Source organism: Protopterus annectens, chromosome 1.part0, assembly GCF_019279795.1.
Source record: "Protopterus annectens isolate FY-2018-M chromosome 1.part0, PAN1.0, whole genome shotgun sequence".
NCBI lineage: Eukaryota > Metazoa > Chordata > Ceratodontiformes > Protopteridae > Protopterus > Protopterus annectens.
This window is the reverse complement of record NC_056725.1, coordinates 635,685,013-635,757,101: the sequence shown is the minus strand read 5'-3', so window position 1 is coordinate 635,757,101 and position 72,089 is coordinate 635,685,013.

Here is a 72,089-nt window from a genome sequence, read left to right as displayed (position 1 = left end):
CCCTGCTAGACAGAGGTCCAGGGAAGTAAATATTGTGGGAAGAAATAGCCAGGGAATTGTTATGGCTAGGCTTATATAGGCCCTAGGGCTGATAGCCTAGTACCAACCTATGAACCTATGAACCTCTCTGGCATTGTTGGCAAACTCAAGAGGTTGTATAAACCCTTATGTCAATCGGTGGATATTCAGCTGGCTCACAGACAGGACCCAGAAAGTTAGAATTTGGGAGTCCACTTCTACAAAAAGGCCAATCTAAGTAGAGTGCCTTAGTGAGCTGTCGTGGGACTGCTCCTTTTTTGGTATGTACTTCTGTAAAATCAAGGCCAATGACAATGGCCTCTAGCTGACTAAATCTGCAGATGACTGTAAATTAGGAGCTGTCATAGAATCCCCCACTGACACAAATGTTCTCCAGGAAGGGCTGACACAGACAAGTAACTGGTGTCAGAGCCTTGGACTAAAACAAAATGCCAAGAAATGCAAAATAGTATCCGTTGGGAAGTCAAACACCCCTGGCAACTATCATATTGACAGTATACTCTTAAGAGCTGCCCTGTAGTCAGGGACTCGGGGAGAGACATAGACAGTAACCTAGCCTTTGACCATTATGTGTCTACATTAGTGAGGAAATAATTCTAAGTTGTGCAACTTATAAACAAAGTTATGGCATCTAATTGCAAGGAAATCATCATTCCACTGTATTCGTCATTCATTAAACCTATCATTGAGTACAATGCCCCCTTGGGTATGTACCTAGCCAGGTATACTCAACAACTGGAATGAACCACAGAGGTTCCTCACTAAAAGAATACAGGGAATAAGTAACATGTCCTATGCAGATGGTCTCAAGGCCTTATCCCTGTATTCTGTTTTCTGCCTCCTACAGGCTGTTGAGAGGCGATCTATGCCTGGCATACAAGGCATTGTCAGATCCCATCCTGATGGAGTTCATTGATATCTGCAAAACAAACAGCACCAGAATTATTCATTCTAAAAATTGAAGCCTTGCCGTGATATAAATAGGACCTGCTGGAGAGTCAGGTATGTATCCCAGAGACTACCCCCCCTTCTCTGGAACATGCTCTCCATCCATGTGAACCAGAGTTCCTCCTTAACCCAATTCAAGTGCAACTTGGACAATTGGATGGGAAACCAGAAATTCATCCCTGGTTTGGCACCTATGTCTGTAATGGACACAGGTATCTTGTAAATAATTCATCTCCCAGGCCCATGCTTACACTTATCAAGGGTATCCGAACTTGTCAGAGATTTGGGATGCATGGCTGAGCTTAAAAAGACCCTTGTAATCATTAGCCTAGTAAACACCTATGAACCTATGAACTTGTGAAAAGTAAGAATGAATTTCTTTCCTTACTGATGATTTTTTTTCGGCTATCCTCACATTATAATACGTATCTATAGTTTTATTTCTATGTCAGCACAAGTAATTATCTAAACTTTAACTTTTTCTTTTGTTATACATAAGTGTAATATTACCTAACAAACCTATTTTTATTCTTTAAGCAGCTTTCCATGCTTCCCTGATACAAATGCTGTCACCAACATATATGACATGACTTAATTCCTTGCCTGTCTATATGTAAAATATATACTGAGAATTCAAATCATACTTTCATTCCTCTGTGATCTCATTGGTGCTTTTTACAATTACTTTCTGAATAAGTTTGCAAAGTTTTGTCATACCCAGACCATACTGATGACAATTCCTTTCTACATTAACATATTTGTTTGTGTGCATTCTTGCAGGATCATAGGTCCTATACCATTCTAACCTGAATTCAGTTGCAACAAACCTGTCTCATTTATATCATAGTATTTTAATGTTGGGCCATTCTCACCTTGTATTTCAATATTTCAAAACTATTTCATTGCTTAGAGCCCCAACTGCTTTAACCTAGGTGTCTCACACAGTCAGAAACTGCAATAAACTGCATCATTCCTAGAAATATCTGCAATGCTTATTTGTTTTCTGACATTGACATTTTCTCAATTGATTGGATTTTTTTCTGGATCATTTTTCAGATCCTCTAATGTTAGTATATAATCCATGTATTTCAGACTTTTCACGCCAATGTTGTCTTTGGCCTATTTAACTTAAAATTCAAGATCAACCCCCTTTTTCATGTTTTGTACATGAGGATGGTGTGTTAAAAGACTATCACTTAGAGCCAATGTCCACACAGCTGGGAAGATAACACCTCCATGGACCTATTACCCTGAAATTCTGCTCTCATAATCTATTCAGAAGTTGTATCAGTCTTTTGTCATACTAACATGTGTCTGTCCTCACACAAATAGATAACCAGTAATGTTCAGAACACATTCCATGCGTTTATCTCCATGGATCATAACTCTTTGGCCCACCTCTGATATTAACAGAATACCAAACGGAAGGCTAGTGAGGCTGTACTGTCCTAATGATGCAGTGTATGTACGCAATCTGCACCATTGTCTGCCTAGCTGTAACTATGGAAAACCCTAGTTTCCTTCTAGTACTGAAAAAATTAGAATATGGTATTCCTAGAACTCTCTCGTCAGCTGTAAGTAGTGGGTGATGGTCTCTTTTAATCTATTCAGATGCTACAAATCTGTTCAGATACAAATTTGTGTCTTTATCAGTAATCATGTTATTCGCCATTTCTGCTGGTTGTAATTGCTTCTTAGCTACACCTAACTTTTTAAAGAATGTCAGTTCTTGTTTTATTAAGCTCTTTTTACATTACAGGTATTTCTTCGGGCATGTATCAATGACATAACACCAGTTTTTATTTGTGTGTATTATTCTCCTAATATGTTTCCTAAACATCTTGATAAGAAAGATATGACTGAGATGGCATTCCACATTATCTCAGATGTTTGTGTGACATTGTGATTGATTTTTAACACATGCAGTCTTACAACTAAAGCATTTCAATCTGTCTGGAACATCATTTTTTGGTCCCTTCCTCATCCTGACAGCCTTCCCAGTGCCCCACATCTATCACTGGGTCTAACAGGCACTTAAATTCAGCCCTGGATTATTACAATTTTTTTAAATGGGGCCAGCACAAATATGAAGGGTGTTTTTGGAGGTTGCTGCTGTTATTCAGTCAGATGAGGGAGTTTGTATAACCCACCCATGCCCCTTCCCTTTTGATGACCATTGTCATGTCTGAGGAGGGGTGTACAATGGGGCCATTGTGGCATATCACCCCAGCTAAACAGCAACTCAGCCATGTCCACCCCTTGGCTCCTCTTTGGACCAAACCTCCTATCATACAATGCCCTCAGCCTCCACCAGGGATCATTGCAAGAGACGTCCACAACACTGCCCTCCCTTCTGCTATGGTAACACCCATCCCTTCCTGATGCTCTGTTAGTCACCTGAGCCACTAACTGAACCCAGATCTCCTAGGTCATAGTAAGGGATTTATCCCTCTGTGCCACTGGAGTGGGTGGTGTCTGGAACATCCTGTGTTTTAATAAATAAAGATTTCCTGCACTCTTGGATTTGGATGTCCATGCCCGAGTATTTATTTATTTATTTTTATTTTACATTTGTTAACCAGGCTAGTCCAACTGGATATATTTCCATTTTCAGCAGAAGCCCGGGGAGAAAATCTCCACAGTAACATTTAAAAGTTTATAATGCACAAATATAAGAGAAAAAATGTATGACAAAAATAAATGAGAGAACAGTAGTTACAATGTCATACTATTTAAGCAAACACCATATTCAAAAAGAATTATTTACACAAATATAAAGAAAAATGAGTTAAAAATAATTAGAGAGCCTTAGCTAAAGAGAAATATGCTAATTATTTAACACAAAAGTTTGAAAGGAATAAGATACTCTTACATTAAGATATGTGAGGTTGTTTACAATATGTTCACAGTTTAATTCATCTCCTATTTGCAACAATAATTTAAGACAGTTGCCACTACCCAGGGGTAAGTAGTGTTAAAAAGGTGAGGGGAGGCAGGATAGAAAAAATGGCAAAAGAGAATGCAGACAATTAGTCAGGGTAACAGCAAGGGCATAACCAGTGTGTTTTAAGATGTTGCTTCAGCCTTTGCTTAAAGAGTGGGAAGGAGGGAAGTACTGTTAGATATGATGGCAATATGTTCCAGTATTTTGCAGTGGTATTAAAAAACAAGGAGTCACCTGCCAAGTTATTAGACTTGCTAATGCTAGCCAGTAGTTTAGTGGAAGAGCGTAAGGAATTGAAGTTTGTATAGGGGATAATAAGGTTAGAGAGTATCGGTGTGTTAGGTTGGTAGAATATCCTATGAACAATGGTAAGTTGGGAAAGTATCAAAATGTTTTTTAGTTCAAGCCAGTCTAGCTGCTGTAGGTTCAGACAGTGGTGAGTTCTAAATGGGTTCCCAGTGGCAAACCTGGCAATGTTGTTATAGGAGTTGGCTAGTTTAATGAGATTATTTTTCTTTAGGTTAGTATATATGGGGGAAGCATAAAGAAGAGTAGCGATTAGATGGGAGTAGGCAATTGTAATTCTGGCTGTTGGTGTTAAGAAGGGTTTTATTCTGTATAGGGAGCCCAATTTTCTATTTACGTTTTTATTGTGTTATTTATATGATGGTCAAATGTAAGGTTATTGTCAATTAAGACTCCTAATAGTTTGGTGGTAGAGTCTGGGTTATAATGGTGCCATTATTTGATTTGTTTGAGAAATTGATCGGGGGGACTTACTGTTAGGTGTGAAGAGTAAGAACTTGTTTTTTTGGCATTCAAAAGGAAGCAATATTTTAAGAACCATGCCTCGACTGAGTTGAATACTGTCTGGGTTAGGGATTGTAGTTCAGATGTGGAGTTGGCAGAACATATGAGCGTGGAATCATCTGCATATTGTATGCAGGTAGCTTGAGGGATTGCTAAGTGAAGGTTGTTGATGAATACTGAGAATAGAAGTGGACCGAGAATGGAGCCCTGAGGAACTCCAAGGGAGACTGGCAGATGGAAAGATAGTTTATTCTCCCAAAGGACTGCTTGTTGCCTATTGTTAAGGTAGTACTTAAACCAGAGAACAGCCTTGGTGTCAAGAGCAAGGGATTCAAGAGTTTTTAGGAGGAGGGGTGGTTGACCATGTCAAAGGCTTTTGACAGATCAGTAAAGAGTGCTGATGAGAGGATGTTGTTATTACGTTTTTTTATTGATGGAGTCAGTGAAAGATAGGAGTGCTGTGGTGGTACTATGAAATGGCCTGAAGCCATACTGACAGTTAGCTAGTATATTATGTTGGGTTAGGTGGTTAATTAGTTGATGGTGAATACATTTTTCCATAACTTTTGCTAAGGGTGATAAGAGAGCTATAGGCCTGTAGTTGGAATACTCATTGGAGTTTCCGCCTTTATGTAGAGGGATAATGTGGGAGATTTTCCAGATATCTGGGATTGTTCATTTACGGTTCTGTTTATAAGGATGGATACAGGGAAAGCAACTGCTTTAGCTGCTTTTTGCAGGCATTCAGATGGTATTTGGTCCGCAGAGGGTGTACATGGCTTAAGTTTATGTATAAGTTTTGGATGTACTAGGTAGCGATGGGTTGTGTTTGGAATGTTGGGAGAGTATTAGGTAAAGAAGTTTGGAGATTAGAGTTGTTTGTGGACAGTTGACAGGCTAGAGATTTTATGGTGTCTGTGAAGAAGGTATTGAAGGCATTGGCAGTTTGAAGGGAGGTATTATCAGCCCCTAGAGGGGTGGTGTACTGGAGTGCCCTGGGTGTAGGAGTCTATTAACGCTAGACCAGAATTTTTGTGGATTGTTATGGTGAGATTGCTGTAGTTTACAATAGTAGTTTTTTGTCAGTAAGTATAGCTTTTTTGTAGTATTCCTCAGCTGTCTAAATGTTTGTTGGTCTGAGATATTTTTGGATGCTCTCCACTTGGCCCAAGATTTATTCCTAAGCAATATGAGTTGTTTAGTTTCTTTTGAAAGCCAGGGGGCAGGTTTGGACTTCATTCTGACAGAACGTTTAGGAGCTTGCTTATCAAAGACAGTTAAGAATTTAGAGTTGAAATATTTAACAGCCTGCTCAAGAGGGAGCGTTTTTAGTGGGTACCAGTTAAAGGCATTAAGTTCATTTTGGAATAATACAGGCTTAAAATGTTTATTGGTTCGAGAGATCTTGTAAGTAGGGGTGTTAGGGATGTCATTCTTTTGTCTTGTAAGTTAACATATGATCACTTAAGTCATCTGGTAGAGTTCCTACCTTATAAATTTGTTGTTGTTTATTAATGAGTATCCAATCTAAGATACTCTCTTTGTTGTTAGGTTTGTTAAATCTAGTGGTGGTGGTAATAGTTTGACTAAAGCCATGAAGATTAATATGTGATGAAGGATTATCTGTGTTTACATGTTTCCAGTCAGTATTAAAATCACCTAGTATAATGATTTCTTGTGGGTAAGAAGTTGATACCCAGCTTAGAATGTCTTCTATTGTAGTGATATTATTACCAGGGGGTAAGTAGATGCAAATAATATATAGAGCTTTGGAAGCGTTTAGTTGAAGTCAGGAGATAAGAACTTCAGCCTTACTATCCTGAGGTGGGTTATAAGATATGGAAGAGATCTGTAGTGTGGATTTATGCAGTAGTGCTACTCCCCCACCCCTACGTTTTAGGTGGTTGAGTCTCAATATGTTGTAACCTGGGGGGATTATTTCATTATCTTTAGTTACAGGTTTTAACCAGGTTTATGTGAGGCAGAGGATATGAAAGGAATGAATATCAAGGAGGGCATGGAGATGGGCAATTTTATTATTTATACTGCAGATATTGAGATGACCTAAAAGTAAAGAATTTGAGAGACAGGTTTGGGCAGTTAGAGTGGGGGGGGGGGGAGTGGTAGAAAGAGTTGTAAAAGTTGGGGTGGGGAGAGTGGTAGAAGGAGCTGTAAAAGTTGGGATGTTTGCTGGGCCTGGGTTAAGGTGGATGTCACCATATTTTAAGGTGGGAGTTTTTAGGGCAGAAAATGGGTAGTTGAAGAAGCTGGTTATGTATTTTAGTTTTTTTAGAGTTGTGTTATTGAATTTAATATGAGTAGGTTGATGATACTTGGCTAGCAGGTAGCAGGGTGTGGCTGTGGTATTTATTTGAAAATTGGTAAAGGTGTAGTTGTGACTAGCTGTTTGTTTAGGAGAGTAGTTGAAGTAGTTATAATTAACTTTAGTAATGGAGATGAAGAGATAGGTGGAGGTAAGAATAGATATGAGAGTAAATAGTATTATAAATTTGGTTAGGATAGGTTTAGTTGTTGAAGACATATTTTAAAGAGTTTCTTATATAGCTATAGCAGGACCTGGGTAAGAAAGATAAGGAAAGTAAGGTTTTTATAAAGTTGTTTGTGTGGGAGCAGTGATAGGTAGTGAATAATCTTAGGTTTAGGAAGAGGTACTGGATTTAGGAGGTAAGGGAAACATAAAATAGATGGGGTGTGGGTAAATTATATAGAGTGGTTGAAGTATTAGATTGGATGGTTGGGAGAGAGGGTGTGGTTAAGGAAGTATAAGTTTAGGACCCCTGGGGGTGTGTGGGAATTGGGGGTAGGGTAGTTGAGTGGAGTGAGCCCGCAGGGCGAACGGAGCGAGTTACAGCTGAGAGAAGCTGAGAGGTAATCAGTTATTCAGTAAGACAGAGATCTATACAGCTTTGTGTAGGTATGTGGCACTTTCTTTAATTACTTTCCATAAAAAGAAATGTAAAGGGTGTCCTTAGTTCTAGATGTATAGGGGAGTAGGTATTTAGTAAAGAGCTCAGAAGCAGGAGTAATTAAGAAACAGAAGATTGAGCTATCTAGATTATCTACTGTTAAGACTAGAAGGTACATCCCTGTTTTATGCCTTTCTGAGGGAGGGGGAATATTAGGAAGTAAAGATCCTACAGGGATAACTGGAAATAGGTGTTTGATAGAGCTGGTGGAGTTCACCTAGAAGTAAAGAATACAGTTTTTAAAGCCTGGTGTTTTGCTGCCCCCTAGTGGCTGATATGGGGAATTACACTAATTAACTAAGCTAGATAGGAGGTAAGGCAGAGAAGAATAAAAAAAAGAGGAGATAGACGGCCTCGGGGTAGGTCCGCAGGTGTGCTGGCCCTTACAAATAGGTTACCTAAAGCACTCACTAATATATTTAAACCTGTAAAAATGTAGGATATCACCTACACTTTGAGGCTGAATGAAGCACTTCTAGGTAGTCCACTTAAGGGTTACAGGTAGGGGTTTCTTTTCAGTTCAGTAGGGATTTCTTTTTTGTTGCTATATTGTTGAATAGGGGACAGCCTGTGTCACAGCACTAGGCTTAAAAGCTGAAAAAGAGACAGAGACAAATAAATAAAAATTGGCAATTAGGTTACAGTCTTTGCAAGAATGGGAAGAGAAATGGTGGGGAGGAGTGCAAGTCAGTAGCTGAGTGGAGTGTAAAGAAGCAATGCAGTCTAGACACAGGAAAAAATCATACAAACTCTTGAAAAAACAAAACTAAAATTGTGAGGCACATTAAAAAAGCATTAGCCCCTACAACCTTCTTCAACTAATCAGTATTCACTTTAAGAGCTTAGATAAAGAAGATAACAATTGAGCAGATTAACAGTTAATACAACATTCACAGCATTCGCAGCAAGATTACTGCTTTCATTAGCTAGAGAAATTACTATAGACTATAGTGCAAAAAACATTAAATACCAGCCTATACAAAATTGCTAAAGCAACTACATTTGATAAACGACAACAGAAATTTACATGTAGTAGGCAATGCTAGGGTAATTTCTAGTAACTAGGTTATTTGGAGTCATAATCCACATAATATCAGCCTGTGCAAGTTCTAATATAACTAGATTAAATTAACATTAGTAGGACCTTGCATGAGGTAAGGAAGGCTAGGGTGTTGTCTAATAGCTAGGTTAATTTTACAGGCAAAAACTACTCTGAAATACCAGCAAGTAAGCTTATCAATCGATATATTAAGTTCCCCTCTTATTAAGACAGCTTCCAATTAGTTGTTTGTCCCAGTTGCAGCAAACAAGTCAAGAAAAGAAATAGTTACCCGGATAGCAAAAATCACATCTTTGTACCTGGGAAAAGTATCCGGTTGCTAAAACAGGTGAAAAATAATCAGTGCTCTATGCCTGAGCACTTTTTAAAGTGGGCTATAAGGGTAACTAAAGTAAAACATCTTTACATGTGTCTGAAAGAGTAATAAATATCAGCACATTGTGACTGAGCACATTTAAAGGAGGCAAATAAGTGTGTTTATTAGGGTACAGACAGCTCTCTAGATAGCGACTAGATATTACTGCTATGGAAGACAACTCTTTCTGTTATTCAATTAGAGTATTACCTATCCGTTTGCCACAGCACAGGATAGATGCACACTGGTTAGACCTCAGCGAGTGAAGCTAAGCTAAAGAGAACCAGCATTTGAGCAATTGGTCATATGAACAAGAAAGCAATCAGTGAATTATAACGGTTCTGTTTATACACAGAATACAGTATATACGCTCAGTACAGAGTACATGCCACATGGGTGAATACGCTCAGAGCCTGGGTAACATAGCATTTACCATAGCCAAGTTAACACAGATTATAGTAGGATAAAGCCTATACGACTAACAGAAAGTCTATGAAATCAACAAAACAACATACAGTATAACACAGAGTAATACACTAAGTGTTCAAAGTGGTCTGACCTTGATGCTGTAAATGATGTGCTGTCATGCATGACAACTCATGGCAAATAAGAATTTTTATATTTATGTGTATGCAGTATCTTACCCGTATTATGATGCTCCTTAGTTATACAAAGCATTCATATTTAAAGCAGCAAGTAGAATGAGTACCTTCTGTGATACTGTCAATGTACAGAGACCCTAATGTACAGAGACCTAATGTACAGAGACACTAATGTACAGAGGCCCTGATGTACAGAGACACTAATGTACAGAGACCTAATGTACAGAGACACTAATGTACAGAGGCCCTGATGTACAGAGACACTAATGTACAGAGACCTAATGTACAGAGACACTAATGTACAGAGGCCCTGATGTACAGAGACACTAATGTACAGAGGCCCTGATCTACAGCGACACTAATGTACAGAGACCTAATGTACAGAGACACTAATGTACAGAGGCCCTGATGTACAGAGACACTAATGTACAGAGGCCCTGATGTACAGAGACACTAATGTACAGAGACCTAATGTACAGAGACACTAATGTACAGAGCCCCTGATGTACAGAGACACTAATGTACAGAGGCCCTGATGTACAGCGACACTAATGTACAGAGACACTAATGTACAGAGGCCCTGATGTACAGAGACACTAATGTACAGAAACCTAATGTACAGAGACACTAATGTACAGAGGCCCTGATGTACAGAGACACTAATGTACAGAGGCCCTGATGTACAGAGACACTAACAGAGACCCTGATGTACAGAGGCCCTCAAGTAGAGAGACCCTGATGTACAGAGACTCTCTTTACAGAAAATTGTTCTTTATCAGGTCTGGATGATTTTGGCAAACTGCTGTCCCACTGTACTTTAGGTCTCTTCTTTGTATTTGCTTACACATTATATTAGGTTACAAACTTCTTGCTGCTTTTATATGAGGTGGAAAGCTGTGTCTGTGTACCTGAATAATAACTGTTCGTAGATTAAAATCTCCGAAACCCATCACCAGCATTTCAGTAACTGTATGCTGTTATGATATTTTATGGAAAATGGTGCTACCACTTGATACAAACAGAATATAATTTATTGTGTTAAGAAGTATATCATTATTATAGAGCAGAGACACAAGGGTGAGATGACACGTGTTTCTCGGTTTTAATTGGGTACATTTTGCCAAAATGTCAATATAAATTCAGCTATGCACTTTTTTATATACTTCCGAAATCCCATTTTTAAAGTGAGTATACAAAATTATATCTGTGTCACCTTTGGGATTCCACACACACCCGTCAGATTCCGAAGCATGTCATGCACACCAAATGCAACTTAAATGCAACAAAGTGCAATGCCGAGTCTGTCTCCAAAATCCTTGGAAATTGCCATAATGCAGCACAAGTTAAGGAAACTATTCTCACATTCTCCCATGGAATTCATAACAATACCAACTAAACTGCAACAGGCTGTGCTTTTGCAAGCTATGGGGGATGATCTGGCTGTGCATCCTAGAAGTGAGACAGCTAGACATAGAGCCAGGCTACAACTAAGCCAACTCTCAGCTCAAGAAATCACTGGCAGGTACTGCCAAGACAGACAGCTAGTGCAGTCTGTGTGCAACATATGTCCCCCACACATGTCTGTGTGGATATTGTGAGGCAACTCCATACCTCTTGAAACAAAAGTGTAATTGAGCCTAGTTGCACTGGCATCTAGGACATTTCATTGACGCATGGGAGATGCTGTAGGAGGGTAACAGATAGCTGCCAGTCATACTCTTGCACAATTCCTGGCAACAATGTGCACTAAGGTAGATGAACACATACACTTTCCATCTACCCCATGGAGCATCGAAGTGTTATGCGCCATGTCTATAACATTGCACCATGTTCTTGGTGCAATAGACTGCACCCACATCCCTATTATGTTACCCATGTACCTAGAAGCAGAAAGATACATCAATAAAAAGGGATGGCTATCCCTGAACTGCCAGCTAATGTGTGCAGCAGATGGCAGCATAAAAAACATCATGACCACACACTACAAGAGTGTCCATCATGCTGTCATATGGAGGTAAAGTGGTCTGAAGGCTGCATTCCAGCAAGGAGACATACCTGAAGGACTATTATTGGGCAAGACCAGGGACAAAGCTAGGACATAAGCTAAATACATCCCTTTCAACATTATTCATGATGACAACATATGTGTTTCTCCACCCCACAATAGGTGACTATGGTTACCCACTCGAGCCATGGTTAATGATCCCATACAGAATGTTCCAACCCTGCAGAGGAGGCCTACAATAGAGCACAAAACAGCACAAAATACCACAGAGTGTGTCCTTGGTGTACTGAAAGCCAGGTTCAGATGTCATAACGCATCCAGGGGTGCACTGTAATACACACCTGAAAAGGCAGTCCAGATAATTACCTTGTGTGCCATGCTATATAATATGCTAAGAACAGCACATGGCATTCTTTCTGCTGCAGGGATGGATGAACTGCCCCAAGATTCACAGATGTCTGAAGATGACATTCCTCGGCTATCAGAGGAGGAGAAGGAGAAGAGGAAATCACATGGGGCAGAAGAAACAGGCATGGGCAACAGAGAATGTGACCTTAAATTTAGGCCCAGGTGACATGGCAACATCTGGCACACACCTTTAAGTCATGATAAGCCACACATACAGAAATGCACAAATTAAACAATAATGTTCAGGTGTTGCCCCACTAAAGCAGCCCATATTACATCTAATAGCAATTACTCAGCAGATGTACACAATAAGCATCAGACATAACAACATAATTCCAAAATATAAAAGTATGAACATATACAAATCTATCACAACACAGACCATCAACTCAGGCCACAAATGATGCAGGTATGCATACAGGCTCATAGTGGTGCATGCATACATGTATGGCACACAACAATCAACATACCTCTTTGAAACCCGTTCCCATCTGTCTACTATCAAGAAATGCAAACAGGAATCTAGATCAGGACATACTGCAGAACTGTTGTCAATATAACAAGCAACATATATCAATGTAAAGTATGGATAAAGTTTAATGTACTAAATGGAGTCACCTATAGTTAGAAAAAATGTCAGACTCCCATGGCATCAGACTTCACAACAATGACAGATAGATGACACATCAGTAGTCTGCACAGCAATCATCATCAAAACAGGATGAGAATGACACTACAGTGGACAGTGGATCAACTGTCAGTGTTACTCTAATGGAGTCTAGGGCATCCACGCTGTTGTTTCACACCATGATCCTGGCTAACTCTATCACATATGGAAACACTCGACCCAGGTTGCTCTACAAAGGAGACTGATGGGGTGATGCTAGCAAGTGGAGACACTCTGTAGGAAGGAGCATGGATGTGAGTTGACTGTCTGGTCTTGGCTGCAGGCCCCACACTGGAATGGCCAAGAGCAGATGTGTTTCCACATTGCAGCATAGACATCAATGGCTGATGAGAAAGAATTGGTCTGCTGAGAGGGGCCCTGCCTCTCCCATGTAGCACTTGACTAAGCACAGCCATGGAATGCAAAAATATGCCCATACTACAGCACTGCTGTAATACTGCCATAGCCAGGGATTCGGTGGACCATGCCACAGATAATATGTTTGATTCTGTGCAGCAGTGCTACCATGACCTCATCATGCCTGCGCTCCTGTTCTTTATGCAACACGCCCAGCTAGTGTGTAACATGATCTGTGGCATGGGCAAGTGTACAAATGTCAGATTCATGATGTCGCTGTGAACGTTCATTTGCCTATAGGAGTAGGTGGACACCCTCTACAGAGTGCTGGAGTCTGTGGACATGGTGGTGAACCATACCTGGTCTGCCTGCAGTTGCACCTGCATGGCTCATCTCTCCAGAAGATGCACCTGCAGTTTGCATGACAGGAGGCAGAGACAATAGCAGGTAATGGTCACATTAACAGTATATGTTAAAACTCAACCTTTCTTGTCCTGTAATTGTGCAAAAGTGGGTGGACCTGTGAAAATGAATGCAGATAGCATTGCACATGTTGGTTGTGTTGTTAAGTATGTACTGAAGTTGTATGGAACATGTTATCACACTTACTTTGGTCATTATCACCCTGTGTGGACCCATATGTATGATGTAATTCTGCTGATGGAACACAAAACTAACAGTACATAAATATGCATGCAAAAGAAATACATACTGAGTTACTCTGTATGCATCAGTGTTATGCTAAATAACATATAGTTGTGTCCTCAAACACCTGCTTCTATCCCACCCCCAGATATGCAGCGCTCAACACTCACCATATACAGTCATACAAGAGAATGTGTAACCTCAACAGGGATTGTCAATGGTGGGCCGCCACAAGTGGCATACCTCAACTTCTCATACCAGAGTGCCATGTAGGCTGCATTAAAGATTATTTCAGAGCACTATCTGTGACAGGCCTCCCTGGATCTGTTGTGACCTCCCACAGCAATAGTCATATTAGTGAGACCAGTTCACGCTTCGTTTCTCCATACTGCATTTCTACCAATCCAAGGAGACTTCATCCATATTGTTGCAAAGCATCTATTATAATTTCATTTTCCTGTGGTGAAAAATTGTCACCTCTAGGTCTGTGTGCCCTCTGGGTGACAGTTATATGCACAAGTTTAGATTAATGTGAGGGCCCACATATGGAAATGATTATGTTGCCAGCTTATGCCAATTTACCCTTTCTGCATCCCTGTGTACTGCCAAAATCTAGGAAATAGTTCCTATTCTGTATAGTGCTATGACATATAAAACCATATGTGATAAGAAAACAGTGCTTGAATACATAAGACTTAGAACAATGAAAACATAGCTTGTAATATCTGTAGAAGCTGTCAGTGGGACTTGAACCTGTTACAGTGGAGGTCCAAACACAACAGCATTGTGCCACACATGCATGCAGTACACGTTAACATACTACACATAACATATGTTTAAATGTTTGATGGCTGTCACACACATATCCTGTAGCTGAAATGCAATCACAGCCTAAACAGACAACCTATGTAAAAAAAAAAACAGTCATATTAACATGAACTGTTATACATGATGAGATTATATCAACACAATCAATACTGAACAGTGAATGCTATCCCCATCAGCAAAGAGTATCTGAAAAGTATCACTTGAACAACTTACAGAAAGCATCATAAAACCTCTCTGTCTATAAGCATACCATACACAAGTACATGATAAACAGACATAAACATGGGTCTAGTTTTACTGAGGCAACAGTTGTAGTACATGTTTTAATAAGCATCAGTGAATAATTATATATAACAGTAATACAAATGCATACTACATAGCAACATACGGATAATGTCAGAATCTGTAGGTTCTCTACATATACCACATAATGTACCGAGTCACCAGCAATATATGTGGAAAATCTGTTAGTACAACCTTACGTATTCTTCACTGGTACTGTATACATTTTTCTCTACACCTCTATATTGGGAAGTATTGCTTGATAGTCATGCAGATGTACCCACCTGTATGCATACAGGTCAATCCTACACCCCTCCAGTAAGTCACACCCAGTTTTTATATTGCACACAATTTCCCTAAATGCATTGCTAAGGAGTAATGATAACATAGGTCTATAAGGAGAGAAACATGTCCCACCACAGCAGTGCTAGTAGGTGCAAAAGTACCTTTGCAGCTACCTATGAATCAGGTATAACTGAAAGTAAAACTCACTATGTGTACCCAGCTTTTAAGTCCCATTTGCACCATACATAATCATGAGGTTCATTAAAATTCAAGGTTTTGGAATTCATTTATTTGTGCACGTGCGCCTAAGTTCTTGAAATTTGGTGTATTAACAAATAGATCATTGTAACAGGAAGGTGCTCCACGCAAATACCCAATGAGTTTCATTAAATGGGTCCATATGTAGTATGGGCCTGTTATCTTTCAATGATCTGATACCATCCCATAAGCACCACTTTTAAATTGTGAGTTTGATACATTTACAGATCAGACCATTGCTACCTGTGAACCTCAGTGTGCAGTTAATTGAATTGTGATCTATCAACCTTATCAACATTATCATTGAGGTGGCTACTTCCAGGAGGCTTTGACATGTCTAGGTACCCAAACGGGCTGAGGAGGAAATCATCCAGATATTGACATCTATTCTGGAGTGAAGCATCACATAAGAGCCAGCCTACGGATGGTTGATATATGGAACTGGACTGCAAGGGATCATCAGTGTCACATGGGAATCTACAGGATTGGAGTGCAGATACACCAATTCTCTGATAACCTGAATTAGAGGGATGCTGAAGATCTTCATTGGAAGGATGCAAAGATCTTCATTGGAGGGTCACTGGGGTGGGGAAATAGCTGGTGGATGCCTACAGCAAGTGTCACAATCCTAAGTATACCTGAACATTCCTGAGGAAATCGGAGTTATAGCTGTGACCTTATCTCTGATGTATGCCTTTTTAGCCATTATCTAGCAGTTCTGAAAAATGAGCTTATCTGGGTCATCAGTAAGGCAAAATGACTGTTCTCCTGTAATTATGCATTTTGATTTCCATGGAGTTTATTTGTTTAACATTGTTTATAATGACACATTAATAAACATTTTAGATGTTTCTATTTTCCACATATAAGGCCATCATTTCATGCATACAGTATAGTCATGTATCACTGACACCTATAGCACCTAGGCTGCTGATGACTACACATTTCTCTGTTATCCATAATACTTTCAGAGTATTACCCAGTCTACTTGGGCATGTGTAAACAGTAACTCATAAAGACATCAGTTAGTCCATTCTGCTTTACAAAGTGCACAGTATTATTAAAATCCTGTTTGTTTAACACAAGACCACTGCAGGCCTGAGTGTCTACCCATATCTTCGACATTATAAAACTTGATGCTATCTGACAGTTGTGTAGAGCATGAGGGTCTATTATGTTTTGGTGTCAGATGTTTCTATATTTCTTTGTTATCCACAGGAATATGGCTACAATCACACACTGTTAAGCAGGAAGGTGTTGTGCACCTATAAAGCAAGAGGCCAAAATGCACATATTGTGGCTAATTCTAGGTTCAGATCCATGTAGGTGTTAGTTCTTATTAAATTGTCATCATTCTGCCTGTATAAGCTATGAAAATGCTTGTATAGATACCTGCTTGCTGCTATTAACAGTTATCATGCTTACGTCTATAGCGTTTATTGATCGGATTTCTATGAATATCTCCGTTATCCATACTGTTCTGCCAACAGCAGCTGTTTTACTACAGTTTTATGTGTAAAGCTTAGAACGTACTGGGATAGTGCTTCAACAAGGATGGGGAATAGGATGACATTGGCAAACTGAATTTAATGTAAGTGTATCATTGTTTAGTAATTCCAATTCAACACCCTTCTCCTACTTATATTTGGAGGGAGTGAGATGGTCAGAAATACATTTTGACTGCAGAACAGGAACATCCCTTAATATCAGGGATATTTTTATTTGTAATTTGTAATGTGACAGCAAAATATATGGATATATTTTCTGTCCTCCCTCCTAAACTACATTTGTGTGTATGTGATGAACAGGAATTTGTAGGAGTCTGTTAACAGCAACGATGTGTTACGTGACAGTGTACCACTGTCTGATTATGACATTTTGCAGCTGTGTTTTTGTGTTTTGACCACTGTGCTGACATGTATTCATACTTGCAGTTTTATTTTCATAAATGCACAGCATGTTTTTCTTTTTCAAATAAAAGAGTAAGCAGGCAACACGACAGAATCCAGTGAGGTCACAGTTCCAAAATGAATAAAACAACGTAAAACATATTAAAAACAAACAGGCAAGAGACAAGCACTTTCACACCTATTCAGGTGCTTCTTCAGATATAATGAAACAAGCACAGAAACACTACTTAAATGCTCAAAGTTTCAGAACTACCTGCTATGGTCATGTGACCTAAGCAGTGGTCTTAAAGGAATATAGTAATTTAATTCCCTCCATCAGTTACTTTGTAGGTCTAAGATCCATTTAGTCTCAATACATTCTGTTTTCATTTTAACATCATCACCTCTAATGCTGACATTAAGAAATTGTAGTACAAGAAACAAACTCATGAGTATCTCTAGTGGCCAGAATATGCTTTGACAATGCATTCCTTTTATCATTTCTAGACATGTCATAAATGTGTTCACGTATACGATCTTTAAGTTATCTGTTAGTTTTTCCAATGAAGAAACTTTTATAAACAGTGCAACTTGCTTAATACACAAGATTGCAGCTCTTGTTGTTTGCAAAAAAGTTAAATTTATAGACATGCATGTTCTCAGGATGCTCAAATCTAACAGTAGTTTCAATACACTGACACAAATTACATTCTCGGCAAGGATGAGTTCCCAACCTGTTGGTGAGCACTGGTTTCTTATGAAATAGTTTATAACACGTCATTTTTCTTAAATAAACATTGTTCTTAAAAGAAAATTTAGGAACCACACTTAAGGTACTTTTATTTCTGTCAACCCATGTAAGAATGTGCCAATGTTTTTTAATAATATCACAAACAGAGCTAATATCACTGGAGAAAGTAATGCTCAAAGTGTCTCCTTGTGACATCCCAGATCTCTTAGCTTTTGGATCATGATGAGAAAAGTATGGTCTGGCCTGAGCATTCCTACCAGATAGTGCCCTTTGTTGTGCTATATCTGTCTCATGCTGTTTATAGCCTCTGCTGCTATAATCTTTCACTAGCTTATCAAATGCAGATACCATGCATTCATCATCTGCATTGAGCCTGAAATATCTAAGAAACTGTCCTTTCAAAACATTACTAGAAATGTGTTGTGAGTGCATGCTCTGCCTATGTAAGATACTGAATTTTTGCAAGGTTTTTTTATAAACTTGAGTGTCAATACCATTCAGTTTCTTGATGACTCTGACATCCAAAAAACTCAATACTCTCAGCAGAGAACTTAGGAGTGAAATGTAAAAACTGAATGGTCTGTTGCAGGTATTCAACAAAATCATGTAGCATAGAAATGGACCCTGTCCATACAAAATAGACATCCTCCACAAACCTAGCACAGTAGAGAATGTATTGTTTATAAAGATTGCTCTCATTAAGGACATAAAGTGTCTCCAAATAAGCAAGCACTAGGTTCACATAGCTATTGGCACAAGATGTGCCCATAGCTATGCCCACCCTCTGTATATAATGTTTATCATTGAAGGTGAAAAAATTATTACTCAAAATCAAATCAAGAAGTGAGCTAATCAGATATACATCCTCCACTATAGTCAGAATATTTAGACAGAAACAGAGTAACAAATCCAATCCCTATATCATTGGGTATCACTGTAAAAAAATGATATTGTATCCATTATAACCAACAGAAAAATGTCACTACTGTTGGTATTGGACCACTCAAATAAAGATGTCAAAAAATGCTTGGTGTTTGTAAGGACATTGTTGACTTTATCTAATACTGACTGCAATTGTTTTTCAACAAATATAGATAGAGGCTCAGTTGTCCAACCACAGCCATAAACAATAGGCCTCATCCGTGGGGTACACCAAGGATTTTTATATCTTAGGGAGGCCGTATAATATAGGGATGGTAGGATATTCTACCAAAAAATATTCAAACAATTCCTTAGTGATATCACCTTCCATCAACAAATCATGTAAAGTTGAACATTTATTTATTTATTATTTATTTTATTTTACATTTGTTAACCGGGATGGTCCGACTGGATACATGTCCTTTTTCAGCAGAGGCCCGGGGAGAAAAGCTCCAACAGAGTTACATTGATAATTAGGTACAATAAATGAGCAGAAAGAACTTAACAAAAACATAGGCTATTTACATACAAGTACAAGACTGCCATTACTATTTCTGAGATTACTAAAAATGTAACATTAATAACATATTAGCAAGGATGGTAGGCAGTATCATGACATAGAGTTAGACAGGATACATATTTCTTTATCACAGTATACAAAGTACTTATCATCTTAGCTAGTTGTTTATGTTTTAGTTAATGGCACAGAGCTAGTCTGGGTTTGAGCAAGGACATAGCCAGTGTGACTTGAAGTGGAGTTTTAGACTATTTTTGAATTGACTTAGACAAGTTGCAAGCGTGATGTTATTTGGGAGAGAGTTCCATATTTTACCAGTGGTGTTGGCAAATAGCGCGTCACCACCTAGGTTGAGAGATTTAGTTGTTTGGACAAGGAGTCTGTTTGCTGAGCGAAGGCAGCTTAGATTGGAGTAGGGAGTCATTAAGTTTTTTTAGTGCTGGGGTATTCTCAGGTTGTTTAAGGATTTTGAAGGCCTCTATGAGTTGGGACTGGTGAAGAAGGTGTGGGAATTCTATCCATCCAAGCTTTTTCAGGTTAGTACAGTGGTGTGTTCTGTAGGGTAGGCCTGTAACGAACCTGGCAATGTGATTATAGCAGGATGAGAGCTTGGCCAGATCAGATTTGTTAAGGTGAGTGAGGACAGGAGAGGCATATAGTAGGGTAGAGAGAAGGTGTGAGCGGGCTGTGGCTGCCCTGGCATTCGGGGTAAGGAAGGCTTTAATTCTATATAGGGTCCCAAGTTTCTTGATGACTGACTTAATGGCTTGGTTGATATGTATATCAAATCTGAGTTTATTGTCAATGTTTACTCCTAATAGCTTTGTATAGGTGTCTGGGGAGATGATGGTCCCATTATTGGATTTTATAGTGAAGTTTTCAGTCGGAGATCTATTGGTTGGGTAGAAGAGAAGTAACTTGGTTTTGTTTGGATTTAAGATCAGGAGATGGTTGGCAAGCCAGTTTTCGACTTTGGTGAAGCTATGTTGGGTGGTAGTTAGTAGATTTGCAAGAGAGGCATTGGAACATATTATAGTCGAGTCATCTGCATATTGAATGCAGGTGGCTTCAGGGATGACTGTTTGGATGTCGTTTATGAAGACTGAAAAGAGGAGAGGTCCTAATATGGAACCTTGAGGAACTCCTATGGTATTTGGTAGTAGGCAGGAGAGCTTGTTTTGCCACATTACTGCTTGTTGTCTCCCAGTGAGGTAAGCTTGAAACCAGTCAAGGGCTGGAGTATCTAGATACAGGGTTTTTAAAGTATATAGAAGTAACGGATGGTTTACCATATCGAAGGCTTTCGATAGGTCCCGGAAGAGAGCGGAGGATATTTTTTTATTATTCCGGTTAAGATTAATGTTTTCAGTAAAAGAGAGGAGAGCAGTGGTTGCACTATGATGGGGTCTGAATCCATGTTGAGAGTCTGTGAGTAGTTTATTTTGGGTTAGATAGAGCATTAGTTGGTTGTGCATGCACTTTTCCATAATTTTGGCAAGTGGTGATAGTATGGCTATAGGTCTATAGTTGGATAGTTCTGTGGATGAACCTCCTTTGTGGAGTGGAATAACATAGGATATTTTCCAAATTGAGGGGATTGAGGCCTCAGTTATGGTTCTGTTAATTAGGATTGAGATAGGGTAGGCTACGACATCTGCAGCAATTTGCAGGTATTCAGCCGGCAGAAGATCGGCTGAAAGGGTGGTTGGCTTCAGTTTTTTCAAAAGGGATCTGATAAAGGATGTGGACACTGGCTGGAAGTTAAAAGAGAGTGGTGAGTCGGGTATAGTGTTTATAGAAGTGTGGGGTGGAGAAAGTTGGTCAGCTAATGACTGGATGGTTTCTGTGAAGAAAGTATTGAATGAATTGGCTATATCTTCTTGGCTCTTGTCAGATAATGTTCCTGGGGTCGGAGTAGTGGATTTGCCTGGTTGGAGAAGTTTATTTATGCCTGCCCAGTACTTTTGAGGGTTATTCAGATGTTTATGTTGCAGATTGTAGAAGTAATTTTTCTTATCTAGTATGATGGCTTTCTTAGTCTCATTTCTAAGTTGTTGGAATTTGATACGATCTAGGGGTAGTTTGATAGTGCGCCATTTATCCCACGCTTTGTCTCTAGTTGTTATTTTGGTTTTGGTGTCTGTTGTTAGCCAGGGTGCTAGTTGAGTTTTAATTCTTATTGAGCATTTAGGGGCATGCGAGTCAAGTATAGTAAGGAATGAATTGTTAAATGATGACACTGCCTCATCAGGGGGAAGGAACTTTAGTTTTTGTCCAGTTACATGATTTGAGTTCAAGTTAAAATTTAGTTGGGTCAAAGTTTTTCTTGGATCTGATAGACCTATAAATAGGTAAGCTTGTACAATTAATTTTGTCTTTCATGATGTATGTGAGCAGGTGATCACTAAGATCATTAGGGAGAGTTCCAGACATATAGTTCTGGGGATGACTGTTGGTGAGTATCCAGTCTAGTATACTCTCTTTTTGGTTATTGTTACCTGTACGTGTGGTAGATGATATTATCTGAGAAAATCCATGTAGGTTAACAGGGATGATATTCCTGATAATTTATCTATATCAGATTTAGAGCAAACAGCACAAGTGAAACCATTAGATAACATACTACACATACTCTCAATATACATAGAGGTGCCCATCACAACAACTCCTTTGTCAGCAGGTTTAATGTACCATCAAAGTTAAGTTGATAAGAAGCTTAAACTGTACTTCAGTGAGGTTAAAGAAATCTCTGTGATGTTTACTTTGCAATAACTCACTTATATTTTGTTCACAGAGTTTCAGAAAAGTCTCAACCAATGGTGGATTCACTAGAACAAACAGACTGGGTCTCTTGTACACCAGAGTTAAAACCATACATCAGTTTCAATTAAATGTTCTGGACAGTTTTAAGTCTGTAAGTACATCATAGAAAGTAGAGCCTTTGGAAGGAACAAAAGAAAGACCCTTACTTAACACCTGTCATTGTTCATTAGTTAAAATGACTGTGGATATGTTCACAATTAAGCCGGTGGAATCTTGTTCCATAGAGCTGGTCTCAAGTCCAGCCGCCCAGCCATCAATGTCCTTTTTAGGACCTTTCCACCTCTGTTCAGTGAGCAATCTCTATTCTGTTTAGCAGGTAGAGGTTCTGGTAAATGCATATGTAAAAAAGTGTCCATACCAGCTAAATTATCTATTTTGGCTGATTAAGTGATGTCTGATAATTTCTCACTTACCAAAGTCCCTGCTGCTGGCAAACTTCCTTCATCTGAAATGGAGGAAATGGGAGGGGGAGAACATGGAACACTTATGTTTTTCTTTTTATTTTAAGCATCTTGTAAAGCATAAGCCATGACCCATATTACTACCCCATCCCTGCACATTCATACATCTGATTTGTTTAACTGCATTTCCTCCATGCAATCTCAAGCAAGATAGATTAGCTAAGCAGGTAGGGATTTCAGTGTATTAAGGACAGTGAGTTAAACATTCAGAACTGTGTATGCAGATTCTGTAATATTATTCCATTTAAGAGTTACAGAACATGAACTGATCAATGTATTTCAAATCTGTTTTATACCTGCATCATTCATACACGCTTTTTACTTTTTGCATGTGATGAAGAGGGAGCTTTGGGTGGATGTACACTGTCACATGCTGGAGGAGCAGCACAGGGAGAGAGGTATGTTGATTACTTTTTAACATTTTTTAACTAAAATAGATCATTTCATTGTTAGAAGATTTACTACTTCTAATGTAGGAATACCCATAATGCATCTGTAAAGTAAGTGCAATAGTATTACAATCCCTGTGATTACAAATATGAATTACATAAAAATATGTCTACTTATGAGTTTGTGGGAATACCCATAATGCATCTGTAAAGTAAGTGCAATAGTATTACAATCCCTGTGATTACAAATATGAATTACATAAAAATATGTCTACTTATGAGTTTGTGGCAAGCCAGGTTTGCTGAAGATAATATTTTGAATTGTATGCAACTGTCACATTGCGTTTGCATGTGATGGCTCACATACAAGTTAACTGTACTTTGTCTGCTGTTTGAAATGCAGGTATTAGCACATGTTTATGTCTGGATGTGCATAGCTTTGCTATTTATGCAGTGAATTTGTCTGTATCAGCATTCACACTGTTGTTGGTATTCTAAGTCTGGCATGCTCTTCAGTTTAACATGTGTGTCACATCTGCTTATATCACCATTGTATCCTGTGTTTAGAGATGGTTATGCAGATAGGCATTCCTGTTTACTATGTCTAACTGTATATTATACAATCAGCATCATGCCATTTGCATTTTGCAGGGTCATACATGGTAATTAATAAAAAATGTATGTAGGGTACTGATACATTAGCAGACAGACAGTAATGTTCGTATGGCATAACCTATGTTTTCATATGTCACAGGGGGTGACTGTCTTTCTGATTGTCCATTGTTTCTAGCATTGATCAACTATTTGGCAGATGGTTTTTATAGTTCCAACCAAATTGTCATCTCACTATATTTTCATTATACCAGTATATTAATTGGTAGCTATTTACATGACTCATTACATGCACAGATTTGTGTGTTACAGTTGACGTTCATAGGATCATAGGATCATATCAGGTTACTAGGCTAATGAACCTAGGGTCCTTACAAGCCTAGCAAGTACAACCTCTGTTCCCAAGAATATCAAGGGATTGAGTGGAACTAATTCACCAACTACTGGCCATTCCCAAGAGGGGCACAGCTGAAACTCCCGGGGTGAATTTGAATTTTCCCATCCAATCATCCAAATTACACTTAAACAGGGTCATTGAGGGCCTCTGCTTCACCAGAATTGGAAGTTTATTCCAGAGGAGAGGTAACCTCTGTGAGACATATCTGTCTCTCCAGCAAGTCCTGTTGATGCCACATACTAGGTTGAGTTCCCTACAGCGAGTACATCTTTTACCATTTTATTTACGAATGTGCAGCATTTCCATTAGAGCAGGATCTGAGATTGCTTTATATGCAAGACAGAGGTCACCTCTGAGTAGTCTGTGAGACATAGAGATTTCAGTCTGTCAACATATGACATATGCTGAAGACCCTGAATTTCCTTTGCAAGAAAGCTTTGAGGTATTTTCAGTTGTTGCAGGTGCCTGATAAGGTACATACCAAAGGTAGCATTGCACTCTATTATTGGCCTGATGAGTGAGGAGTACAGGGAGGTTATAACCTGTATTGTTCTGGATGCAATGTCCTTACTTATGAGCTGGGCATCCTGGCAAGCCTTTCTTACCACTATGGAGATGTGGTGATCAAAGGAAATGCTCCTGTCAACCTGTGTGCCTAAATCTCTCACCACTGACTGCATGCTTAGGGTGTTATTATTAATGTAGTAATTTACAGGGACATTGGCCTTGACAAAAGGGATGATAATGCATTTATTTGCATTGAGTTTTAGCCCATGACTTTGGCACCAGTCGTTTATCTGTGTAAATCCCTCTTGTAGGATGTTGACATAGTTTGGGGACTCAATGACTGCATCCAGTTTGCAATCATTGCAAACATTGTCAGCCATAGGCCTTTTGTTTTAGCCTGTGCATCTGAGAAGTAGATACCAAACAATATGGGTTCTGGCACCAATCCTTGTGGAAGACCACTGGTCACAGGTCTGCTGGTGGAGGTAGAGTCACCAATTTTGACATTGTGCTTTCTATCGGTGAGCCAGTTTGCAACCCACCTGACAATATACGAGTTGATCTATAGCTAGGTGAGTTTATCATTGATGCCTGAGGAGGCAGTAATGTCAAAGGCCTTGGCCAGGTCCAGGTGGGCCGTATCCACAGATTTGCTTTCATCCAGGGCTTTGTTGACTGTTTCAAAGTAGTCCACCATATTCAAGAGGCAGGATCTTCCTTTAATGAAGCCAAACTGAGTCAGGTTGAGTGTTTGGAGGTCTCTTGTGTCTTTGTTAATAAGGTCCATGATTATTCTTTCCATAGCCTTGCAGATTAGGTTGGTCAGGCTTATGGGTTGAGAGTTCCCAGGGTCTGTGGAGGTGCCTCCTTTTTGTAATGGGATGATGGTTGCTGTTTTCCATTCAGCAGGTACAAAACCAGTGCTCAGACTGTGGTTAAGAAGAGAACCCAGCAGTGCAGCTAGTTCCTGTTTTAATCCATTTAAAATGCAGCCCAGGATATCATCAGGTCCCAAACAGGCTGTGTTTTTGGCTTTGGAGAGAGTGTTTACAGTCTGCTTCTTGGAGATGCTAGGTGGTGGGCAGGTGGCAGGGATGCTTTGGGAGATATGTGGCAGGGACAGGAGGGAGAAGTTTTCACTAAACCTGTCAGCTAGCAGGTTGGCTATTTTTGCAGGTTCAGTATAAGTAGTGCCATTAATAACCAGTTCTACACAGATCTGTTTTTTTTCTTTAAGGTTTTTGACATATCTAAAAAAGGCCTTATGATTATCCTTAGCAAAGTAGGCTAATTTGGATTCATAGTTAGCTTTAGAATGCCTTACGAGGTATCTTATTTGCTTGTTTAAGCTGAGGATGGAATGCTTCCAATTCAGAGACCATTCCTTCCTGCTCTTGGATAGCAATTTCTTTCACTTATTGTATAGCTTCATAATGGCAGATCTCCACCAGGCAAGCTTTTTCTTTCTTGAGGATCTTGTTTTGATCACATCAGGTATGACTGAGTCAATAGATTTATATAGATGCTTATACAAGGCATTGGTGTAAATCACAGTATAGGTATCCATGCCATCAGTGAGGGCAGGGGCTATGACGCTGTTAATGCCATCACATATTAGGTTGTAATTAGCTTTGGAGAAGTTTTTTAGTGTAGTTGCTGCTAATGGGGGAGTCTAATGTTATTGTTACTTCTAATGAGACTGATTTATGATCAGACCTCACTAGAGAGGGCTGCACACATGTAGTGGTGCAATGATCACCCATGTTAGTGAGCACCAGATGCAGAATGTTTGGTCCCCCTTTAGGCCTGTCAAACAAATGGTCCAGGGAAGTGGAACTGATGAAGTCCAAGAACCTTTGGGCAAGTGTGTTAGTATACATAGAACTTACCCAATCTATGGATGGGCAGTTAAAGTCACCTAAAAACAGAGTGTTTATTTGTATCTTGAGCGATTCAAGTAGATCCAAGAATACGGTGTAGGTATCCTGGTTCATGGATGGAGTCCTATAACTGGCAATAACTTGGAGAGGGGTCTTACCTACAGTCCATTGGACCTGGATTAGTTCAAGGGAATCATTTTGTTTAGAAAATCTAGAGGTTCATTTATCTTTGATGAATATTGATACTCCACCTCCTTTAGTTCTCGCACTTTCAGTTTATGGTCTGAATATGTGGAAGGCATTATAACCCAATATGGCCAGGGTGCCTTAACCCAAGTGTCTGTGACTGCACAGATGTCAGCATCTTCTAAGGTGAGGTCTGCTTCCAGTGAGTGCAGTTTTAGGTTTAGACTCCTAGCATTTAGCAGCATAACCTTGAAGTTGCTTTTGGAAGATATTTTTATGTCAGGAATTTTGTCATTGTGACATTGCCTAAAAAAAGGCACTATAAATATGCAAGGCACACATCCAAGATCAGAAACATGGAAATAGTGACATTCTCTTAGACAGTCTGCTGGCCAGTGTAGTGAGGCATACATTACAAGTATTAAGCACATCAGGCCACAGTACTTATGTTATGATGTCATTTTCCAAATGTTGTTTTTCAAGGTAGACACATGTCAGTGTTGCATGACACAATGTCATGGCATGCTTCTCTTGAAATGTCAGGATATGGTAAGTGTACTGGCTGTGCACAAGCCTGTCATGCATAATGATTGCTGATAAACATGTGCTCATGCAATGGCAGGATTTCCACATATAAGCTATGTTATGGATGCCATGGTATGGCTTGGCATAATCTGCTCACATTCTGTGATTGATACAGTGGTCCTGACATAAGCCTGTAATGAAAACATCCATAAGTATAGATAAATGAACATAGGAAATGTGTTGTGTGCATGAGCAGCCATCTGCTACCAGCAAATATGTTCATTATACTTCTCCTACATAATCATTTTAGGCCATTTCATCTGATAATGTGGTTTAATAGACAACTGCAATGTATGCTGTTATGCCTTTATTCTCATATGCAGATATCCCATGTTGATGGGATGGTACTTAATATCCATTAGATTTCAGATGTGCACATCAGTTTGTGTTTAATGTCAGCTATGATTTTTACAGGAATATATGGCCTGATAGACTTTTATGACACCTTATTCTAAAGTTTCATACTGACTATTTTCTGCCTGTCCATTGTTTCACAGTGGGTATGTCATGTAGTCATATAGTAGCAGGTCAACATATTCACTTCCCTTCTTGTATTGTGATTCACCTTGACAGAGCATGGGATCTGTGGGCGCTCACCCATCAGACATCAGAGATGAGAGCATGCCAGACCATTACCCAAGTCCTCCAATGACGATGATGACCATGACAGTGATGATGATGACAATGGGGAAATGGATTTACACATGCCATCATCCCTGCTGCACCCTGAGGAGGTGCCACCCAGCACCAACACCACAAGACAGTTATTGGGAACAGATCTGCGAGGTGATGACTGATGTCTTTTAGGCACAGATGAAGACATGATGAGGAATATTTTCCAGGATATGGCACTGGCTGTGTGGGACTTATTTAGGGAAATAGTCTGGGAGATCATTCAAGATGTTCATGCAATACATCCTTGTTCATGTGGGCCCACAGGACCATAAGTATTGTCTGTGTGATACACTTATGTAATGCTGCTTCCATGGTGTTTGCCATATAAGTGATTGAACTGTATAGACACACATGTGCATGCATAGCATTTTGCTGCCATGCTCATGTGATTCATGGCCAAATGTACACTGCAGGTGTGTGACATTAAGCATATTGCAGTGGTTACATGACACCCATTACCACATCAGACTTTTGTTCAACATTCTGCTGTCCATGAGTTTCAGCAGCTAACATGCTGCTACTGCTAAAAGAGTTAAACTGTATACATGTGTAGGATTGGCAGAAACTTGCAAACAATAGTTTGCCCATAGTTCACAAGTAACAGTAATATGGATATGATTTATGAATTGCCATGTCATGTCTGTTCAACAGCAGGACATGTTCTTGCCATGTATTTTATATGTCACTTATGCTGTCACACAGGCATACCGGTATTATGTGTGTCATGTTGTATCATATAAATATGTCTGCTACATATAGACAGTCCTACTTTACTGAGCACTTAGCCCATAATTGGCCATTGGCTTCAGTGTAGTTTGGAATGACTTCAGCACCACCCTATGTAGTGTACACATGTATATGCAATGTGTCCCCTTAGTGTTATCATTTCCCTATGTAACTTTGCTTTGCTGCCATGTCCTCCTTGATGTGGGCCCATGTAGGTATATCATATATCTTGCACATACACATGCTATATGTTCACCATTCTTGGAATTCTTGTCCATTTTTTTGTAGTTGTTCTGTTAGAAGGAAAACTTGTGCCAACTCTTTGGGCATTAGACTTACATATGCACACAAGTTGGTGGCTATTGATTGCAATATATCCTTGTTCTTGTATACTTGTGTGTTACATATTAACCAGTGTGTTTTTTCAGACTTCATGTGCACAACCTAATAGTGGTTATATAGCATTAATTGTAGATTTCTGAAGGCATATTATTACATACCATGGGTGTGTATGTATGACATTGTTTTCGGATATTTTCCTGTTAGGTGAATGAAGGTCATGCAAATGCATCTACACCTATGTGTTGCATTTGACATGGCATATGTCTGTGACATATTACATGTCTGGGCTGTGTCTACCTCTTTGTGTAATTAGCAGCCAATTTGCTGTGTTCTTACAGTGATGCTGTCTGGTATTGTGCTTCATTATTTGCCTTTCACATGGATAGTCATAGGTTCTATTCTGTCCTCTGCTGGTATTCTCCAGCATTTCATGGGTTGCACTTGCTCATCTGTGCTGTTATTTGAATTGCACTGCTGACAGACTACTAGGATATTGCATTCGATATCCAGTGTGTATTGTGATCCCTATTTATCATCCTGCAACATACGAATGCCATTGGTTATACACACCCAGGTATGACTGCCACATAATTTACAACATGTCATGTGGTAATAATGCATAGATGCAAATACATTTCTGCATTTTACCATGGCTGGTATGCACCTCCACCCTGTTTGTCAACTGTCTGTTGCCCATGTTGTAAAGTGTGCTGTTTCTGTGCACCTCACCTTTCCTTTATGTTTATTTCTAATCTTTGTTATGTCCTGTGATATTTGTTATATGTGTATACTTGCTGTGATGCCCTTCTGTTCCTTTTCCCTGTATTTACCTTCATTCTATTCTCCTCCACACCAACAAAAAAAAAAAACAAAACAAAAAAAATAAAATGTGGCCTATTCCCTCCAAAAAAAAAAAAAAAAAAAAACTGCCCATGCCCCTCTGACTGTCCCTTAGATTTTCCTTTTCCATTATACTTGCGGGCCGATCTTCTTCACCTGTATCCCACCTCCTTTTCTATCTCCCTATTTCCTTAGGTTTGTGTACCTGTGTTCTCCACCCATGTCCTGCAGCCATTGTTAGCTACTTGTTAGCTGTGGCAATGAGGCCTTGATTGCCCTTTGCCTTTGTTAATTTCATTATTGGAAATTTTATGGCTTTCATTGGAATACATAAGTGCTAGCAAGTATATTTTACTAGTAAATGACTTGCAGAGATATACATAGTTGTCTCTAATCTTTCTGTAGAAATCGCTGAAGATATGTATTACTTACAAATGTCATGTAGCTTACATTGGGATAGTATAATTTCCATAATTTTGTTAATGTACATCAAGATTTATGAGACACTTTTCATGACTTATGGAGTGGCTGTGACTGAGATACAGTGTGTTGATGCTGCTGCTCAACTCTGTAAAGTGCTGAGATATTCTAAGTTCACTGAGGCATATTTATATATTACAGGATTATCTGCAACATTTGCTCTAATATTGGTGAAATGTGCCTGATTCTCCAAACTTTACAGAATCTTAAAAGATTTCAAGTTGAAGCAACAGGCCTAAATAAGTGGTGAGTGTGCTGTCATTTCCAGTGGAACACTAAGCACAGCTGTATCATTATATCTTATAAGTGACATACAAAAGAATCAGAAGTGCATGCTAAAACAGTATACTATTACCCACGATATGCTTGCATGATTAAAAAAAATCTTCTAGGGTAATATTTTAATATGGCACCTATTTTCACTAATACTATTTGCACGTGCTAAGTCCTACACATGTAATTTGGTGATGAGTTTAGACAAGTATGTGCCAAGGGGTGGCATTATATTCCATAACAAGTCTGATAAAAAGATGAATACAGAAGTATGCCTTCTTTATTCTAGAGCAAATGCCCTGGAAATTAGTTGTGTCAGAAAATCAAAAATCCTATCCAATCAAACACAGCAGGGAAAGATAAAGAGAAAAGTACATAGCAACAAAAGTGACTAAATCTTTGATGATGGTGTCAGTTTGGAAGGCATATCACCGTTTTGGTTGTATATCAGCAGGTGAATAGTAATACCACCTAATTCACCATAATTTCAAATGTAGGTAGTCATAGATTACTGTATTGCTACTTTTGATTTATAATAGTAAGCAATTCTAGTCTAAGTACAGCCTCTGTATTGCCTAATGAGCAGGATACAAAATAAAACACTATACACCAAAAGTTAGTTATACAAACTTTATTTCTACTGACACCAAAAACTAACAAGCTAATAAACTATTTGTCTACTAAGAACAGAAAAGTAAATTCACTCTATTCTAGTAAAATAGAGAATTCAATAGAAAATAGAATTAGACAATACATTTAAAGAAAGTTATACATCACCGATAAAGAGAAAGCTTCATCCTGTCTTCAGTCTCGACTGGGAAGCCCCGTTGAAGTCAGGCAGGAGTCTTCATTGGGAAAAGTCCTAGGCAGTGTGCCCACTCCACAGGTGAGGCTTCTGCCTGAGTGTGGAGAATCCCATCTATATATAACCAGGTTGTTTACCACATGTCATGAGAATCAGTGCTTTTCCAGTGTAGGCTAGATCTTGCTAGAGCATTCTGTGGTGTTGGCCACCCACCCCAGAAGAAACAGCAAATCCTGCCAAGTACAATGATTCTGCAAATTTCAAATACTACACTGGAATATTCCAACAACCTTGCAAGTCTTAATACATTACCAGAAAACTCCAGACAAGTCATGTTTTTGTAATCAAAGGTAGTAACTTGCTGAAATCATCAGAATGTTCCGGAACAGAGCATCATCTCTTATGCCTGCTGAAAAGGCTAGGATGTTGCGGAACATAACATCATTTTATATATCAAAAAGAAATAAAGAAAATAAAAAAAATGTTGAGATATAGTGAGGCAACAGTCAAATAATCACACTCTCTCAATGTTCCCCTCTTTCGTATCACATTTGTATCACAGCCTCCTACAGGCAAATGGTGCTGAAATTATGACAGAGGAGGAGGTGGCCACACTGAAATGTGAATGAGTCTGCTGAGTAGCAGATTCCACATTACTAAGGTCCTTTATGGTAAATGAGTGGTAAGGCTGCTCACAGTGCAAATATATATGTGTAACCTCCTCTAGAAGTTGATTCTTAAAGCCACTATGGTCTGAGAAATGTGTCTATTATTTCAGAATCTGATTATATTTCTCCTTTTTGGCATTCCATTTGTTCATCCCACACTTCTGTGTAAAAAATAAATAAATGCATTCTGTACATTAGAACGTGCCATGTCTCTATTTATAAAAGCAGATGAAGCAAAATGCTTTCAATGGAAGGTAGGATGGGTTTAGACAATACTATATCTTTGTGTTAACACTGTTTTTGTAATGCAGACAGTTAAGGGCATGAGTTGTTATCTAATTATGGGTTTGATTCTTTTAGTTTCTACATGACAGTTTTATAAATTTCTGCAAGTCACTGAGCTAGGCAGAATTTCCTATTGGAAATGAGTGAAGTTATATGCTGATTGGTATAAAAGTTATGTATTTAATATGTTGTTCCTGAGGTTAGACAGATGCCTCTCATTTTCAAGAGCTTTGCCCCTGCTTTCTGTCTGAAGGTCAAGAGCTATGCACACCATCTTTGCTTTAACACTGTAACTCTGTTTTACCATGCCTGTCTTCTTAGAAGCAGTATAACCTAAACATTAGGAAAATCACTTCCTATGCTATTTGAAAACAGATGCAACTGTTTTATTACTATAGTCTCATTTCAGTGTTTTCTTTTCACATAAAGGTGACAACCAATGGCCAGAACACATTAACAACTTGCACCCAGCTATCTCTTGGGTGTTTCTAGTCCCAAACATTTAAAAGCTTTTTTCTTATAAGGTATTATACTCTTCACCTGTGCTTAGATTAAAATTATCCTGGGGATTCAATAAACGCTATGTAGGCTTTGCGCGAAGCCTGCATGGAGTTTATGTGTTTGCTCAGTGAGAAGCGCTAATTACATATTCATGCTGTGCAGCCCATTTAAATGTAAAGAAGTGAGGTTTCATTGTTAGCTACAGTTGCCAGCTAGGAAACCATGTAAAGCAACATAGACAGTAGCAGAAGTGTAAACCTGTTTACCTACAGCCAAACCAGGTCTTCGGGATTGCGCAAAATGCCGCAATAATTACCAGGGTTAATAATAATACTGCAATGTATATAGTCCAAACACATTACATGAAAGAGTATACAGGGCAGAGTATTGCAGAAACCTATTTCAGACATACTGAACAAAAGTTGTATAAATGATCAATAAGGATATATAGACTGCATTATAAATAAATATTTGGGGGAAGTGTGTGTATTGAATAGGGACACACAGATGAATTGAAGGAATGAACACAGGGAAAGAGGACAGATGAAACATGTTAAGGTGCAGCAGATGAGGGCATGTTAATGAAGACAGTTGTAGCATAAACACTCATCACATATCAACATGATACAGTACTGACTGCAAAGTGAATCTATATGTAGACTGTACTGTCACCCAGCATGATGGTAAATATAAACAAAAATGATCAACTTCAATAATTGGCTTAGCTTCTGGTGTTAGTCCAAAGGGGGAGCCAGTATCTCTCGGCCTGGGATGAGTTGGTCAACAGGCCATGCCAGTTTGCCAGAGATGGTCTGCACCTGTGTCCTTTAGGCTGTCTGATACTGGCAAAGGCAGGTGCCTCCCCCATAGTGCCTTTTCTTAGGCAATGTCAAAGCAACACTGGAGGCAAACTCAGGGTTCTCCTGCTTAATGCTAGGAGTCTAAACATGAAACTGCACCAGAGGAAATTGCCAGCCTGCTAGCTAACAGATTTGGTGCTAACATCACAACCCTAAAAGCATATCTGAAAGCAGTCCTCTGCCTAGTATCTCTAGAGATCTGGTCATATCTGCACTCTACAAGGCTAAAAACATAGATGCAATGGTATCAGACAACATCCCAGGTTACTTAATAAGCGATCAAAAACAGGACCTACAGGATCACCCTAGCATCTTCTTTAACTATAGGCTCAGAACTGGCTTTGTTCCAGTGGAGTGGAAAACAGCAACAGTAATCCCAGTGCACAAAGGGGGGACATCCATCAACCCTAGAAACTATAGACCCATAAGTCTCACTAGTCTCATCTACAGGGCCATGAAAATAATCACCATGGACTTTATCAATAAGGACACAGGTGACCTTCAAACTCTAGAATCAACACAATTTGTGGTTGTTATGGGTAGGTCGTGTTTATTAAAACTAGTAGACTTCTTTGAGAAAGTCACATTAATGAAGGTAAGACAGTGCATACCATCTGTCTTGACCTGGCAAGGCTTTTGACACCCACTCAATTATCATTGAGAAGCTCTCCCAGCTTGGGATTAACCCTTACATCATTAGATGGGTAGACATTTGGCTCACTAACAGAACACATGCTGTCAAAGTTGGTGACTCAGCATCTACCAGAGCCATTACCAGTGGCATACCACAAAGACCTTTACTGTTTGGAATCTATTTCTTGGACGTCCAGGTAAAAATATATGGCATTTGGCTTACTGAGTTTGCTGTTGATTACAAATTGGGTGCAAGCAGTGAGTCCCCCAATGATGTTAACATACTACTGGAGGGGCTAATACAGACAAATGACTGGTATCAAAGCTACTGTCTACAACTAAATGCAAAAAATGCCATTATTATTGCCTAGGCAAAGTGGAATTTCCCACTAATTACAGTATTGCCAATACCCCCCTAAGCTCAGACCCAGTGGTGCGTGCCCTGGGAACACAGGTAGATAGCAATCTGAACTTTGACCACAAAGTTTCCACAGTGGTAATTAAAGCCTTCTACATTACCCAGCTCCTAATTAAGATCATCACATCCAGGTCTGAGGATGTTGCAACACCACCGTACTCAATCCTCCTCAGACAACTAATCCAATTTTGCATGGACTTTACCAAACACCTGCAGCAACTGGAGAAATGACAGGGGTTTCTCACCAAGAAAATACAAGGCCTCCAAACCATGCCATGATGTACATGGGTAGACTGAAAGCACTCTCACTGTACTCTGTATTGTATAGGCTGCTAAGAGGTGAATGGTACCTTTCATGCATGACAACATCTGACCTTGCCTGATGGAAATGCTGCACATTCTCAATTCTAATGGCACAAGAGTCACTTGCTCTAGGGATTTTAACCTAGACTGTGACATTAACAGAGTATGCCTGAGTGACAGATATATCTCCCAGAGACTGCTACTCCTCTGTAATACACTTCTAGATCATGTGAAGCAGAGCTCCTCACTGATCTTATTCAAGCGCAACCTAGACAAATGAATGGGAAACTGAAAATTCACCCCAGGGGTGGAAGCTATGTCCATCATGGACAGGGGTAGTCGATGTTGACCATAGACTCATGGGCATATTACTACTGCTATTATAGAAGAGACAAGTAATGTAATGGCAGCAATAGTCATCACTATATTAGCTCACATCACAGGTTGTAATACCCTCTTGTCGCCATACTGAATATCCACACCTCAGTGCAGCGCATGTCAATGACAGCAATATTGACATGTCAACTTTTCATGGGGTCATAGGATATTATTAGGCTAATGGCCAAAATCACATGAAATCCTAGCTATTATTATACCATGTAAAACTAAATCCTATATCTATGTTATGGAAGATAGTAAGTCTATTGTGCATATGCATATGTATATATTTTCTGGATGGCATTACATTCTGCCCCTATCCATATGGGACATGTGCACCACACCATGACAGAATTAGCAATCGCACAGGCAGTGGTCTGGAGATGGCTTGCAGAGGCTCGTGGAAGGACTCTGCTTCATGATATGTTTATGCATGTTTAAAATGAGGACATCCTTCACTCCTTTGCAGGAAAGATGTCATGTGGCTAGAGGAAAAAGGAGGATTCCTGGGGTTACCACACACACTGTCTCTCTCTCACACACACACACACACACACACACACACACACACACACACGCACACGCACACACGCACACACACACACACACACACACACACACACACACACACACACACACACACACACACACACCTGTTGACCACTGTGTCCCATATGCTGATGTAAAATGCTCTTTTTAATGTCAAGCAAGTGCACACACACACACACACACACACACACACACACACACACACACACACACACACACACACACACACACACACACACACACACACACACCTGTTGACCACTATGTCCCATATGCTGGTGTAATATGCTTTCTCTAATGTCAAGCAAGTGCACAGACACACACACACACACACACACACACACACACACACACACACACACACACACACACACACTAGTCGACTGCAGTGAGATTAGAACTGCTGCCTTAGTATACAGACTTAAGAACTCAGTACTTAATGCAAGTTCCATGGCACACATCTGACTTTTGTAAGGCTCCAGAACAAACTATAGTGGATGACATCAATGGCACACATCTGACTTTTGTAAGGCTCCAGAACAAACTATAGTGGATGACATCATCACTGAATGTTTGAGAGAAGGTGTTGGATTGCCTGAATGTAATGGATAGCTAGCCATGTACAACTGTCAAAATATTAAGGCTATGCATGTTACCAGATTGATGAGTGTGCAAAGTGTAGCATTTGTGGTTGTGCTTTAAAAGACAGCTTTGCATACTATATGTAAACAGCTGTTCACATTACTAGAAGTATTGTTAAATCTGAATGTGTATTGCCAGTATAAAGATGTACATGGTATATAAGAAATAATTTTTATTTATTTTTGTAGTGTAGTTGATATATTTGGAACAAGCACTGAGAGACCAAGTTTCAAGTGTATGGGTGCAGGTAACACATGGCTACAGTATAAATATGTGTTATTTCCTTAAAAATTACCTTCTTTTTGTGCATTTATATGTACTTTCATGGGATGAAGACTAAATGGATAGTAAACATCAGTAATACATGCTGTTGTGTACTTTTCATAGAGCACCTCCAAACAGCTGGTTTGCACCATCAATGACAACATGTTGGTGCATGTAGGATGCACAGTTTTATTGGTTTGCTTACCCCCACACAAACATTTTAAGTGGATAGGTGCAGCAGTCAGCAATGTGTATAGAACTGAGTGTAAGGAACAAACCTACTGCATAGCTGACTCTGTGGCAGCAGGTATAATGCATTGACATATTTCTTTTGGATCCCAGATGATGTAAGGTTTGGTATCTAATAGTTTTCAATATGCATGTATAATGAAACAAAATAATTCTTTATCCTACATTCACTGTGTGTTACTATAGCAAAGTATGTTTAAGCAGCATTGCCCAGAGGTAACTACACCAATGAGGAACCATTCGCCATCGCTTGGCATTGGTCCACAATAACAAACTCTGCTCAAACAAAGAAACCAAAAAAAGAGAAGGGCTCCCTTACTTTTTCTATAGTCATGTGTGTTTTGTGTTTTTCTATATTTTTGACCAGATTAAAGGTGTTAAAATGGGATAGATAGGAAAGTGGTGAAATTGGGGGAAAGCAGGGGAAGAACAAAGGAAAGCAATATAGAAATGCACAAGAAGGAGGTAGGAAAGAACCATAGCTATTCACTTGGTTAACTGTGTAAGGTGGAAATACGTATATAATATTGGCTGAATTTTTACTGTCACCTCGACAAAGAGGGGTGGCAACAATGCAATTTTGTTGTATAGCCAATTGGACTGAATCAAGTGTGTCAAGAAGACACATGTGTGAAGTGGAGAACTATGTATGGAATGATATTTTTTTTGTGGGACAGGTGCCCAGTTTTTATTTTACTTCAGTAAGAGGGGAATGCTGGGTAAGGAACACAGGTATTTCTGAGTCAGCTAAGTAAGGTAGGTGAGAAAGCAGATGCAAATAAATGGGACAAACAAGGCAAGACACAGGGATGGTGAGGGACACAACACATTGGGGACACCGAGATTTGGGTTTCGGAGGGGGACAAGAGATGCCCATGCCCATCAAACATGGGGACACTGAGAATCTAGTCATCACTGTCCCCTTACTCTGATGGCTGTTGGAGTGCTTGACATTTTCTCCTATGGACCATAATTGAGAACAGCCTCCCCATCCGGCATAGGTGTGCACTAATGGTGCTGTGCACGACCCTATGCACCAACCCTGTCATCTCCTGGTGGGTGATAAATTTCCCACATCTGCAAGTACTCTTGGAGGGGGTACCACAGCACCAGCTGCCAGGGTAGTGTCAGCTGAGGGTGCAGATAGTGCAGGGGCAGCAGAGGCAGTACTGCCAAAGTTGTGTCCTAGATGTACTGGGAGTCAGTACTGGAGCTGATGGAGTGGGGACACACTGAGCCACTGGGTTTGACCTACCTGGCTGTGCTGTAAAGCATATTGTGATTTGTCAGAGATGGATGACATGGAAATGTTTTGATGCCACATAGAAAGAAAAAAAAGAGGTAAGGGTTGGTGTGAGAGAAAAACAAAAGAGATACAATTAGTACTATCATATGTGACATACAATGCATTATCACAATAATAAAATATTTTATCTGAACTTTTACATTTAAGTATACTTCTTAACTGCAAACTGTAATTAAGGATTGCTCAAATTAATCCTTGCAGTATGCATATATTACCCATACGCTTTGTCCAATAATACAGATTAAGTTAACAGCAGGGAAGTTGTACCACTTGTGCAGAAATTAATTTATGGAATATTTTTAAAGGATTTTACTATTTTATTTTTGTAATTGTGGTATTTGAACCCACAACGTCTGACAACAGTTTTAGAGTTGACTGCTAGAGTTGGCTTGTGCTACAGACTGAAGCATGCATGCGTGTTTTTACAGTTAGGATATGCATGCTTAATTTGCTACAATTGTATAGAAAAGTAATGCATTTAAAAGCTAAAATAATATTTCAGTTGTGCAGCATATATACCCTTTGCTTCCCTCACTCTCTCTAGATACTCAGCATGGGCTTCTCTAGTTACCATAATCTCTGCATTGCTGTGGCATAAAGAGAACAGAACAAGAAAAGAGCATTATGCATACCAGTATTGCCTATATGCAGCTTTCTATCTACTATAAATTCTCTTATGAGTATGCTTACACAATTATGGGCTATCATGAGTCCTGATCTCATCAAGCCACTGGTTTAGTGTATCCCTCTTGCACCTTCTCAGGTCATTAAAGTGATGCCTACACTGTTCTCCAGTGCATGGAATGCCAGTCACACTGGAGACAGCCATGGCCAGACTATTCCAAACCTCACACTTGTACAGGGAGACAGTATCGTCCCCCCTGCAAAAGACTTTGGCTGTGGCACTTTACAATGAGTCCAATGAAGATTCTGGATGTCTCAACACCCCACTTAGTACCCTAAACTGAGCACCATCCCTTTTGCCACAACACATGTCCAACCAGGGAGAACAGCAATAGCTAAGAATGATTTCCTGCCAATGCCTTTTATTCCATTTACTGGTAGTGTGCAAACCTGAACAATGATGCTAACTGTGCTTGCACTGTATTAAGTGGAGAGAAAAAGTGCCAAACAGAGAGGAAAGCAGTTTTGGAAATTGGAAGTTTAATTTGACACTTGGCATTAGTTTGAAAGTTGGCTGCTGCTGCAACTGACAGGTGATTTAACTATGCAGACATGTGCTGCGGGCATACATTTTATGTCCTGACACATTTTTGTGTGGCTTTAAACAATGACAAAATTATTTTTTACAATCTGGGATTCAAACCTACACATAAGTGAGAAACCATTTACTTCTACAGCAATGATTGTTCATCCTTGCCACAGAAGTACTTCTCAGACATACTCATATTTACATATCAATACACATGACAGACTGAGAATTAACCATGTATGTGTGTGACCTGACAAGGTCTTGGTTTATACATCCCTGTGCATATGAATATTATTGAAGTCTGAAGACCATCCAAGGTCAGAGAACACAATTGTGATTACAGAAACATATTAGTATACCCTCACTCAAATAAATAATTCATATGAGTTTATTAAAATTGTGTGTACAACCCTTAATAAAATTGGGAGTGTGTAATATTTTTTCATGTGAATTTTGATATAAAGTAAAATAGAATAACAGTGAAAGTAATTGGAAATTACTGTATTTGAACCCAGGGTTATCTGTATTGCAGCCCTACACTTACACCTGCTTCCACATGAATAGTTAAAAACAGTTGGATATTTTCATATTCATTCTTAATTTCTGAGTGTTAACCACCATGCAATGCCATTTAGTGTGTTTGCATGGTGCCCAACATACTTGATAAAATATATCTGTTTTGAAATTGTATACTGTCTGCTTCCTTTCTGCAGGTGTTCTAGAAATGCAGGTGTTGGGGAAGATTGCTTACCGCTAGGCAACATCACTAAGTGATGTTGCATGATGAAAAGCAAAAGATGCAACAATGAATCCTTTTTGAAATCAAGAATGTCTGCATCCTGTCTTCAGGTGTTCTGTCTGCTTCAAGTGTTTGCCAGTACTGCAGGTTTGTGTGGTGATAAGCGATGTGCAGACATGAGAAGCAAAGCTTAACCTGTTTTATCCTTGTGAGCAGTGTTTCTTTCTTTGATCCTTAAAAGACAAATGTAGGACATGAATTGTGATTTACAAATAATATATACTGTGCGGCTCAAGTGTTTAGCAGATGTGTTAGACACACATGTGATTCACATATGTAGTTTTTGTATTGTTTATCATAGAAGTACATTACATGACATTTTTTGTATTTGTCTCTTTCCCCTGTTTGCACCAAGCCATATATTGCATAAACACTGGTATTAATAAAACAAAACAAACAAACAAACAAAAAAATGTATAGAATAAACAACATTACAAATTACACGTTAGTACACATGAAAGTGTTTACACAAGTCTGAATTTGAACTCTCACAGCAATGAACTTACAAAAGATAGTAAGGGAGTCTTACCATTTTTTGCCACAGAAGCAGCTTTGCAGCAGGAATGAAAATCATTGTGCATGCCAGTATGTCTAAATCATCCACAGCATTAACAAGATATATGACACTTGTATACTTCTGAGTTGTTTGTACATGTTGTGAAGATATTAGATATTGTTATCTGTGCTAGCATGACTGGCTGCTGTTTTGTAAAGAATTGTAGATAATTGTAAATTACCCTGTGTTACATATGCCAGCATGACTAGCTATAATTTTGTAAATGAGTTTATGTCTTTTGATTATCACTCTGATTTAAATAGGATGTTTGGATGTCAAGCAATGTTCTTATTGTTGACCAAATGTACATATTTTAAAGAGAATTCTGGATGTATGTTATGCCAGAGTTGGCTGACCTAGATGTGATGTCATTGTGTGCTGGAAAAATAGAATCTTCACTGCAGCTGTTTACTTTTCAAAGTCTGATATGAGAGAGTAGAATTCTCATAGCAGCTTCCTGTTACTTTTAAAAATCTGCTTTAAAAGCAGGTTCTTTGTCAGTTAATGTTCAGTAGTTGAGTAGTAGTTCAGTTGTTTTCCAGAGCTGTTCAGCAGCAGCAGTAGTCCAGTTGTTTCCACAGTAGTTGCTCCAGTCACTGAAGACAGACAACAGCCTGGAGTGTGGATATAATTCCTCTTCTTGCCTTGCATAAGGCCTTGCAGAATTAAGAATATAATATTGCCTTGCTGAATTATTAGGATTAGATAGGGACAATTAATCTTCAGATAGTCAGGGAACTACAGTTAGTTAGAGCTTTTCTAAAATCAGTGTGAAATCTATCATACCGTGTTGTTTTCATATTCCTATGTGTGAAACTATGTTGGAATCACTTATTCAGTATTAAAAGATGTTTCAAATCATTTTATTATTAAATATTTTACTATCTGTCATTGTGGCTGATTATTTAGTGAATACTTTTAATAACTTGAAAGTGTTTATGCTTATTGCAATAGCACCAGGGCCACTCCAAAAAGCCTTACTGCTTGGGCTACATGCTACCATTTCTATCGATATCTATTCTACCCAATATAATTGAACACCCCTTTTGAAGGGTATTGTGGTATCTGATTAGTGTTAGCCGTTACTTTGTAATTTGAGCAAAGGAACACAGGAAACAAATCTGTGCCAGTCTTTCCTAAGTGTGTGTGTGTATATGTGAATATCAGCCATTTAAGAGTGAGTGTGTCAGATACCTAGAACTGGGTCACAGTGCTCTGCAGTGGTTGGTGAGGAGACTCATTTGGGGACCTGGAGTGAAGCCTATAGTCCAGTTCCAGGTTTGGAGCCTGTTATTGGTGTAGTCTCAGGGGAAATTGTATATTTCTATCCCTACTTTTAGTGACACTCCCTTACCAGAAACAGTGGTGAGGATTGACGCACCTTAGTTACTGCCCAGAGGTAAAGAGGGCTCATCACACGTGTTAATTTCAGTTGTAGTGAAATGAGTGATCACACTACCATTTATGACTGTTGTTTGCAGAAATGCAGCTCTGTCTTACTCTTACATGGTATTCATTCTTCTCTTATCTGAGCAGTAATCTGAGACACGCAGTCTGTAACAGTTAAAAAACAGAAAAACGGCAGCAACAGAACCACAGCAACACTGTTTTTATTGTAGATAAAGTAAACATTTTTGTCGGTGTACTCCACCAACTTAATCAGACAAATGACATAACATGTAGTTGCAGTTTAAATACTTTCAAACTGCCATATCAATTAAACAATTAAGAAAATTTTTTTTTTAAATTAAAGAGCTATTCCCAGAAAAAACATATTGCAACATTTAATAACATTATTAACACAACCACATTTATAGCACAATTTACATTATATACTTCATATTTTTTAGTGTATTTTCTGGTTCATTATTAGAATCACAATATATGGTGTAAGTCTTCTTAAAGTATTGGGTTTGGGCTCTAACAACGCCTATAAACTTCCAACTTAATTCATTGAAACATAAGTATAGTGGATTAGCGCCAGATATATGATTTTTGGTGTTGGTTCGCATCAATGTTTTTGGACAAAGAATGTTAGGACACAAATAAGTATACAGAGAAGGGACAAAATTTTGACTAGGTAATACTGTTGTCATAATGGTAGACTGGTTTTAACCATATATTTTTCTGTTTTTAGCCATATATATTTTTTTCAGTTTCTATTTATGATAAAGATTTTGCAATGTTCTGCTAATGTAAAGAATGAATTTATATTTAACTATGTTACAGTACTAGTAATGTAGTTTTTATTCCCACTTTGGCGTCCTGTGTTGCAAAATGTTTTTTCTGGGAATATCTCTTTATTTTTTTAAAAATGGTTTTAATTGTTTAATTGATATGGCAGTTTGAAAGTATTTAAACTGCAACTACCTATTATGTCATTTGTCTGATGAAGTTTGTGGAGTACACCAATGAAAGTGCTTACTTTATCTACAATAAAAACAATGTTGCTGTGGTTCTGCTGCTGCCGTTTTTCTGTTTTTTAACTGTTTTGGTTTCACAATTTTTCAAGCAGTCTGTAAGGCATTTTGTGTCATTGTCCTTAAAAGGTGTAAGATTATTAAATGGCAATAATATCTACTTTTCAGCAAATGAAGGGGAGGTTGGATATTACTGAACAGAAACTGTGAAATGTTTACTGCTTACTAACATTTAAAACCTAATTACCTCTACACTTTGTAAGTCTAACCTGGTTAACACACCCACTGGAGGTAAGGGATTCTGAATTGCTATTATGTTTTCCTTCTCACTACCAGTAATCTTTCACAGTTACAATCCAGTAGCAGCAAACACCGAGGGAGTGTCTGCACTATCTGTACATCTGCTACACAGAGCCAAGAATTTGGGATTCAGCAATTCTAAGGAGTTCATACATCATTTACATCTTCACTGTGCTCAGAGGCATGAATGCCTATGCAAACCCATTCCAGTGAGTCCTCAGATATTGGACAGGTGGAGGGTGTGACACTTGGATAAGGTAGTGTGGTTACTGTGTCTTCAGTGTCTATTGACTCTAGATGTAAATGAAATGTGGGTAAGGTGCCACATAGATGGGCTGTTCAGGTTGCTTGGAAAAGGCAAGCTGTCCACCCTCCATCTGATCCAGGTGTGGCTTTCCATTCCACTCGACATATGTTTAACGCCATTATGGAGGAGCAGGTATGTTCCAATTGGGCCTCCCGGGGAAAGTTTAGTGTTGTAGATGTGGCACAGGCTGACATCTGAGACTGTTTCCACTGTGTTGCTGATTCAATGGACTGGATGAATGACATGGAATGGGTGGTGTCTGTGATGGAATGTCTGCTGGGAGGGGGACAGCATCCATCTCGGTATAGGTCAGGTACATCATTTGATGTTAGCTTATGTGGCCATGTGCAATCATGCTCCCATAGCAGCACTACTTCCACTCCTCTATCAGTGGCTGAGGTGTCCAGACCCAGATATGGCAGGCCATGGGGTCATGGTCCTGGGTGTACTCATGAGGAGAGCTCATCCAGAAGATATTAGTTATGTTCAGGTAGCAGCAGTGCATCTGGTCATGGACATGGACATACCAGTGCAACTAAAAGATGCCAAAATGTCCAAACTTGTAACCACAAACTGGACCAGCTGCAGTAGTTGAACCCATTTATTCACAATGCAAAGGTGCAAAAGATAAAAATGTTGCCAATAAAAACTTCAAGAAATATACTTCATGTGTTAAGTGCTTTCTTCCCATAAAATATGGGACTGCGGCCATGGTGGTGCAGTGGTTAGCATTGCCGCCTCACAGCAAGAGGTTCTCCGATTCGATCCCGGGCTGGGGTGCCTTCTGTGTGAAGTCCGTATGCCTTCTCTGTGGTCGTGTGGGTTTCCTCCGGGTGCTCCGGTTTCCTCCCACATTCCAAAGACATGCTGTAGGTGGATTGGACACTCTAAATTGGCCCTAGGTGTGAGTGTGTGCATGTGTGTGCCTTCGGTGGAAGGTTGGGTGCCAGGCTGGCAACTCGACACCGTAAAACCTCCACTTCCAATCTTAAGAAGAAAGTTGATCCACTGTGGTGACCCCTAACCTGGAAAAGCTGGAAGAAGAAGAAGATCAGAACAGCAGAAGAGCCAGTTCTTGGTGTCAGAGATGAAGGCAATGAACTGTCATCTCTATCATGCATGGCTCACACCTGTTCGACATACCAGGATGTAGAACAAGCACAGAGTTTGGCTGTGTTCTTGCAGATAGTCAGACACCAATTTCACCTTGCATGCCCATACAGACACACACATACACACATGCACACACACACACACACACACACACACACACACACACACACACACACACACACACACACACACACACACACACACACACACACACACACACATAACAGTTACATTCTGTCTCACTGGCCATTTGATACCTTATCCAAATGTCTGCCTGTTTCTCTTTCTTACTCACATGCACTCGCTACGTTTTGTGTCACCCAGGGCCTAATGCCTCTCACACCCTGTGCACATGATGATGTTTGTGCCATCTCCTTGTTTTCTAACTTTGCTATTCGGGGATACAGAATTCAAAAGATGCTCATGGTACATAGCTGACTTAGTGCTCAGTAGATCTGTGTTTGTAATGCTGTTTTTCTAATTTTATTGCATTCTTACATGTTTTTGTTATGTGTACATGCCTCCAAACCTCTTACAGCAACAAAGCTGGTCCAAGCCATAAAGAAAAGTGGGACAAAAGGCTGAACAATAGGTGACTTTTTCAGTATTTTGGTCTTAGAAACTTAGACAGTTGATAGAATATACAGTTTCTACATCACCATTTTTAAGATTTTTTGGAGGGATGTGAACTCATAAACTGGAAATTGTGTTATTAATTTCTAACTTCTCTCTTTAATGATTTTCCAGTACAAAAGTATGAAGCCAGACTGTGGACATTCTGTGACAATCATTACTTTTGAGAGGAATGAATGTGTGAATCTTTGATGCCAGAGGTCTATTACTTGATAGAGGACACATAGTCGCATAAGTCACTGCTGTCACATGTTGAAGTCTTTGCTGTAAAATCAACCACCTTTTACTTACTTACATTAACAAGTAACAGTATGGAAGAATATGCCATTCATTTATATTATAATACATTTTTTTCTCTTCTTGGTTTAACATTTACCTTGTAAATCCGGCAGTTGCTACAGTTTTAATTCAGGACTGACTCTGAGTGATGCTAGGAGTACTCAGCCATTACATGGGTAAGTAAAGGTTGTGAGCATTATCTGGCATCAAAGTTACTGTATGTGAGTGCATAATAAGATGGTTTTAGCACCTTAGGTGGTGAGTGAGTATGCTATCTGTTGCTTCTTATCCAATGCGAAGGCATATTGAGCACGCCTATATCTGCCTACATCTACAGCGGATGCTGGTTCCCCTCTCATTCCTCATCTATGTGTTGCTGTAGTGACCTTGCCAGTGGTGGTAGGATGTGTGCCACTTCCTTTTGTTGATCCTGCTTAAGCTGTTTTCTCAGGATGATGTTGTGAAACATGGCACAGACGGTGAAGATTTCAATACATGTATGTGGACTGTACTGCAAAGCTCCCCAGATGTATCTAGGCATCGGAACCATGAATTCATCAGCCCAAACACATGCTCTATGATATTTCTTGTCTGAGCATGTGCTTCATTATAGAGCTCTTCAGTTAGTGTGTGTGCATTTCTGACAGGCATCATCAGCCACAGTTCCAGTATATAACCTGCATCCCCCACTAAATTACCCTTTGGGATAACTACCCCTAGTAAACATATCATACATTTGGGAGTTGTGCCAGATATGTGAGTCATGGTAACTGTCTGGGTTGCCAGCAAACACATTCACATGACTTTACAGTTAATGGAGTGGAAGTTTTTTCTGTTTATGTACACTTTTCCTTGTCCCCCAGGTGTTGCTTTGATCTCTATATGTGTACAGTCTATGGCACCCAGTACTTCAAGACATTGTGCTAGAGTGTAGAACTCCTGCGTATTTGTGGTCATGTCTTCATGTGTATGGAGAAAATATAATTAGTCGGTGGCACATAGGAGCATAGCATTCATTTTGATGTAAGATCCTGGATGCTGAATCCTGTGATACCCACAGCATGTTCCTTGTTGGTCTCTTAAAGGTTCATGTAGCTAAAATTCTAAGTGCTGCACATACCTTTGTCTCCACAGGTATTGGTTCCCCTCTGTTTGTCCTTGGTCTGCAACAGAGGTTGCAGAGTTCCTGCTGTGTGTCTCTATCCACCCTGTAATGCTCTAGAATTTCCACCTCATACAGATTGTGCAAAGTTGAACAGAGTCTAAAAACCCTTCTCCTTCTTGCCCATGGCCTACTAGCAGCAGCAGCAGCAAGATACACATCAGCCTGTTGCACATACACATGAATTAAAGCAACATCAGTCCCTAACATAGTATTCATGTACAGAAGTTTCCGTGGCTGTTTTCCAATAGGTTTTAGAATTCGCAGGGAAAACCAACACTGAGTCTGCATGGTGCTTTATAGCTTGTTTAATAGCTCCTCCATCTTGGAATTGTTGATCAGCATACAGTTCAGCTGCTTATGCTATAATTAGTATACCACTGTGTTCACCATCTTTGTGCAGCCCTCCATGCTGTGTAGAGCCGCTTACTGAATCCAAAACAGTGCGCTATTGTGTGCATGTTGCACAGACCATATAGGCTTTATCGAATCTGCCCCCATATTTTACCCAGAAATTCTCAGTACTTCTTTTGAATTACCATGCCTAATTTTTCACAAGCTACCCAATCTCAGATATTAGGAAAATCACTTAAATAGCAATCTGAAAAAACAGATTGACCTTTACATTTGTATGTTCACAGGCCTGCATTTTTTAACCTAATGGCACTATTATGAATACATTTACAATATAGACCCAACATTCTCTCTTGAATTATTAGACTCCAACTGATTATTTTCTGACAATGTATTTCATTCTGCACCAGTGTTTAGTTTAAATTTCATATCATATCTATTAATTCTCAGTATTTCTTTACAATAGTTTAAATGCACTACTGTCTCGGGTTCAGGTTTTACACCATCAATTTGATTAATTTCAGGAGTTTTGGCAGTCAGTTTATTTTTATATTACTTATCAGCAACATGCACATTTTAACATACAAAATGATTTTTAGTACAGATTCTGCAATTTTGATTTAATGAATGGCTGTTTTGCAATGCTTATAGTCATACCAGCTAAATGTTTGCATTAAAACATTGTGAATGCGTCTATCTTTCTTCCTCATAGCTTCACAGGTTCAAATGTAAATACTAGGCAATTAAGTCATGGACTAATTGAGCTTAGACAAAACTACTTATTTAACAGTTTTCTTCTGCTTCCAAAAGGTTAATATAGGCTAAGACCCCCATGGAATTTGTGGCTATCCATCCACTTATCAAGATTTCTTGTCAGAGTGGCAAAGGTACATTTATTTACATATAGTAAAAGTTTATTTTAGAGATGGTTCTATTATGCCTTATTACTGATGGAGATAATGTTTTGTGTGCATTTGAAGCATCATTTGTTTATTAAAGGTGCAGACAGACAAGAAAGGTAGGCTCTTTTATGCCACAAAAGATTAAATACAAGTAGCCAAACAGAAGCTTATTTGAGAGTGAATACAGGTAGAGAGATATCCATCTGTCAGTATAACAAGAAGTCTTGAGGCCAGTGAGCTTTTTGTTATGAAGCTTTGAGGTCTCTTGTGTTAAGTGATTTTTAGAGAAGTACAGCATGTCAAAAGGAACATTATATTAAATAATAGGTCTGATGAGAGATGCATCACAAACCTTAAATATACAGGGGGGATACTGATGGAAATTAATGGGGCCAGAAGAAAAGATTTCACTCCTACTGATGAGATATAATGGTCAAGAGATAAGCCTGGCTGGACTTTTGATGATGGGTCCATTTGGAGGGTAGGCTTTCTACTTACTATTGGCATAGAATAGGTGTGTTCACCATAGTTAACTATACTACATGCTTTGCGTTTAATTTGATAATCATGTCCTTACACCATTTATTAGCATGGTGAACCTCTTTAAGATCAATTTTGTATTAGCAGATAAATGAATAACAGCACCCAGTTTACAGTTGCTAGCAAATTTTGATAACTGTAGGGCAAGGTTATTTTCTGATTATTTAAGGAGTGAATGCCCATGATACAACAGTGCTAATATTTTACTTTTATAATTTGCACCTGTATCTTTAAGCACTTTTGTTCTTTTAGACTTTTAGTTAACTCTCCATTGTACAGCATATGGATTTGTATTCAAGTATATTGGTCTGTTAAAATAAATTCATGGTAAATAACATCAAAGATTTTTGCCAGGTAAAGATAAGCTGCATGAACTGCTTAACCACTATGTACTACCTCAGTAAATTTTATAAAGAAGTTAATGAGATTTAGAAAGCAGGACCTGCCTTTGACAATGCAGATAATGCAGAGTAGGTGAGGATTCAGGACTAATAGGTTTGGAATTTGCATAATTAATGAGATCAGAAATTATATGTTCCATAGCTTTACATGAATGGACAGTGAGGCTAATAGATCTATAGTTATCAGAGTTAGAAATTGGGTCAATTTTATATGAGGGCATTGCAACAGCTGTTTTCCTGGCTTCAGAAAAGTAACCTGTTAGAGGCTTAGGTTGAAATCAACAAGAAAGGGCTCAGTTTGATATAAATGCTCAGACATTCCAGTATGTTATCCAGTCCTGTGGACATGGTGTTCTTAGCCTTTGTGAGGGCTAACACTTGTTCAGTTTTAATTATAGGGTGGCTGAGAATGAGGAATATGTGGGCCATTTATAACTGTAGGTAGAGTAAAACTGATACTGAGTTTGTCTAAGATATTGGCAATTTTGTTTGTGTCAGAGTAGGTAGTATCCTTGTGATGAGCACAACACATTATTAGTTGTTCATTCTTAACTTGATGACAGTTTAAAAAGGAGTTAAATATACTTTTGGTAGCAGTTTTTAAGTCAAAACAGTTTTATATAGTCTCCTTCTTGTATTCTTTTTCTTTAGGTAAGATTTCCTGGAAAGCATACAATACCTCTAGGCATGGTCTCGCTATCAGGCCATACAATAGAGACATGGCCTTATTAACAGGCCATATAATAGAGATATGGCCTCACTATCAGGCCATATGATAGAAACATGGCCTCACTTACCAGGGTCTCTTTTTGGATTGATGCAGTATAGCTCATTGTTTTACTCTGCTATAATCATATTGATTAGCAATGTAGATTGCTTTCGCCATGATCACTATTCTGAGATACTTCTCCTTATTTCTTGATCTAAAAACAGAAAACAGAAAAGAAAGGCCATAAGGGGATTTTTTACTTTTCCATCGATTTTGTTTACTAATGTCAATTGTACTGTTCCTACTGTGATGTTTTTAGGATTGTGAACTCCATGCATAATAAAATATTACGGCATTTTTCATCTTAAGATAAAGAAAACAAATCATAGTCTTCTGTTTAGAGGGTGTTAAACTTTGTGAAGTCCCCAGCCTTTGATGGAAGTTACTAAGCACATGCTTTACTTTCATTCTAGTATATTGCTCAAAGGTATTAATGATCTATATACCATGCCATTATACAATGTCTATGGAATATTTGAAGAAATCTTTCTGCTGTGCACAAACCATGAAGTTAAATTCAGGTTTTGTATTAGTGAGATCCTTTCCTCACATAGAAAATTTATTATTAAATTCTTAAAGACAATTATTTCTAACAAATAGCTGAATACCCTTTCCCTAAGCAATAATTTGGTAATTGCATAAAACAAAGCTGGAATACTTTTAAAGAAAATATTTCATTTTTTGCTAAGAATAAGTTTCATTAGAGTTCTCTGGGCAAAATAATTTACCATACCCTTGCAAGTAATTGTTGAAACCTTTAGACCTATGCCTCAGTCATAAAATAACTCCCATTGCAGCTGAACTAATCATACTCTAAATATATATTATGCAAACACCTGTAGTGTGACAAAGAAGGCTTGTGAGTTATAACTAATCATACTCTGATCATATATGATGCAAACACCTGTAGTGTGACAAAGAAGACTTATGAGTTATAACTAATCACACTCTAATCATATATTATGCAAACGCCTGTAGTGTGACAGATACAACTTGTGAGTTATATCCTATTGCTTATATAAATGGATATAAAGTTCCTGTCATCATTTAAGCTTGGCAACGTAATGCAATTAGCATAAAGTAATATCCTAAATTTGCTTGTACTAAAAAAATAAATTTACTTTGTCAATGGCTAGTGGAGACAGTGTTGGTTTATTGTTCTGAGCTTTTAATACCCCTTTCAGAGTTAGTACTTTTTTATTCTTGATAAATTTGTTTGTCTGCATACAAATAATACTGGAGGGAGCATTGCTATTTTTGTACATGGATACTTTTCTGCCAATGTACACCATGTTAACACAGAATGTGAAATTCTTACTTTTGTAACTGATGACAATAAACTATAAGAGATTAAAACTCACTGCCTGTTATATAAACTAAGCAAGTAATTTTACTATGCAACCATAATTTCTGGTAAACAGATGAAAATATGGGTTACCAAAACACAATTTAGTGGAATAAACTTACACTAACAATACACACATTAATCATATGCTACTTAGTGGTATATCCATCATGGTATATGAATTCCTTGTTACAGATGACCAATTTCATTGAATTTGAAATAAGAAATAATGTTTTTGATTTGTTATTCACAAATATTCCTGATAGGGTGTTTAATTTCAGAAAAGGCAGTTGTGGTCCTGGGCTTTTTCAGTTCTCTACTTTATGTACATTACAGACTTGTAAAACAAAAATAACTGGATATAACATCTCTAAAATAAATCCTTTAGACATTAGTACCACCAGTCTAGTTGACTGTTGTTGGGAAGAAGTATACACATCCAAATTACATGTTTGAGAGAAACCTGAATCTCCTTGTATTGGGCTAGTGGACAGTTGTGAGACATTAAAGAAGGCTGGTTCAATGTTGTTTGCCTGTTATTGTGGAATTACATGCTAAATAAACTACTGAAATTCAAAGGAAGAAAATGTAAAATATACAAAAGATAAAGACCAAAGTGTACTAAATCTTCTTACAAAATATATAGAAAGGTGAAGCTTACTTTTAAATCTTCTAAAGCAATTTATAGAGCAAACTTAGTTAAAGAAGATGCCACGTGCAAACAATTCTACAACTATGTAAACTGTGTCCATTGCAGGTACACCAAGGTGATACAATTAGGTGATAATGTTCAGGTTGAAAATAATCCCCAAGATGTAGCAAGCATATTCAATTCTTATTTCTCAGAATTAGTTGCTTCAGCTCAAAAATGGTGTTTATGATGTCCTACTGGACTATGATATCAATCCTGAGTGCCCTTTAAGAACTAAAGAAATGGTAGGCTCATCATTAAAGACTGTTAATGCAAGAAGAAATGTGGGAACAGATGGTATACATATATATATAATTTAAGTGCAATATTTGTCACAATTGCAACATATTTTATCATTTTTATCTGCAATGGGGATTGTCCTTGACTCATACAGGTTAGCTCACGTTATAACCAGAGAATAAGTGTGTTAGTTGTGACCGAGGTTGTAACTATAGGTCAATTAGCCAGACATTTTTGTTTGAGAAATGTTATGAAAGATGCTTACAGTTGCTTAAAAATGCAAATGGATCTGGGTCTAGCACTGACATTATCTAACATAGCTTTAATAAAAAGGTCTAACTTTACCACGTTGATATATTTTTATGAACCCATTAACAAGGCATTAGCTTAGGGAATGTTATACTATTTCTGGGTTTGGTCAAAGTCAATGATAGTATACCCAACTAGACAGAAATTAATAGTTTGATTAATCTTGTTGCAGTTCTTATACTGTTGAATGGCCATGTCTTTGAAAAATAGAAAACAAAAAGCTAAAGGTGCAGATTCAATAAAGCCTACATGGTCTGTTAAGATTGTGTGTGCATCATGGCTCAACACACACACAGTAGCGCTTGGTTTTGTATTCAGTAAGTAGCTCTACACACTGTGTAGAGCTGCACAAACATGGTAAACATTGTGGCATACTAATCACAGTATAAACAGCTGAATTGTATGCTAAACAACCAATTCAAGATGGAGTAGCTATTTAGCAAGCTATAAACTGTAATATTGTTTTTGTTACATACAGATGATTGTATATAGTTGTTTTACTGTAATATTGCTTTTGTTTCATACAGGTGATTGTATATTCATAGCTTTCATATCTAGTACACTTGACTTGATGTTCTCATATGTTATATAACTTTAATATTGTTCTTCAACTATTTTAACTGGACAATTTTTGTGAGATGTACAGTTTCAATATTTTTTTCATTCCCTCTTTACAATTTCTTGTTTACTTATAATCTTAAGTTTTACATTTATTTAAAAAATATATAATTATTTTAAACAGTTTAATTTAAATGGATTGTTTTGTGAAGATGAAATGCAAACTACTGTTTCATTTTAGTTTCTACGGAACTATGCCAGTGATTGGTTTAATCAAGGCATATGACAGCAGTTTTATTTTATAAAAACAGCTTTTGGTAAAGGACAAAACAGTTCTGATGAAGTCCTAACAGATTAGGATAAAAGCTATTAACCTCTATTGTCGTGTATATATATTTTTCCATGCCTTTTGAAGTTCATTGTAAAAGGGCCAATTTTATTACAATATTAAAGTGAATACTGCTTTATTGCTTGGAAGGTTCTTACTTCATTTCAGAATTTTTATGTGGGGGAACACTATGTGAGCAATTTGTGATTTTACATGTTGGCTTACTTTTTCTTGCTGCATGGACATGCACTTTCTGTTTTGAGTTATTGAAAAATAGAAAACAAAAAGTTAAAGGTGTAGATTCAATAAAGTGGTGTGACACACACAAACTGTAGCGCACTGTTTTGTATTCAGTAAACAAACATGGTAAACATTGTGGCATGCTAATTACAGCATAAGCAGCTGAATTGTATGCTAATCAACCAATCCAAAATGGAGGATATATTCAACAAGCTATAAAACAATCATGTAGATTCAGTTTAGGTTTTCCCTGCAAATTCCAAAACCTATTGGAATACAGTTACGGAAGGTACTCTACACGGAGAGAGGAGAAATGAAATGGCAAATAAGGTTAAACACTGCCCACGCCCTGGTATTAACTCATTTATTTCTATTATGCCTTTTTAAAAGTATAGAGCTTTAGAATTATGAATTGTGTACAGTTATCAATTCATTATTTTTACTTTATGTAACACGTCATGCAATTTTTTAGTAACACATACTGTTCCTATGTTTTTAACTCATTAATTATGGTTTATTGTATCAAGTGTTCTTATTGGTTGTTCTATGTTATTTAAATGGAGTGTCTTAATTGTTCTGATGGTTCTGATGAAGTCCAGGCTTACTGGATGAAGGTGCTTGACCAGTTTTACCTTTTGGAATAAATTGAATTTGGAACGTCTTTTCAGCCTACATTTTTGTTTTTGTTTCACACTAGTTTGGCTAATAGGTGTTGCTTTTGTTCCTGGTACTGTTTTCACCTATTTACACTGCTTGGTCTTTTTTACTCTACATGGAAACAATATTAGAGGCTGCAGTTGCTGTTAAACATATGTATGTGCAACAGGCACAAGTCTGCGCTGCTGCAAATAGACCCCAGCCAAGAAGGAGAAGGGTATTTAGACTCTTGTTAACTTACCATGATCTACATGATGTGGACATTGTAGAGTGCTCCAGGGTAGATAGAGACATACTACAGGAATTCTGCAACCTTTGTCATTCACAACTGACAGTAAGGGCAAACTGAGAGGAAAATACGTATGAAGACTAAGGTATGTGTAGCACTCAGCATTCAGAAGCCAATATGGCATATGCTGGGGATATCACAGGCATCAGCATCCAGGATCCTACATCAATTCCTGAATGCTATGCTGCAACATGCCATTGATTACATACAAGTTTCCCCATACGCCCATGGAAATACCAGGATGACTACACAATTGCAAGAGCCAGACTCTTGAAACCCAACTTTTGATGTGGAGACACAAGTAGTACTTGGCTTCCCACCCCCAAAACAACAGGAAACTGACAGTTTGCAGAATCCAAGGAATAATACATAATTCACTTGTTATGAATGCTTCCCTCACAATTTTCATCAAATGTGTACAAATATACAACACAAAAGTAGACTGTTTATAATTGCTAGGCACCTCTCACTTTGTCCAGCACTCTCTTGGTGGTGTCTTTTGGCCATCTTAAAAGCATAACACCCCTGTGTCATTGATAGTCTAAGTACTTTACAATTGCTATGGAATAAGATAGAAAAGATTGTAAGGTAACCAGTTTTAACAATAACACTTGTAATGGCTGTTATTAAGGTTGTCTGTCTGTGAAAGTCAGTGCATGACAAAAATGTGTATGCCAAGAGTGAAGTATAAGAAATGCATACAGGTAACAGTTTAATCCCCTAATGCATATAGTTTTCTTTGTAACATGTGAACAAGTGTAGCATGTACCAGAAAAATACAAGCATACTTTAGCAACACCAGATGCCTTCTGCACAGATAAATCAAAAATAATCTCAGTCCTCTGTATTCTACAAACACACAAGTCCTCTCACTTTCAGGTTCCCTAGCTACATGGTTACCTTTTTATGGTGTAGACTCTGAGCACTGTGAAGATGTAAGTGGTGTGTGAACTCATTAGAATTGCTGAATCCCAAACATTTGGATTCATGTAGTTGATGTAAACATAGTGTAGGCACTACCTCAGTGTTTGTTGCTAATGGATTGCAACAGTAAATGGTTAGTGTGAGGGAGAAGGAATAGGCAACAATTCGTGTGAGGGAGAAGGAATAGGCAACAATTCAGACTCCCTACCTGTAGTGGGTGTGTTAGCCAGGATACACTTACATAGTGTAGAAGTAATTGTAGCAAGCTTTGAAATGGAAGCGAACAGCATACATTTCTTATTTTTAGTGCACTAACAGCCAAACCCTATTTCCTTTAATGAAAACATCATGTAATACCATCGTACATCTCAAGGACAATGATAAAAAATGGCCTACAGACTGCATGTGTGAGAGTACAGCACACATAACAGAAGAATGAACATAATACAAAGAGAAGACAGAGCTGCATTGGTGTAAATGATATCCATAAATGGTTGTGTGAACATTCATTGCACTAAATATGTAAGCAACACATGTACAAACAACTAAGAGTGTACCACTGTTACATGTCTTTATAATACTGTGGTGGAAATGGGATTTGCTTATATGCATAGTGATTTTTATTTCTGCTTCAAAGCTGTTTCTGTGGCAAAGAGAGATAAGATATTCTTATTGTGTTTTGTATTTTCAGTAGTCTGACAGTTTGAATCCAGAGTTGTGTAGGAATCTTTAATGTGTGTTAAGATGTATTTTGTAATTGTTTTCTTTTTTTTCTGTGTAATATTAATATTTGTGCAGCACATGGCTTAGAGCACTCTGAAACTGAGAAATGCATTACAATTTAATGTTAAATTACTTGCGTGATAAACTGCATAAATTACAGCTGTGAATCAAGTGTGTGTGTGTGTGTGTGTGTGTGTGTGTGTGTGTGTAGAGCACATCTGGAAAACATGATGAACCACACAGTATATAGTATCTATAGATTATTGTTAAAGTCCCACATTTACCTTTTAATGTTAAAACCTAATGAACACTTGTTACCAGAGTAATGCATGTGTAACACTGCTTGTCACATTTGCATGTCGCTTACCTTCACACAAACATGGTCTAATGGCCCACACAAGAAGCAGACATTCTCAGTGTGAAGTCTGCCAGCCTAGCCAGATAGAATTTTGCAGTTAATTCTGTAAATATGAATGTAAACTAAAGGCTTGTTGTCTTCAATGTAAAAAAGTAGTGTTACATGTGGAACTGGAAAAAATGTGACAACAGTGCACTCTACTGACCATGTGGCAACCCTTTGATGTAGACAGTGAGTGGTGCTGAAGGGTCTAGATGAAGAAATTATTTCTATTGTTTTAACCAAGAGTTAAATTGCTAGATTTAAACATGCAAATTTATTTTTATTGCTCTGCTTCCTGACCAGCTGCAAGATAACAAAAGTAGATTTTAAGAATGTAAATGCAGTGGGAACCCAGGAAAGTGTGAAGAATGATATAATGTGTAGCCTGGTAACCCCAGGAAAGGGTGAAGAATGATGTAATGTGAATCAGAACTGCAATTTCAATTTAAACAGAGAGACCAGAGATTATTAAGCATTGTTGTCTTGACCATCCAACTCATCAGCACCCTGCCTGTTCTCATATGTAAGTTATCTTAGACTTGTGTTTTCTTTTAGAAATATTTATTTTTTTATTTTACATTTGTTGACCGGGCTAGTCTAGCTGGAGATATTTCCATTTTCAGTAGCGGCCCGGGGAGAAAAGCTCCACAGAAGTAAGATACATACAGAAAAACCATCATACAAAAATAATAATAATAATAATGATAATAGAGTTAGTAATAGAGTTTGCAAAAAACAAAAATAAGCAAACCCTTCAATGTAAAGTACTACTACTTGTGTTAATTACTATAACATACAGTTACAGTCCAGATAACATTATACAAGTTGACACATACTTATCAGATGATGTAAACAAGGATTGGAGGTAATCTAGGAACTAGAAAGATTAGACTACGTGTTTTTCTGTGATGTCAGAACTGTACTACTGAATTATTTTAAGTATTTCTCTGTGATCTCTGAACTCTTCACTAGCACTGTGTAGTAAGAAGTATTGTCTGGTGTTTTTAGTATTTATTATTAAATATTTAAAAACCTTTCAAATGCGGCTGTTTTGTGTAGTGATAATATAAGCTCCAGAGTACATTGCATTTTTATAGTGATTAGTGTACCAAGTCACTCTAATAAGTCTTGGCTGTTTAGTTATACTACCAATTGGATAATAATAGTGCACAGTAATAATTGGACATCCTTTTAAGGGCCTTTAAGTAGCTGATAAATATTAGCTGGGTGGTGGCAGGTGGTACTACCATATAGCTGGGTAATAGGGGCACAGCTGGAGAACCTGTGCCAGCTTTTCCCAGGAGTGTCTGTGTGGTTGTATAAACTCTTTTCTCAAAGTGTGTGTGTGTCAGCTACTTGGGCAGGGACACAAAGCACTGGTGGGACAGAGAGGGTGCTGGAGATTTTAGCTTGCCCAGCTGGCTGAGATCTGGACCCTATAGCTGTGCCAGTGGGGAGTCTTATTGGGGACCTGGGGAGCAAGGGAATGACCAGCCCTAGACTGACTGCAATCTCTGTGTGCTCTTAAGGGAAATTGCACTTTACTGTGTGCATTTGTTATCCTTTCCTCCTATATGAGACACCCCTCTCTGGTGTTAGTGGTGAGGATTGAGGCTCCTTGACTGCTGGCCAGGGCATGGGCATCACATATTAATTGTTTGGCAGTGGTGGGATATCCACACCACATATTAATTGGTGGCAAATACTAATTGGCTTGTTGTGGTGTGGGTAGATTGAATCCCTGTAGCTTGTGTACAGTGAACTTTGAAGGTGTTTTGTACTCTAAAACAGCCATGCAGTGAATACTCAGAGTTCAGATCAGCATTGTTTTATTTCTTTTGTTGGCTTAGTTAGTCAGGGTGAGCAGGCAGCATGTCAGCAGAGGAATCTGGAAAGATGAGAAGGAGCCAGCTGGCGGAGATGTGTCAGGCTAGGGGACTGATGCATGGAAACCTGACTAAGGCACACCTGATTGCAGCCTTGGTTACAGCTGCATCAGAAAACAGCAAACAGGAGGACAATCAGACTGGAAGTGGAGATATAATACCCTCGGAGAATGGACAGCTCAACCTTTCTGCAGAGGACTTAAAAATCCATCTGGAGCTAAAGATACTTGAGTTGGAGGCCAGGCGTTTGGAGATAGAAGCCAAGGAAAAGGACAGGCAGAGGAAGCATGAGAGAGAAATTCTGACTCTTCGCCATAGTTATGGAGGTAATGGGGAAGGGAGTAACTGGACCTCAGAAGCACAACAGGTCAGTAAATTTCTTCCGCAGTTTAAAGAGGGGGATAATTTTGATAGTTTCATTTATATGTTTGAGAGGGTATGCAAACAGTATAGTGTTGACCAAAGGCTCTGGGTATGGTTCCTAACCCCCTTACTCCATGGTAAAGCTGTAACTGTATTATCTAAAATGTCTGATGTTGCATGTTTTGATTATACTGCTGTACAAATTGTCTATTAGAGTTTTTTAAGCTAACATCTGAAATGTATAGGAAATATTTTCGTGAGCATAGACGCAAGGCAGATGAAAATGTGTGTGGATATGTTGCTGAACTGAGCATTTATTTCCATAGGTGGGTGAGTGGATGTCAGGTCACTACTTTTGAAGGGCTGGCAGACCATTTGGTGAGGGAACAAGCCCATAGCACTTTGCCTGAGGACATGAGGATCTAGTTAGCTGATAGACAATGTGCTACTTCAGATGAGCTGGGGAAGAAGGGAGACCTATACCTGGCAAGCAGGGCAGCCCTGAACAGGAAGGGGACCCTTGGTACTTCTCATGGGTCTAATGGAACCCATGGTGGGCAGCAAAGACTACCCCCAACAGAATCTGCCAGTATTAGGGGAAGCCACTAGCCCAGGTACATGTCCAGGTGCTAGGGTTAAATGTTTTGAATGCAACCAGTAGAGCCATGTGGCATACAGGTGTCCATGGAGGCAATGTGGGGAACCAAAGGTAAGGGAGTCAGTAAGTGGGAAAGACAAAATGCTAATAGTATGTTGTCTTGAGAAAACAAGGGTATTGAACTACCATCCTGCAGATGTCCTGATAAGGATGAGGCAGTACCATGTGCTTATTCAGTTACATGGAGTCAGGCATGGAGACAAGCAGGTAAGTCTGGTAGCCTGGGGGAGACCCAGACAGACTGCATACTTGCAGCCAGGACTGGTGAGGTGGTTACTTCAGGGAGGGAGCTACCCTGTAGCAGTGAGACTGAAGGTGAGCCACAGCTGCCTGTGGGTACTGATGGCCCCTTGGAGAGAGTGACTGCAAAAGTGGAGGTGAGTAGTAGTACCCAGGCTGACAGGGAGGCACCACCGTTAGAGGATGCCAGACTTCCTGTGGAAGGGGAGCTGGGAAGGGTTACAAGGAGAGGGTTGAGACAGGCTCACCTCTCACACCCTACATTGCAAGGCCTGAGGCAGGTAGCTAGGGAGGCACCTGATTCTCAAGGAAAGGGGGAATCTGTATACTGGGACAAATGGTTAGTATACAGAGAGTGGACCCCTGAGGGAGGGCTAGAAGGTGAGAGAGTACAGCAGTTGGTAGTGCCTAGAGCCTACTGTCTGGCACTTCTAGCCATAGCCCATGATATTCCCTTTGCAGGTCATATGGGCATAAAATGTACAAAGAGGCGTATTATGCAGAATGTCTATTGGCCTGGAATTTCCGGACATGTAACAGGGTACTGCATTACCTGTGAGCAGTGTCAAAAGGTAGGCAAGGCAGGAGACAAGGTGAGAGCTCCTTTGATGCCTTTGCCTGTGATTGAGGAGCCATTTCAGAGGGTAGCTATGGATATTGTCGGTCCTCTGAGTACCCCAGGTTCCACAAGAAACCTTACCATGATAGGGGGCCCTTGTACTGAGCATTTGCAGTGGATTGCAAGAGGATTCTGAGGGAGATCTGGGGACTGATCTCCTCAATGAGGCATGGGCTGACACCTCAGTGGAAGGGGTAGCAATGTCCCAGCAGATATCTCCTACCCAGGCTCAAGAAATCTGAGCAGTGTTGCAGGAATTTGGGGACATGTTCACTGGAAAACCTGGGTGCACCCACCTGGGACAGCACCAGGTGGATACAGGACCCCAGAGGCCTATTAGGCAGGCCGCTTATAGAAAGTCTGAGAGAGTCAAACAGACTCTGAGGAAGGATGATTCAAGAGTCCAACAGTCCCTCCCCAGTGGTGCTGGTGCCAAAAGAGGATGGCAGCACCAGGTTCTGTGTGGACTGCAGGAAATTAAATAGTCACACATAGTTGGATGCTTACCCCATGCCTCAGACAGATGAGGACCTAGAGGAGCTGGGTGGGGCTAAGTATCTTACAACCATTGATCTTACCAAGGGTTACTGGCAGGTGCCCTTGTCTCCCAGTGCTAGACAGAAGTCAGCCTTTGTGATTCCTTTTGGCTTGTATGAGTTCACAAAGATGCCCTTTGCGATGAAGAATGCCCTGGCAACTTTCCAGAGGCTGGTAGATCATATCCTAGCAGGAACAGGAGGGTTTGCTCTTGCTTACCTAGATAATATTGCCATCTCCAGCCATTCCTGGGCAGAGCACCTTTGCCATGTCAGGGAGGTGCTGGGCAGACTACAGAGGGCAGGGTTGACCATTAATCTGAGCAAATGTCAGGTGGGTATCGCAGAGGTCTCCTACCTCAGACATAGAGTGGGGAGTGGTAAGATAAGGCCAGAACCTGCCAAACTGGAAGCCATTCTGGCATGGCTTGCACCTGTTATTAAAAACCAGGTGAGGGCATCTTTAGGGACAGCAGGGTACTACAGAAAATTCACCCCCAGTTATAGTACCATAGCTGCTCCCCTCACAGACCTGACAAGAAAGAACAGGACAGATAAAGTAGTGTGGACCCCAGCATGTGAGCAGGCATTCCAGAAGCTTAAAGAAGCTTTGGGAGGAACCCCTGTGCTAGCCAGTCCAGATTACTGCAAATAATTTGTTGTGCAGGTGGATGCTCCAAACCATGGTGTGGGGGCTGTAATTAGCCAGATTTCTTCAAAGGGAGAAGAACACCCAGTGGTTTATCTCAGTTGTAGGCTCCAATCCAGGGAGGAATGCTACGCAGCTGTAGAAAATTAATGCCTAGTCATAGTGTGAGCACTGCAGAAACTTCAGCCTTATCTGTATGGAAGGAAATTCACTCTTATGACAGATCACGACCCTCTAACATAGTTAAACCGAACCAGCCAGCAAAATGTCCAGTTGCTAAGATGGAGCCTGGGGTTGCAAGCATATATATCAGTGCAGCACCGCAGTGGGGTTAGCAATGCCAATGCACATGGGTTCTCAAGACAGGGAATGGGGTAGGTATACTCAGATAAACCTGACCCTCTCAAGTATAATTTCTCAATGGTCACTTGAAAAACTAGCTTGAGTTCTCTGGGGGGGGAGGGACGTGAAGGCTGCCAGCCTAGCCAAATAGAACTTTGCAGATAATTCTGTCATTTGTAAATATGAATGTAAACTACAGGCTTGTTGTCTTAAATGTTAAGAAATAGTGTTACATGTGGAACTGGAAATAAATGTGACAACAGTGCACTCTACTGACCAAAGTAAAGCATGTGGTGACCCTTTGATGTAGACAGTGGTGCCAAACAGTCTAGATGAAGAAATGATTTCTATTGTTTTAACCAAGAGTTAAATTGCTAGATTTAAACATGCAAATGTATTTTTATTGCTCTGCTTCCTGACCAGCTGCAAGATTACAAAAGGAGATGTTAAGAATGTAATTTCAGTTTCTGTTAGCCTGGGAAACCAGGGAAGTGTGAAGAATGATTTAATGTGTAGCCTGGGAACCCCAGGAAAGTGTGAAGAATGATGTAATATGAATCAGAACTGCAATTTCAATTTAAACAGAGAGAACCAGAGATTATTAAGCAATTTTGTCTTGACCATCCAATTCATCAGCACTCTGCCTGTTCTCATATGTAAGTTATCTTAGACTTGTGTTTTCTTTTAGAAATAGCTAGGAACTAGAAAGATTAGACTAAGTGTTTTTCCTGTGATGTCAAAACTGTACTACTGAATTATTTTAAATATTTCTCTGTGATCTCTGAACTCTTGACTAGCACTGTGTAGTAAGAAGTGTTGTTTGGTGTTTTTAGTATTTATTATTAAATATTTAAAACCTTTCAACTGTGGCTGTTTTGTGTAGAGAACATTTAAGCTCTAGAGTACATTGCTTATTTATAGTGATTACTGTACCAAGCCACTCTAATAAGCCTTGGCTGTTTAGTTATACTACCAATTGGATAATAATAGTGGACAGTAATAATTGGACACCCTTTTAAGGGCCTTTGAGAAACTGATAAATATTAGCTGGGTGGTGGCAAGTGGTACTACTGTATAGTCTGGGTAATAGGGGCACAGCTGGAGAACCTGTGCCAGCCTTTCCCAGGAGTGTCTGTGAGGTTGTATAAATTCTTATTTCAAAGTGTGTGTGTCAGCTACTTGGGCAGGGACATGAAGCACTGGTGGGACAGAGAGGGTGCTTTTAGCTTGCCCAGCTGGCTGAGATCTGGAACCTATAACTGTGCCAGTGGGGAATCTTATTGGGGACCTGGGGAGCAAGGGAGCACCAGCCATGGACTGACTGTGATCTCTGTGTGCTCTTAAGGGAAATTGCACTTTATTGTGTATATTTGTTATCCTTTCCTCCTATATGAGATACCCCTCTCTGGTGTTAGTGGTGAGGATTGAGGCTCCTTGATTGCTGGGCCAGGGCATAGGTGTCACACTCAGTTTCAAAAAGGATACACTGTTACTTCTTTTGCTTTACATTGTGCAAACCTGCTAAGCAGCATTGCAAGACAGCCAGCAAGTTTCCACAACTCTTGCAGGTCTAGAACACCTGCAGACAGGAAGAATACAGTAGTGCATTTCAAAATGGATGCATTGTATCATGTGTGGTTTGCCACCATGAAAACATGCTAAGCTGCATTGTGAGGCAGTCAGCACGCATACAGAGTAGTGAATGTGAATATATACAGCTGCTACCTAGTTATTCCTGTGGCAGCAGTTGTACGTTAAGGGTTATAGTACAGGTGAGTCTGGGTTCGAATCCATCTAAGGCCAAGCCATTCTTTACTGATTTTCCACTTTATTTAAAAAATTAACAGTAGAAGAATACTTACGCATAGGAATAACTATCTATAGCATTTAGCGTACACAGGATATCAGAGCTATATTATGTGTGTAACTGTTGGTATCAGTACAATTATGGTCATACAATTTCATAACCAGAGTTCTAATGTAGCACACTCCCAATTTAAGTAATGCTTGTCCACTTAATTTTATATACTATAAAGCACTGTAAACATAATTATAAATAACAATAAGTATGTATAACACTGGAGCACATATGAATTAATGTGTCACTGAGGGTATACTGACAGTTATGTTTCTGTAATTATAATTGTCTTTTCTGGCCTTGGATGGACTTCAGACTTCAATGATATTCATATGCACATGAATGTATAAACCGGGACCTTGTCAGGAAACACATATACATGATTAAACCCTCACTCTGGCATGTGTATCTTTATATAATTAATAAGCATGTTGGAAAAGTACTTCTTCTGTAACAGGGATGAAAAATCATCTATGTGGAAGAATATGTTTCATGTATTTTGCATAGGTTTGAATTCTGCTTTGTACAAATGCATTTTATAAGGGTGTAAAGATACACCAAAAATGCGTCAGGTGACAAAATTCATGCCTCCAATACATGTCTACAAAGTTAAATCAAATAACAATTACAGCAGCAACCAACCCATAAAGTAATACCAACTGTCACATTAACCTTCCTTTTTCAAAAACTGCTCTGTTTGGCACTGTTGTTCTCTACTTAGCATGCAGACTCAGTTGGTATGGTAGTTTCGGGCTGTGCACTAGCATTAAATGAGATAACATTAATTGGCAAGAAAACACTCTTAACTGTTGTTTGCTCTGAGCAGACATGTCTAGAGATAGAAGGGAAGGTACCCAATTTATAGTCAAAGGTGAGTTGCGCTGGAGTCTAGAATTTTTATTGGACTCCTTATAAAGCACCACAGCCAAAGGCTGCTGCAGGGGGATTATACTGAGTCTCAATACAAATCTGAGGCTTAGAATAGTCTGGCCAAGGCTGTCTCCAGTGCAACTGGCATTCCACATACTGGAGAGTAATGCAGACACCCCTTAAAAACCTCAAAAGGTGAAAGCAGGATATACTCAATGAGGGCTGGATGTGTTTAGGACTGCTGACATTCCACAGTTGTGTAAGTATACAGATAAAGATAATTTAAATTAGATAGAAAGCTGCATATAGGCAAGACTTGTATGCATAATGCTCTTCTCTTGTTCTGTCTTTTTCATTCTACAGCCAACCAGGAGATAACTGTGAACAGGGAAGCCCATGCTGAGCATTTAGAAAGACTTAGGGAAGCAATGGGTATATATACAGCAGAACATAACTATTATTTTAGCTAAGTATTGCTCTTCTATACAGTAGTAGCAAAATAAGCATGCATATCCTAACTGTAAAATCAACCATGCATGCTTCAGTCTGTAGCTCAAGCCAGCTGTAGGACTCAATTGTAATAGTGTATTTAGATGTTGTGGGATCATATCCCACAAGTAACAAATATATAGTGAAATCACTTAAAAATATTACATAATTATTTCAACTAATGTGGCATACATGCCATGTTATTAACTTAATCTGTATTATTTGATCAAGCATGTGTGCAATAAATGCATATTATAAGGATTACTTGCAGCAAACCATCATTTATAGTTTGTAGTTGTTAAAAAGTATACTTAAATGTAAAAGTAGAAAAAAAATAAAATTGCATAAATAGATTTCACTGAATACATGTCGGCCTTTTCGTATTCACTGTTATGGGATTTTGACGCCATAATATAGACCTGATGTTGCTAATTATCTCTTTTATTCTCTTACCCAAACCCATATCTCTCTTTTTATTTTTATGTGGGGTCACACAGTTTTCATCTTATCAGTTTCTGACAACTCTTAAAATGCTTTACAGCAGAGGGAGGTAGACCAACTATTGTAGCTCTGCCTGCCCCTCTTTCACAGGCTCCTGCACTGACATCCAGTGCACTTGGAACCCAATCTGGCAGTACCACCTCTGCTGCTCATGCACTACCTGAGCCATCCACATCAGGTAGCATTATCCCAGCAGCTGATGGAGTGGTACCCCTCAGGAGTATTGGTGGAGATGGGAATTTTGTCACCTGCGAAGAAATGCTAGGCATTGTGCATGAGGTCACGGAGAGCACCATTGGTGCATGCCTCCGCCAGATGGAGAGGATGCTCTCTGTAATGGTGGGAAAACAAAGATGTCAAGCACTCCAACAGCCAGTGGAGTAAGAGGACAGTGATGACAGTTCTGCAGTTGAGGATAGATTCTCACTGTCCCCATATTTGACAAGCATGGGCATCCAGTGTCCCCTCCCTATCCCAAATCATGGAATCCTCCAATCTGTTGTGTCCCTCACCATCCCTGTGTCTTGTCTTGTTTGTCCTGTTTATCTGCATCTTCTTCCTCACCTACCCTACGTACCTGACCCAGAAATACCAAGGTCCCTTACCCAACATTCTTCTCTTACTAAAATAAAAAATAATAAATGGGCACATGTCCCAAAAATATATATTCCCCCATACATAGCTCGCCACTTCACATAAGTGTTTTCTTGACACACTTGATTCATTCCAATTGGGTATACAAGAAGACTGTGTTGTTGTCACCCCCCTTTGTTGAGGTGACAGTCCAAATGTAGCCAATATTCTATGCATATTCATTTTACACTGTTGAAGAAGTAAATCGCTATTTTTCTTTCCTACCTTCCTCCTGCACATCCCTATATTACTTTCCCTTTGTTCTTCCCCCATTTTACCACTTTAATATCAACCCATTTTAACACTTTTAATCTGGTCAAAACAATAGAATCACACACTACACACTTAAATAAGATGTCCCCACTGAAGCCCTTCACTTTTTGTCACCTGCGTTTGCATGGAATTTGGCATTGTGCATCAATTCAAAGAAACAGTGAATGGCTCTATACATCCAGTAGCATGGTGTTGTTACCTACGGGTAATGCCACGCTAAGGAAACACACAGTTAAAGTAAACTAAGTCATTCATATTAAAAAAATTTATATAAAACACTATTTATTTAGTCTGATAACTGTATCAATATGTAATGCCATGTCTGTACTGTTGACATAAATCACTTGAGTACTGTTTATTTATATACAGTACTTCACTGTAGTCATTCCATCTCACATTCCAAATAATTACCACATGTAAATATTTAATTTACATTATGAATACATATTTAAAATTATTATCTATAGCTGGATTCAAATCCTGTATCATCTGGGCGCAAAATAAAAATTTCAGTGCTCTTATACCTGCTGTCACAGAGTTAGCAAAGCTGCATGTATGTTTCTTACACTCAGTACTATCCAAAATACTGACTGCCATACCTCTCCACTTAACTTGTTTGTGCGGAGGAATGCAAACCAATAGAAATCTCATAATTTTATCAATGAATCAGAGGTCTGTGTATGTGCATTGCTTAACTACATACAAATGGGGAAAGCAATATAAACACTTTTTTAAGGTTAAACAATTTATGACACGACATGTCTGATATGAACTATTTATAAACATGATAGTATCTGTTAGCTAAGTCTGCCATAGCCAGTATGGATAAGTACTTCTCAAGTTCAAGTAGGAGTTCTTAAATGTATATCTTGCATGTGCAAGCACTTTGCCATTGAGCGCGGAAACCAGCTGCTTGGCAGTGCACTATGGAAAGTGCTCCTTAGCATGTATTACATATGTTTATTACCAGGGTATTCTTCAACACATTAAAGTAAATGTAAAAACACAACCAAAGGGAGGGCACTTTTTGAAGACTGAGTACATATCTACACTGTAGTCATGTGTTACCTGCACCCATACACTTGAAACTTGGTATCTCAATACTTGTTCCCAAATATATCAACTACACTACAGAAATAAAAAAATGGTATGCTACATAACATGTACATCTTTCTACTGACAATACATGTTCAGATTGTTTAATACTTGTAATATAGACAGCTGTTTGTATATAGTTTGTAAAGCTGTCTTTTAAAGTATACCTGCACATTGGAAACACAACTGCAAATACTACACTTCACACACTCAACAATCTGGTAACTTGCATAATTTTAATATCTTTACAGTTGTACATGGCTACCCATCCATTTCATTCAGGCCTCCCAACATTTTCTCTCAAACATCCAGTGATGATGTCATCCAATATAAATTGTCCTGCAGCTTTGGAAAAGTCATGTTTGTGCTGTGGCACTTGCATTAAGTACTGAATTCTGTAGCTGGTTTTCTTATGTAGGGGTTCTAATCTCACTATCATTGAAGTGTGCATCCAGTCAGAAGAGTGCAATTGTTTATCCTACAGTTGTTAATACAAACTCGTGGAATTTAAATATTGTGACAGTTGTACATGACTAAATGACCATTTAATTCAGGCCTCCCAACATCTTCTCTCAAACATCCAGTGATGATGTCACCCACTATAAATTGTCCATCAGCATTGTAAAACTCAGACCTGTGCTGTGCAGTTTGTGGTAAGTATAGAGTTCTGCACCTAGTGTACTTAGGCAGGTAGAGGTTCTAATCTCACTGTGGTCAACTTGTGTGTGCGTCTAGTCAGAAGAGTGTAATCATGTATCCAACAGTCATCAATACAATCACATGGAGTACAAATATTTTGACAGTTGTACATGACTACGCATCCATTTCATTCAGGGCCCCCAACATCTTCTCTCAAACAAGTGGTGATGATGCCATCCCCTAAATTCTCCAGCAGCATTGAAAAAGTTAGACCTGTGCTATAGTGCTCATATTAAATACTGAGCTCTCAAGTTGGTGTACCTAATTAAGAATGGGTTCTAATCTTACTGTGGTCCAGTTGTAGATGGACTCAGAAAAGTGTAATTGTATATAATGCAGTCCCATTTAATACAAATATTCTATCAGTTGTACATGGCTAGCCATCCATTTCATTCAGACCTCCCAACATCTTCTCTCAAGTATCCAGTGATGATGTCATCCACTATAAATTGTCCAGCAGCATTGTAAAAGTCAGACTTATGTCATAGTGCTTCTGTTAAATATTGAGTTCTGTAGTTGGTCTATTTAGTTAGGTAGGTTTTTCTAATCTCATAGCAGTCACCTGATGTGTATGTTTGTTCAGTTGGTTGACATTGAAGAGACCATATTACACCAGCACATGGGACACTGCTACTACCATCTTCTTCTCACCAGGCACTGCTAATGCCATCAGGTATAAAGTGTTGACCAACACTATAAAAACCTAACTTGTGCTGTGGAATTGCATTAAGTGCAGTGCTTTGTAAATAATTAGGGTTTCTGTTCTCATTGCATCAACTATGTGTGCATTCAGCCATCACTGTTGTTACAATTTTAGAATTATATGTGAGTCCACACCTATGTCAAGTCTTCCTCTGACCCTCTTGTTGTAGCATGCAATGATTATGTCATCCTGTATGACATTCACTCAGACAGTATTCAAGACAAACCTGTGTTGTGGCCATTACATTAACTACTGTGTTTGCAATCTACTTTACCTATACATATAGGTGTTCTAATCTGACAGCAGGCAACTTGTGTGTCTAAATGTACAACTATCACTTTTGAGACAATTTTACACAGGGTTGTGACTTCACATCCATGTCCTACACTGCGACCAACATGTCCTCCTCAGCATACAATGATGCTATCTTAGTCCCATAAAGTACAAAGTGACAGTGTTAAAGTCAGGCATATGTGGTGCTGCTACTGTGACATTGCATAGCAGTCATATTCTATACCTACACAGGTGTAATGTTCAAATCAGTCCTAGTCTACTGGTGTGTGTGTGTGTGTGTGTGTGTGTGTGTGTGTGTGTGTGTGTGTGTGTGTGTGTGTGTGTGTGTGTGTGTGTGTGTACGTGTTGGATCACTCTTCATTTCACTACCATTTAAGAGGACCTTTTACATAGCACCATTCATCCACCATCCTCCTTTTTCTTCTGGCCACATGACACCCTTCCTGTAGAGGAGAGGAGGATGTCCTCATGTCAAATATGCATACACACGTCATGAAGCAGAGTCCTCCAATGAACCTCTGCAAGTCATCTCCAGACCACTGCATGTGTTATTGTTAATTCTGTCATGAGGTGTTGCACATATCCCATATAGACAGTGGCAGGATGTAATGAAAACCAACAAATATACACATATGCAAAATAATCTTACTATCTTCCATAATATAGATACATGAATTTTGTTTACATGGCATAATAATGGCTAGGATTTCATGTGATGTTGGCCATTAGCCTAATAATGTCCTATGACTCTATGAACAGTTGACATGTCAATGTTGCTGTCATTGACATGTGCTATATTGAGATGTGAATGTACAGTATGGCTATATAGAGTATTGCAGTCTGTGATGTGAGCTATTGCTGCCATTGCATTACATACTATAACAGCTGTAGTAATATGCTCCTGAGAACTGTTGACATGGTATGATATACTTTGATGTATATTGATAGCTTATTACGACATGTGTTGTTGTAGTGGAGCTGATAAACCTTCTACACAGTTCACATTCTGCCCTCACAGTGACACTTGCACTATGGCACAGATGTGCATGTGTCTACATACCATCATTAAATGTTTAGTGACAGACTTCAATATAAATTCATATTGATTACATGATCACATAAATCTTGTCTCATACTCATGTTGTTATGCTGTAATATACCCAGCCAATGTATCAAATGTTTTGATTCAATTACAACCTTGTGGAATTAATTGTATGTGCAGTTGTGTTGCTTTACTGAAGGATTATTGAAGTGGTCAGCAGCACCATTGTGTGACTATTAGCATTTGTGTCAGAAAATGTTCTGCATGAGCCGCAAACAACTGATTTCTAATGTGTTCTGATACAATATCATGCTGCTCAAACACGGTTTGCCCATAAAACATATATAGGCATATGCTGTGCAATTGATATACGTATATGACATTTGTACAGGGTTACAATTGTGTGGATGGTACCAGTGTGTGGAATGTGATGAATGACCAAGATTGTATTTGCTGGTCTTTTCAGAAATCATTTATTCCAATAAATGTGAAATATTAAGTGGAATATACAACAAAGCACAGATCTGTATGCGGATGACACCAGACATACCCAACTGGAGGAAATAGACAATGTGCTAGTTGGCGGTTTGTTTCACATATCACCTCGTTGTTGCCACTAGCCATCAGCCAAGGCATACATGCAAACATTACTCAGTTTTTATTCTATGGAGGGCAGCTCATTTGTGCACTCTCTACGGCTAATAACACATAATCAATGAGCCCTGACAGCATCACAGGTAGCCTATATCATGACTCAAAACATGGTCACAGTCAGATCCAAACTTCAACACAGCCTCCAGACAGCCTATGTTCCCATATAATTGTGTACCTCAACATGTGTCCTTCAGTCTGGGGGGGGGGACATCACCTGATGCATGCATGTATAGACACATCCTGACATTTCTCATCTGTGAAGTAGACCTTCTCTAAAAGGACACAGGTAATATCTCAACTGTGTACCAAACATGTGTGATTTTTTTCAGGCTACAACATGTCTGTTACATCTGTTAAATGTCCTGAACAAGGTCAACAAGGGCATACATGATGACAACACTATCATCCTGTGTAACTTGACCTAGCCAAGGCATTTGACACAAATCCTCACTGAAATATTTCTGAAAAACTGTCATAAGTGGCCATAAACACCTATATCACCAAGTGGGTAGACCATTGGATCACATATGTGACAGATGAATATGTTGAAGTTTGTGAAGTGACCTATATTTAGAGCCCAGTGATCAGGTCTGTATCTCAGGGAACTGTATTAGGCCCTTTCCTGTTTGTTATTTAAA